This window comes from Saccostrea echinata, unplaced genomic scaffold, assembly GCF_033153115.1.
Source record: "Saccostrea echinata isolate AGI-Se365-2 ecotype Australia unplaced genomic scaffold, CSIRO_AGI_Sech_v1 ptg000001l, whole genome shotgun sequence".
Taxonomy (NCBI): domain Eukaryota; kingdom Metazoa; phylum Mollusca; class Bivalvia; order Ostreida; family Ostreidae; genus Saccostrea; species Saccostrea echinata.
Window position 1 is genome coordinate 1,560,894 of NW_026889750.1, and position 63,769 is coordinate 1,624,662.

A 63,769-nucleotide genomic window follows, 5' to 3' on the forward strand; every position below is an offset into this window, starting at 1 on the left:
AGAGCTATCGTGGATACAAATGTTAGTGTATGTTATCTTCATGCCAATCATGCACCTAATGTACATCTTTATATTGCTTAAAAACATTTCACTTCTACTGTTTAGCTCTCTCCCTTACGGGATTATTTCACAAATATACAGATCCTCAACAGAGCCACATATCCTCTAAATATATCCAGTTTCTGGGGCCCAAGGGACCCAGGGTCGAATCCTGCACTGGACTCATTTTCTTGTAACATTAATTATGACTTAGATCACAAGTTTTATTGTATCCATGGCTTTGGAACAGCTTTTACTCTAGGGGATGCCATCGGAAAGTATTGCAGAATTAAGCTTTGCTTGTACATCCCCTTCAGCGCAGTGGCTGCACAAACATCAGATCGTCTGTGTTGGCATTTGATTGGACGCGCCAGATTTTGTGAATCTCGATCCCGAAAAAAAAATTTAAGCTGTACTTATATTTGACATCAGAATTTAGTTAATAAAACGTTATGCAATTTCATGATTAGCCTGAATTTTATGGAAACAACAACCAACAGTCCCCACCCGTTCGTGAACATCGTCACAGCTAGTTACGTTATTGAACACTTTTTTTTCTCTCTACATGTACACATGTCTAAGGCAATGGAAATTTTTACACGATGTTCCAACAGGTTTAAATAATGAATTGCTTAAATACATGACGTAAATTTTTGAAGGAAATTTTATTCCCAAATTTTATCCACGATACCACTTCCTTGCGGTTGTTTTTAGGATATGTACTTAGTGTGAATTTATTCATTAAGATCTAACTATACTCGGCCATATTAAACTTGATATATTTTTAAATTACACATGAATCCAGAGTGTTCCTTAAGAAAATCCAAAACATAACTGAAAGTTACTGTATTTATATAAAATTATAGATTATGGTTGAATCCCAGACATTAGACATTTTTATTTATTTATTTATTCTTAATTATTTTCTTTTCTTTGTATTTATTGACAGCGTGTAATAATGAGGTACGTTTGAAAATTGAGATATTAATCATGAAACTCTTATGAAATCAGAATTAATTTCAAATTGACATTACCTGGTAATCCAGCCGCCAGGAGACAGAAGATTATAACGAAGTTCTGCATCTAAATATCTCCAGTCTGTGATGTTGTGGATTCTTCAAACGACAACAATTTTGAAGAAAAAAATCAAACAAATAAAAGATGAAGCAGTTTCACCTGCAGAAAGAGATATGACTGTAGCAGCCGGTGAGATATAAGTATATACTCCCCTTGGACGTCTCTTATCTAGGCAGGGGTACATCTACGAACGAACAAAGTCTGGGCCACAGATAACAATTTTCACTGGATACACTCTGTGTTTTTGTATAACGCACACCCGCATTAATAATCTTCACGTATATTTTTCTTTAGTTTACTGCGTACTGTATATGAAAATAAAAACATTTATCTGTATCCAGATTGCCAAGTACTGATATCATCTGCACAATCTGGGGATTATTTTAATCATTCTTCCCATCCCAGGGACCTATACGTATATACTAGTATAAAGGTCCCTGCCCATCCCAACTGTCCCTGGAAAGGGGAGGGGGTTAATTCACAATGGGCAAGATAAGTGCTTGTTTAATTTTTGAAATTCAGTTAATAGATAAATTGAAAAAAAGATAAGTATTATTATATAATTGCCTTCACAGTCAAAACTTTTCTGAAATTAAACAGGAAATCAAAATATCTCGATATTCTAGCCTCTAAACCACCCTCCTGGTCGATTACCCATCCCCCTCCCCTTTTCAAATTTCAATGTTATCAATTAAAATTAGAGTCATATGGAGAATGACTTTTATTCTACCCCCACCCCGTGCGGAAAAGTGGTCCCTTCCTTGACCTTAACATATCTAAAGTGATGCACATGACCTGCGAGTTCACCCTTCATACCCTCCCCCATACGAAAACTCGGGGGAAGAAATTATTTTCGCTTTTGTCCACAACATCAGTTATGGTTTGAAACTCGATATTATCAGACACTCGGATGCATGTAAATGTATTGTAATTTCAGTGATCAATATAAAAATGATTATGACTAAGACAAATATTTTCCTATTCTTCAACAAGTTTCTTAGATCTGTAGTATGTCAATTTTCCTTTATTTCTATTACGTAAGATTATATTGTAAACAATATTTTAGAAGAAAAACAACTATCTTTATTAAACAAAAAATTATAGAGTTGTCAAATTTCTATCTTAGTCGTGGTTTGTTGTAAAAAGGGCCAATTGATAACTCGTCGTCCAGAATCCCCTCACAAACCGCTTTAAATATAATTGGCACTGTTTTCGTAAATTAATGTCCCCAGTATATCGTTTAGCTTATTTTATAAACAACAATTAAACTGTTTTGAGTTCTGATTTACTGGCGTGTTCATAAATTCTTTACGTAAGATTGACATCTTAAAACTGTAATTCATGAAGTTTGACACGGGGGTGGGAAGGGGGTGGGGGGCTACCTTTGAATGCTGTTTTGTTTTCTTTTTTCATCTTTTTAATACATTCATAGATATATAGTTTATACACTCGACCAAAGATCTTGCATTCTAAAGGTTTCCAGAAATTTCAGCTGCAGTATAGTAACCAGTATACTAGCTGTAAGAAATTTACTTCATGTACGTATACTGATATACATGTACCGTATATACCGTCTATATACTGATAACATTACATTTCATAACAAATTGTTATCAAAGATATTTACAGTTGAGTGATTTAACTTACAGTCAAAGTCTAATTGTACACTAATTTAAAAAGTATCTTTTCTTAATTGAGATGTTTCTCCTGAAAATACATTTATTTTGCAAATGCTGTACATGTGTGCATATATCATGAGCGTGGTACTGTTTTAATAGACCATGTGCAGGTAAAGTGTACACTTTTTGACCGGGTAAGACAAGGTTGTCCGCTACTGCAGTTGTTATCTATTATTTTATCATATCAATAATCATTCACACCAACACCTGAATGGTACACCGGTGTCGAACTATATAACATTAATATTTGTACACTATAATTCTGAAAAATGTGCCATGGATAAGTTGTAATTTAGGTCACATCTATTAGTATATGTTTCACCATGCAAAAGCCTAGCTTATAGATATAGAACCCCCATCCATCCCCAAACAGTTATGCGGAACTTGAGAAACAAAAACAAGAAATTAGTGATCAACGTACGAAGTTAGTCCTACCCCTCTACTAAGACTTATTTCCGTTGAACAAAATCATGCATATTAAATGCTGTTAAATGACCCATTAAATCAATACTACATAATTTTCCACCTTAAATTTTGTACTTTATATATGCCTTATTATTGTAATAATTTCATACTTTTCTGTAATGGGTTCTAAATTAGAAAATAAATGTTCTGTTCTGTTCTATATTGCCACTACCAACTGCTCACTGCCAACTGCCACTGTTTATAGAGATATTGCCTATATTGTTACTTTTAATATCTTCAATAGGCATACTCAAACCATATGATAGCAAGAATATTACAATAATAGCAAAACTTGGCGGATGCAGGAGTTTTTAAAAGGTGAAGGCGAGGAAGGAGTAAATCGAAGTAATAGTTATTGTATATTTATTATGGTGTATCCTGATTTATTTGGACGAAGGGCGGTGACGAGTGCGAAGCACGAGTCTCCGCCCCTTCGTCCAAATAAATCAGGATGCACCATAATAAATATTCAATAACTTTCTTGTATCATGGCTGTGGTGTTTTTCCTTTGAAGTCAAGTGTACAATAACTGGAGATGCACCGATGGGCGGAGCCAGCAAAACTGTGCCGTGTAAATAAATTATTGAACACCAAGGCAATTTCAACATTTTAAATTACATTGTATATTGAATCTGAATTACAGAATGGGCTTTGTTATATACAGAGACAAAATTTCGAAATGTTTTACGGAACTCTGCAAATATTCGATCCACCGCATCGAGAAATCAAGTTCTTGATATGAATTCCACAAATAAATATCTTAAAATGTCACACCTATTGTAATAGGAATTTTTAGCAGGATATACCATCTTTGTTGTATTCTTTGCTCAACTAGAATAAAGTTCAGCTGTACTGCATCCATAGATGAAGAGTTATTAACACAGCGTTTTTGTTCATGCCACAGCTCTCGAATATGTCAAATGATCAACGGGTATCTTTTTTTCTTGATTTTCAATTAACACCTGAATTTCCCTTCTTCAACTTCGAATTTTTCATCCTTGATATCCAAAGGGTTTCTTATGAATTTCATTAACAATCCGTTTTTATGTTAAGTTGGAGAGCTGCAATCCGACGTCTTTTCTCATGAACACACACATAAATTGTGCGAATCAAAAAATACAGGCGGGAAGGAGAGAATATCCATGCGGTCACCTGACAAAAACTATATTTTTTATTGGTGTAATTAAAAATCATTCTTCAAAATTTGCGACGTAACAATTATTGACGTTTTGATTGGCCATATGATACAAGGAAGAAGTATTTCCTCTTAAAATCAAAACATCTAATTCCCACATTTCCTTGCAGGCAAATAACTTAAAAGCTTTTTTAACTGCATGGAGAGAGATCATCCTCAAACGTCAGGGGTCCTAAGTCAATTCGTTGCCATGGGATGACAACGAGTTGACGCAGGACCCCTGACGTTGTTAGGAGGGAGGGGGGTATCTATATCTGTAGGGAATACACTGTACCATTCTTAAGGGGTGGGGGGTCACATACAACAAAAGAACAAAATTTTTATAGAATCTTGGGTAACATTTGTTGGTATGCATGTACTCATGTGTTTCTACTACAAATAATCTGAAAAATCTTTTGCCTAGGGTAAAATGTCTACCAAATGAATATCTTTCAGTGTCTCTTTTTTCCCATTGAAAAAGGCAAGCATTTCTGTATGTGTGTTTTACTTAAATCGATTTAATGACTTATGCCAGGCCTGCAGAAACATGGGGGGGGGGGTGGGGGGTGTCCCAATAAATTGCCAACATTTACTATATATTTGTGCTCCCTCAAAAATGATGTCTGTGACCCTTTTTTTTAACTTGTCAAGGGATTTCTGTTGCCCCCCCCCCCCCCCGAAATTGTTTCCTTGCCTAGGAACAATTATTTTTACATATAGTAAAATACCTTGTAATGTTTTACAGAGTATTGGAAAATAAAATGCTAAAAGGTTTCAGAAATCATTTTACACTTGGCAAGAGAATTTGTGAATTTTCCTTAATGTTACCTTTACTTTGATTGTCAGGAAATATTAGAGTTCGGTCTTTTCTTTTCAACATTACTTCTCTTTCCCAGTATAAACATTATCCTGGATCCGCCTCTTTTTATATCCTGGTCCGCCCGTCCATCTGTACGTTCCGTCTGTCACACTATCTTCTTCCTCAAACTACTCTTAAATTAACATTAAGCAGTAGCCAACTCATCTACAGGGGGTCGTGGGGGTCTCGACCACCCCCCCCCTTTGGAATTTGCAGAGTTATTAAACGTATATACTAAAGCAAATAAAACATGACTTTGGACGCCCTAGAAAACGTGGACCCCACCATCACCACCACGAAATAGGTTTTTTCACGTTTGGGGAATGGATTTTACGTTTTGTTTTTTTTTTATTTGACTGGGGTGGAACCTACGAAAGCCTATTAGGATCAAACTATGGAAAAAAAATTTAAAAGGTGTTATAACGCTGAAAAGGCGTTATAACGCGAAAAAAGGCGTAATAACGCAAATAAAGGTGTAATTACGCCTTTCCAAAAGGCGTTATTGCGCCTTTCCAAAAGGCGTTATTACGCCTGTCTAAAAGGCGTTATTACGCTTTTTAAAAAGGCGTTATTACGCCTTTCTTAAAGGCGTTATTACGCCTTTCCAAAAGGCGTTATTACGCCTTTCTTAAAGGCGTTATTACGCCTTTCTTAAAGGCGTTGTTACGCCTTTCCAAAAGGCGTTATTACGCCTTTCTAAAAGGCGTTATTACGCCTTTCTAAAAGGCGTTATTACGCCTTTCCAAAAGGCGTTATTATGCCTTTTAAAAATGCTTTATTATGCCTTTCTTAAAGCACACTGGGGACTGATTATAATTAGATTTCCAGGAAAAAAAAGTTTTTTGAATGTGTAAAATATTTTCAGTGTTAAACCAACTTAGTCCTTCTCTGATGCCAGACACCTCTACCAAGGTGCATGGATTTCAGAAATTTGGTTGAAGGCTAATTGTTCATTATACCTATGCAAATAGTTTGCCTGTTTTTTTTTCCAAAAGGAGAGAAAAATATTTCAAATTTGACATGAATTTTTAATACATGGCTAGCAAAGCCCAAAACTGGCTCTGCCTATATCCTGGATTTTCAAAAGTAGAGTGTTGACTTCTCTTAATACGCATGCAAACAGCTGTCTGCGAGATGTGCAGGAATATAGAAAATACTATAATTTATAATATAATTTATAATATTAAAACTATAATCTAAATATTGCATAAATAGAAAGGCTTTGGTTCAATCTTTCATATATTTATTATTTTAAAATAACGCCTTTCCATTTTTGGATATAACTCTTTTTCAAACAGACCGGTAGTACGAATGCGAGTGGGGCTCCCCCTCCCCACTTTTTGGGAGCATAGTCTTGCTATAGTTTAAATATAAAAAATCATTTATTGATTGCTTTTGTTGCAGTATAGTTAAACTCGGGCAAGTCATTGCATTTAAAAAAGATTTACCGAAAAGCTAGAAAAAGATTCCCCTCGAGTTTAGGCAGTTTATTATTTTTTTTCGGGGGGGGGGGTGTTTCTTGTTTTTTTGTTTGCTTGTCAATTTTTATGGGAGGCCCCCCCCTTCAAAAGCACGGATCTGTTAAAGACATAATAATGGCTCTTCAAAAGGCATAATAACGCCTTTTGGAAAGGCGTATTAATGCCTTTTGGAAAGGCGTAATAACGCCTTTTGGAAAGGCGAAATAACGCCTTTTGGAAAGGCGTGATAACGCCTTTTGGAAAGGCGTGATAACGCCTTTTGGAAAGGCGTAATTACGCCTTTTTCGCGTTATAACGCCTTTTGGAAAGGCGTAATTACGCCTTTATTTGCGTTATTACGCCTTTTTCCACGTTAGAACGGCTTTTCTAAAGGCGTTATTATGCCTTTTTTCGCGTTATAACGCCTTTTGAAAAGGCGTTATAACGCCTTTTAATTTTTTCTTTTTTTTTTTTTACCGTAGTTTGATCCTAATAGGCTTTCGTAGGACCCCCCCCCCCCTGGAAAAAAAATATCCGCGCCTGCAACTCATCTTTTGGAATATGATTTGGAATTGGTGATGCCTTGAACATGCGCAAAAAGATTTTGAAATTTTTATTTTTACCCTGGGGGTCAAATGTGGAAAAAGTGTTTTTTTCTACAAAAACCTGGTTCTCTGAACTCCTATTACATTTTTCGCAGTAGCCCATTCATATTTTAGGATTCGATTGAGAGTGTCCTGTAGACAAGTAGATGTGCAATAAGCTTCAGGTTTTCAGAATTTCGATTTTCACTCTGTAGGCGACTGGGAGTCAAGAAACAAATACCTGGTTCCTCGAACTCCCTTTTACATTTTTTACAGTAGCCGATTCATCTGTTTGAATATGATTAATTACATGTCCTGTAGATATGCAATAAGGTCTTGGAATTTGGAATTCCCCTCTCCCACTTCTTCTCAATTTTGTTTTTTTTTCTTTTTTCTATCTTTTTTTTTTAATTTGCTTGTCAGATTTTTTTGGAATTTGGACCCCCCCCCCACTTTGGGCCTGGCCAGTTCATATTTTCAATGAGCAATAAGGTTTTAGAATTTTCATTTTCACCCTAGCCCTACATAATTTGGTGCCGTGGACTTGCAGAATGAGATCTAAGAAAATCATGTCAGGGGCTAGAACTTGGGTTGTTTTCAAGGGCGAAGACAATTAACAGACTGATTAAGGTAGGAAGGAATGTAATGGTTTAGACCTTGGATATCGGCCTGGGTCGCTCATTTATCATCCGGATATTCACTTGCATTGTTTCGACTCTTATTTATTCCTTCATCTTGACCAATCAAGTTAGCCGTAAGAAAACACAATAACTAGGTGCTGACATGCTGACCGATTTTTTTTTCTCGAATGATAAAAATAGATGTTTTTCCCCAAATTACTTGTATCCATGTAATTGTTAGCAGCCTTTGAATTATTTCCCCCATACTAAAGGTAAGACTATACAGTTTAATCTACAGCACCTATTGTTATGCACGAAAATATTGCGAAACATGGATTTAAAAAAATGTGTAGGCCTACATGTTTGCCGACATGATGAACTTCACATGCATTGATGTATGCGACCATTATTAAGAGGGGTATCCCATTCAGAGTTTTATTCAGAGGGAGAAAAAATCTCTTGTTTAAGCTACTTATGGAATAAAACATGGGGACAAATGACATTGTACCACCATGAACTTTTTTTGAGCCATATATATGTATCACATTTACTTACATTCAGTGGTTTTTCTACATTTTTTAAACGGAGCCAGAGCCTTTACAATTGGGAAAAATCATCGACATTTGTGTCAAATTGGGAAAAATCAATAAGATTGAAATTAACCTTAATTGACAGGTAAAATAAAATATATAGGTTACTGTAAATGTAAGATCATTTATTAAAAATATTTACTACAAAATAACAAATTAGACACAGTTCTACATTTTTAACTCTTTTTTTTAATCTTTGAAAGTTGTCATTGTGACTGTCCAATACATGCATTACCTTTTTTTTTTTTTTTTTTACCATAATGGTAGACATAAGAGAAAATCCTACTCATAATAGGCATTGAAGATGGAATAATCTGACAAATCGTTTTTTCTAACTCATTATTAAAGCTTTCTAAATCACCCTAATCATATTTCTGCAATTACCCTGCAATATTAGTTGCATCTGCCGAGTGTAGGAAATTTGATTTTTGTTAAATAAGGGATGCTTGTTGTAGAATTTCTAGTACTTGGATTTACAAATAAAGCTATGTTTCACTGGTTCACATGCATCTTACACTTTCTTACGATGTATTTACACAGAAGTTTGACGTTTGACACGATCCATATGTTTTTCTATGTCTTGTAAACGCACAAAATAATCTGCTCTTCCTCACTATTATTTTAAGAGTCTGAATGACCGAGAATAATAGCGTTCCATTTTATATAAGTTGTACTTAAAAATTCAATATAACAAAAACAACATCGGTTTTATTTTGGGAAAAATGCAATTGAAATTGGGAAAAAATCGGTAATTTTTTATAGGGGAAAGGGCCGATATTCGGACCTAAATTGGGTGTAGAAAAATCATTGACATTGTTTATTTAAGAAATTAATTTTTGTATCACAGTGTTGATATATTAATTAAGGGCTTTATTTATCAAGAATGGGTCGCACAAGAGGGGGAAGAAGACATGTTCTACAGCTAAATGACAACCAAGAGAGTTATCTGGGTAAGATATAGTTACTTTATACTATCTGACCAGAGACATAAATAACAGAGATTCCTAACTCCGCCATTAACATGTTTGTTTACCGAAATATGTGATGGTCCTGTTATTATCGTAAGAAAAACTCTTTATTGGTCTTGTATTTCTATTTAAAGTAAAATTAATATTAATTCGATTATATAAGGGTGTATGATTTGTAAAGTTTTTTATTTTAAAAGCAAACTATGAAAATTAAAGGGGTCAGTGATCACTGATGATCGAAAAGTCGGTAAAATCGCGGCGATATGGTCGACCAAGAGTCGACTGTTGCAATTTCAGATTTCTCCTTTGTTATTGATTGAGATAAAGAAACTTACAAATATATAATATCCTGAATAATTTGTTAATATAGATTAAAAATTTTTACTCTGTTATCCATGATAATTTTAAAGTTTGATGTGATTTAATTAAGTTGCACGAGATTTGGAAAAAGTAAACAATAGGGGACCACAAGATTGCGCGAGACTTCAAACAGTTGTGAATCTCTGTTATTTATGTCTCTGATCTGACCATACACAGTTTAACATGTTTATTATTTGAATGTAGGAAAATATGACATGAATGATTAACAGATACTAGCTGCAAATTGTATATTTGTTTTAATGAAATATGGACTAGTAATTTTTCATTTAATTGCTACGTACAGTTGTTTTACTAGTAACAAATATTTGCCAGCATCAAATAATTTTTTTATTAAAATATTCTTGAAAAACAGAGATGGGTTAAAAAATTTCTTATAAGGTAAATACAGTAAAAGGATGAATATTCTACCCCGTGTAGTGTCCTTGTAACATAAACATGATTATTTTCCACAGTTTTTACAATTTTAAACAATGACCAAGATTTGAATAAGGGCAAGTGCAAGTCATAGAAAACGAAAGTATGTAATTAAATGCGTTAAATCAAAGCTTTCAGTGGTGTCAATCCAGATTGAGTATGTTATCAATATTTGGGATAATTGTAACAAGTTAAAATAAATAATAATTGACTTTTAAATGTAATCATAACATCCAGACTAACCACATGTTGTTTTCCTAGTTTGGAATCATGACTTTTTGAAGTTTGAATAATTTCATTTTACGGGATGCAAAAACCTGAAAAGCTGGCAGAAGTGAAGACACTACCAAAACAAATTACATGCAAAGATATGATAATTGTGTCTCAGAGATTTGATTTAATTTTAATAAAGCATATCTTGAAAAGTTAATCATAAAATGCTCAATTTTGCATACTGTTTAGTTTCAGAAACAAAATAATTTAAATCAACAAGTGCTGTTTCCATGCTTTATGTAGAATTTTCTTAAAGGCATATTTCAAGAACAATTTTGATCTGCTGACTTTAATTATTGGGTCAGCAACAGTATTGGGCACTTGATACTGAAATTCAAAACTAGGAAAATAAGAGGTTGTTATAGTTGACATCCCTGTGCCTGTACAGTGATTTTTTTTAGGCCCGATTTGAAATTCGGCCCCAGTCCCAATTCAAAATATGCCTGTATTTTCCCAAATTGTAGTAGAAGTTTTCCCAAAGAAAAACTTACAAAATATGTGATCAAATTCAGTTTGTTTATTGCATGTTTTTCAGTGAAGTTCAGGCAGGTTTTGTTGTTCAGCCATGTTGGATTTCTTCATTAGATAATTTATACCACTTTTGTTCTTGATGCAAGTAATTAGATAATTCATAGTTACCAAGAATAGTCTTGATTTGTTATAACAATTGTTCGTAAAAGTAATACAAAGACAAAAACAAAGCTTTTTGACAATGCTTTTTAAGTGACTGGGTTTTCTGGGAGATTCCCAATTTAATTAGCCTAATTGACGCTGAAATTCCCCATTCTGAAGGCCCAAGCCCCCAGTCCCAAAGTACTGAAAAAAAACCCACAGCTGTATACCATTCACATTTTCTGAATTTTGGTACCACTGATATGAAAAGCATAGAAATACAAATTAAACAAGACCAAGAACTTTTGGAACTTCAACCATGTAGTTTGAGCTTCCTATAAAACAACTGTACATTAAACACAACCAATTAAGATAATGTTGAATAATTTGATATTTCCTTGTAAATCATGATTCATAATACATGTAATGTTATCCCAGTTATGATGTAAAGAAGATTTTGACATGATCCTAAGCAGTAGTAGTTTTTTTCTAAAAATGAAAGTTCTCTGGAAATGTACATACATGTATATACATATACATATAAATAGTTATATAACTTATATTAAAACACTTGGACTGAGTTTTACTGGGACTTCAAATTTGATTCATATATCCAAACTTGCCCTTATCATATACCTTTTCTCAAATGAAAACCTAAAGATTATTTCTGTAATTATGTCACTTGAAACTTAAATATTTATTTTTACATAAATAATGTTGACAATTTTTTTTTTAGCCAAATACGGATACAGTAGACCGGATGAAGATGGTAAGTTGTTTCCCCTTATACATAATGTGTACTTCATTAGAAGAATTAATGAAATTGAAAGTTATTTTTGAAGTTTGTTGAAGATATGAGAGAGATTCATTGCATATAATTTTATCAAATTATGATAATACAGTGTACATGTATTTTAGATGAAGAAAATAACAGTGGATCTGACATGGAAACTGAACAAGGTATGAGTTATCAGCCTTGATTTTTATTTTATCTTAATTGATCATATTTTCTTTATTATTATTTTTTTTTTTTGCTATGGGTTTTTTAAAGAGGATTATATTTTGTAGATAATGGAGGTGCTCCTGAGGCGTCCAGCTCAGTGAGAAAGCCACCAGACACCCCAGATATTGATGACAAGGTTGCAGACTTTCTTGCTGTAAGTTATTGAGTGATTTTATTTTGTAGTTACTGCCAATCTAATGTTTACATCTCTGTAATATTTTATTTTGGAGAAAACTCTGTATAGCAATTCACAAAGCGACACTTTCTGTCAAGAATAAAGTCTATATGTTTTGATATAGAGTTGTATTACATAAATATGCCTCTTAAATCATAATGATACTTAGTTCATGATATTTTTTGTGTTGCTAAAAAAACACATGCTTCATTGCTGCATATTAGATTTTTGAGTATTGTTGAAAAGTATATTAAATTAATTAATGATTACAGGAAATCCAGTCCATAGAACCTGAGGCGGAAGAGGATCCGGATGCCAGACCAAGCTTCCAAAATGGAGGGGGTATGGCCATTCCTCCTCCAACTTTTGCTCTGAATGCCAGCAAGTCTCTCGCAGAAGAGGTCCTGGAACCAGAAACACCAGTCCCAAAGAAATCAAAGAATGCATACAAGAGCATGTTTGTTAAAGGAGAGTCTGAATTTGTTAGACCAAAGGAGAAAAAAGAGGCGGTCAAAACTGTAACAGAAGAAACAGAGTGGCCTGAAGGTTAGTGTTACTTATCCAGTTACAGGTGTATTTTGGTTTTATTGTGAAAATTTCTCATGAGAATTTGGGGTAACGACTCCTAAATCCTGGAAAAAAAAGTTGATTGTGTGGTTTTATTTTGAATGAGGAGAAATATTTGTTTTTGTGGAATGTTTTTGTTTCGGGGTTTTCTTTGTTATGAAACTTCAGGTTCCTCTTTCATTTAATTTGTGGATTGACATTAAGGTAAAATGTACAATTCTCTAACTTCAAAATAATATCTTAAAATTGCTAGAACTTTGCTTTTTAAACAGTAATAGTTTTCTCTCTTTATATCAGAGCCTACCACAGTGTGGCAGCAGACATTGGACGAGAATACGAGCTTTCACTATTACTGGAACACGGTCACTAACGAGGTGACGTGGGAAATTCCTCCAGACTACACTCGATACCTTCTTCAATACAAAGATTATGAGGAAAAAGTGGCCAAACTTCAGAAAGAGGGCAAGGTCAAACCTCCAGCTAAGACAGCTGCCAAAGAACCAGAAGGGTGAGTTTAATTTGAGTGCTTGGGTGGGGGTGAAGTGGGGGTTGATATCTGTTGGCTCATAGATGCATATAATGATATCATGTTTTGCACAAACAATGTGTATGTAGTCAGGATTTGACACACAGTGCTTGATCCAAGTAAGAGTGCACATGTTGAATCATTAAATTTTCGGTATCCCTTGTTTTCAACACTGTGCTATGAATGATGTCTTTGTAGATGTCTAATTTTTTACTGAAGGCCAGGTAATACTGAGACTAGGAAAGATAATTCATTTAAAACCAAAGCAAACTTTCCAGAGTTATCTTGCCTTTTGTAGAAAATACATGTACATAAGAATTTTAATGATTTCACAGATGTGTTATAACCAGACAACTATATTTTGACATGTACATGCAAAACACAATATCATTATGAGGAGATCTGTGCAGTAGTTTGTCCTATGATGTTCGGTGCATATGAATGCTCATTTTAATTCCAAATTGATTAGCTGGTAACATAATTATTTACAAAGTGTCACTGTGAGATTATGAAATCACAGTCTTAGTTACTCCATGCTTGCATGTCAAACTTCATTTCCAAAAGCATTTCAAAGACTAGTCACATAGAGTAGAAGAAGATGGATAACCATGCACAATTTTAGCATACTGCCTTTATGATACATGTTTGAAAATGATATATCAACTACATGTATATGGAGAAACAAATGGGAAGCATAACAATACATATAGCAATATCCCAGATTTCATTCATTCAGATTTTAAAATGTTGGTTTACAAAAACTTGAAATATTTGAGTCATTAGCAATTATCAATTTAATTTGTCTTACAAACTGTATGAAAAAAAAAATCAGCGTTTAAAGTGTTTCGTCTTCTACACTGTGTGTGTTTTTCACTTGTTTTTGTTATTATCGTCAATCTTTACTATAATTTATATTGACCCTATATTGATCCTTTTATGTTAAAGACCAGCACTTCCTGCCCCTAAAACATTGGTAACTGAGAGCTTATCAACTGGTGCTACAACCACTGCCTTAACAGAAAGCCAGACTAACAACACAACAGGGGAGTCAGTCTCCTCAAGTTCAGAGGTCATTCCAGAGACAGCTGAGGCTCAGTCGGGGATATTAAAAAACAAACAAGATTCCACAGCCTCCATCCTTCCAGACAGTACCAACAGCAAATCCAAGACTCTTCAGCTAGTGGCCTATCATGGAGGAAGCAGCGCTGAGAGTAGCACAGACAGTAGTGAAGATTCTGACAGTGATGAGGACACAAAGAAGTCTTCCAAACGTAGTAAGGACCAAGATGCAGATGACCTTGACATTGATGATATTGACAAAGCTTTAGAGTTGGCTTTGGAAAAGAAAAAGGTTTGTGTGATAAATGTTATTAAGTGCATGAGAAAATTACGTCTTTGTTGCACAATTTTAAAGAAACATTTTTGGCAACACATACCTGCATATCTCATCTTATACATGTATTTTATCATTACTTCATAAGTAATGTTAGGAATTACATCCTCTTCGAAAATATTAATGTCACATACCATAAATTTCTTAGTTTTGCTACATTAGAATTTAACAGCAGAATATTCTAAACCCATCTTGTCAACATGTATTACTGTTACTGTTGTTACAGTCACACAAAGAGCACAAGTCAAGAAGAAGATCCTCAGAAGCCAAAGCCGACAAAGAGAAATCAAACCTCCCTAAAACCAGATCCCTGGTGGACGCCATGAGAGAACAGGTACAACAGAAACAGGAAGTGGAGGCCAGGAGGAAAGCCGCCATTGAGGAGATGATGGCCAGGGAGCTGGAGAGGAGGGTGGGTCCCCCCAGGAAGAGACCCACTCCAGAGGACCCTTCATTGCATGGGGACTGGGAGGGCAAAAGAACCAAAGTTATGGAGTATGAACATGGGAGACGAAGCCGCAGGGATGAGCGAGACAGTGGGTCTTAGTTCTATGTTGAACATGAAGTTATAATTTGTTTACCTTGTGCTGTGATACTTAAAATTTAGTTGAAAAATGATATGCCCAGATAAATGAGATTAGAATGTTGCTGTTGTACAGGTCAGGGGCGGAGCAGTACAGATAAAGATTATGACAGAGATACACGACATAAAAGAGATGATCATAAGAAGCACAAGAAGGATGATAGGGACAGAGACAGAAAGAGAGATGAAAAGAAAAGGGATGAACACAGAAAAAAAGACAAAAATGATGACAGAAGGAGAGATGAAAAGAAACGAGTAGGAAAACTGACATTTATTTGTGCTCACTTGTAATCCAATATACATATAAATATTGATGTTCATTCCACGAACTTTAAGGAAATTCTGATTGTTTATTGTCCTGTGGTTTGTCTTGATATTAGTAATGAAAGATGTATTTCATGTGTCCATTATTGACTATCAATATTGCAAAATTATTCCAGCATAAAGATAAGGACAGGGATAGAGAGAAAGATGAAAAGAAGAAAGATAAAAAGAAAGATAAGCAGAGAGATGAAGAAAAGGAAGAAAAGACAGAAAATGAAAAGAAACCTAAGGAATCAACAAAAAAGGCAGGATCTGAAGAAAGACCAGAGGAAAAAGCAGAAATCAAAAAAGAGGCAGAGGATTCAGTGAAGAAGGAAGTTGTCTCCCCTCCCCCACCACCAATCATAAAGAAGTCTGAGCCCCCTCCACCGGTTGTTAAGAAAGAGGGGGCCAACTTTGGGGAGAGTCATCTAACTGCTGTGCAGTTAGCCAATCTCAAGGTAAAAATTACTGACCTGTGATTAGCTGAATAACAGGGTATCATTTCATGTCACAATTTATGTAAGTATCCTATACATGTTCATAAAGTATTTCACGGATTTATAATATACATGTATTTAATACGATTGTTTTACAGATGCAGGCCTCAGAGTTGGTAGAACTAGCTCTCAGTAAACTGGAATTCTTAGAGGTAACAAAGAAGGGACTCTCCAAACTGCAGATCTTGTTGGTAGAATTGGAGGTAAATCTTAAGTCATAGCTGGGTTTTTTTTTTTTTGGATACATGTTAAACTCATTTTAAAATTAAAACTTGAAACTTTTAATTCCTATTTTGTCTTCTTGATGTGTCAAGATTATTTGTTTGAAAATAAATTGACACAAAAGTACAAAATACAGGTACATGTACTTGTTCAAAATTATTTGAGTACGGGAAAATCTCACCTTGTCTGTGCTTTGATGTACGTATATGTACACATAATGATAGAAAAATAAAATCAACTTTTTGGAATTATCACACTAGACAAGACAACAAGACTGGCAGTCAGGTGGATTGTCGACGGAGTACTTCCTGATAAAGCTGGAAGAGGCAAATCGTCAGCTACAGCAGTATGAGCAGAGTGCAGCGCCACCTGGATGGTCGTGCCACTGGGACAGGTACGTTTATCTTGTAGCACTATTCGTACCCACCAGCGTGGACCTGTCTGCCTGCAAGCTGTTTTCCCCCCTACATTTGATCAGTGGACTCATCTGGACATTTATGCTTTCATGCTTGTCCACGTGAGGACTTTCTAAAAATACCCCAATTCGAGAGAAAAATGTTTTTGAAGCCCAGTCTGAATTGTGAAGTGAACAGACTTTGGTCCATGCTTGATATCATGACCATCTTTGACATCTGACATATGACAAGTAGACACATCATGGTTGACAGTGAAGGGTAGGAAATATGGCCATTTCTCATAGTAATTCTCTGAAAAGTTGGTGATAAAGAAGATAGAGAAAGATGTCCCAGTTCTGAGAGTTCACATTGGTTGTCATGGAAACTGGGGTCAACAGGATATCCTCTGATTGTATTGTGGTGAGTAAGGACAAAGTATATTTTTTGTGAGTTGCATAAAATTTCTATTTTTATCTTGAGCAAAAATATACATTTGTAAATACATGTAAATCAAAAAAGATGAACTTCTTCTTTACTGATGTAAAAGGGTATAATCTATGGGTATATCATTTCACTAAGTTTTTCTTTGGCAATTAACCAAGGTTGTTTGAATTCTTACTTGTGAAACTTTGTCTAGAGCTTGAATATAGTGAAAATGAATACCCCAAGATATTTTACCTATATATACTTTGTACAAGTAAGTTTACATATTTCGTTCATTTGAGTTAAGTCTGTAAATGTTATATTTAATGCTATTTATTTTTCAGCTATTAATCACAGCTTTCTTTACAGGTAGATGTCGTCATTTAATAAAAAAAAATTGATGTTCCATTTCTTGCACAGAAAATTGGGCTTTATTTTTTCCAAATATCATTAAACATTGTACACATGAAAATAAGGTTTAATAAACTTGAGAAAGATGTTTAATTTCTTTTCATTATAAAGCACAAATTGAAAATTAAATCTATAAAACTTTAATAAGTCTATTGGTTAAAAAAATACCTTTTTTAATTTTAAATTTTGTATGTCATATAAATTTTCTTTGGATTTTTTTGAAATGTAACAAAATTAAACTTGCATCATGTCTTCCTTTAGTATGATTTTAATTTATTTGATATAATATTATATTTATATTCATTTTTCTTTGTCATTTATCTCTTTCTGATCATTTAGTGTCTCTCCCATGGGAGGAGAAGATGTTGGTTTTGGCCTGGTTCTCTCTCTCTGTCTGTCAGAGAATTATGTTTGGGCCTTAACTTCTGGACTATTGATCAAATAAAAATTCAAACTTGAGTTTATTGTTGCCCATGACCTAAAGTCTTGAGTCAAGGTCACAACTCAAAGGTCAAGGTCATGGTACTGGGCAATGAGATAGAGAAATGGTGTCCATGTCATAACTCTAGAAATATTGACTGGAATTAATTTAATTTTTTTGTAAGAAACCAAGATGTGATTACTTTTAAAATTCAAGGCCATGAGAACATATTTCATGAGATAAACCCTTAGTGGTTGACTGGTTGTGATCCTTGTATCAGATTTTAAGCTGACATACAGATTTTACACAGTTTTTGAAGTGATGTCAACAAAAGATTTCAAAATATACTGGTATATCTTTGACAAATAGTGTTGGATGAATTAAAAAATTTTGGTATTATTACCAAGTAATTTATTCCCAATGTGAACCAGTTAGTATTACATTGATACCTATTAGTAATAGTTCTGAAGCTGTTTTCAGTTTAAAATTGTTTTGAAATGTAATGTCTCTAGATTCTTTTTTTGCAACAAAATAATTTTACTGCAAAATAGAATGCATGCTAGAATTCTTATCTGACAGATTTTTATTCACTATACATTTTCCTTCAAACAATTTTGATAATTGAAATTACATGTACATGTTTGTTGAATGTGGGTTAGATACATTATAAACATGTTCTCATTTATGTTTGAAGTGATGTTTGATATGCATAAAAATCAAGTTGTTTTCTCTCCCTTGAAAAATCAATCAAAATAATTTAAAGAATTTATGTAAATTACACTTTTTCATTTCATTATCAAACATCGGTGATTACTAGATTACATCAATGATTAATTACTTAAAGAAGAATCATGATCAAAAATGATTTCCTGTTTGTCATGTGATTTCTGTTTTAACAAGTTAAAATTGAAAGAATATTTTTGAACTGTTTGTTTATTTAAACAAGTTTGGCATATTAATCTGTCAAAGTGCAAACATTATATCTTTACAAAAATTTCTCAATTTGAGTATGGTAACTTGCACTTCTAATTTTCTTGTTGCAAGTTAATATATCATTCAGAATTTTGTCCAGTTCTAAATAGCAAAAAAAAAAAAAAAAAAAAAAAAAACATTTGAAAATAAATGACAAGTCTCCTGAATGCAGAGTGGTTTGTATGAAAGGTACACAAAGATGTGAGTGTGAAAAAGATGAGCTGTCACAAGCAATGAAGCCTTAATAAAAGAAAGATACTGATTTTTATCTCTTTTTCTGTGCTGGGTGATCTCCCTTCACAGAGCTTACAGGAGATACTTCTACATGAACAAGAAAACCAGTCGAACACAGTGGGATTATCCGGACGAAGAGGAAGAAGAGGAGGAGGAGCCAGATGATGGAGCAGACAAAGGGAGACAACACTCTTCATCCTATAGGTCAGCCAATAGAATCATCTGACAGAGTATTTATATCTGGATTCTGTTATCAGAAGGGGAATACAATATGGGCATAAATTTTGGAATATATATTGAGCAAATCCTGGTTCTCTTCTCAAGACTAAGAAAACTCCAAACTGCTACTGCTTGTATATAAAATGTAGTCAAACACAAATTTTTCAATTTATCTCCAAAGCTTAAAGTGAGGTCAAAAGACAATGAAGATTTATTTCTTTGAAGAGTATGGTGATAAACTGGTCCATTGCTCTCATATAAATAAATATGTTATTTACCCAGCAGTCTTGAATATTTTTATTCGGATGTCTTCTCTGAATTTCAGTCCACCTAGAGATCTGGATGAAGACACAAGTCGAGCATCTGACATGGGGTATCGCAATGAGGAGGTAGCCTCCAGCTCCACCATTGACTCAGAGATCAAATCAAAAACACCTGGCTATCAAAAGTCAGAAAATTCTCATGGAACAGAGAATTTCCTAGATTCTACTAATGATAACAAACCACTTGGAGACAATTCAGACAGCATGGATATTGAGGATCAGTCAATGGAATCCGCGGAGATCAGCCAGGGCAATGATGGGGAACCTGTCAGTTCTACCATCCAGCCCACAAGTGAAGCAGGCCTGCCTGATACCACCTCTATTACATCAGTCATGGATGAAATCTTTATGGTAGTGCTGTAATGATTTGTTACATTTTTGCATGAGTTTCAGCTACAATTGTATTAATCTTCATCTATAATTATAATTTAAGTTGTCAATGTAATGAATAAGATATGTATTCTATTGTAAACAAGTGCTGTATTATCTTTCAGGGAAAATCAAAGTATGGACATCCAACACCAGGTATTTAATTTATACTTTAAAGATATCTTTTGGTTCTGGTTCATCAATGCAGATTTCACTATTCTGTTTCTTACCATTCATGATTGTCTTTCCTCCCTAGTGTCTTCCATAGGTGTGGCCCAGGTCTCCGAGAGTTATAACTACACTAGCAGTGTGGCTGCTGCATCAGTCATGCAGGGAGAACCCCCTCCCCCAGGCACTGACCTAGATCTGCTGCTGACTGCCCCACCACCTCCTCCACCCCCACCAGCAGAGGAAGCGTGTGATGTCCCCATGGAGGCTTATGATGCTAGTATTTCCATGGCAGTGAGCTCTCATTCCTTGCCCTATTCCAGTATAGATTGCAATCCCATGGTGCACTCCAGTGTAGCCAGCAGTATGTACTCGTCAGATGTCGGCATGATTCCAGTGGAATCTTCATATACATCAGAGAGGAGCGATGCACAGCCAGTGTCGGTCTCACAGGAACCAGTTGTGATTGCTCGTCCCCCTCAGGTGTTCTCACGGGAGGAACCAGGACCCTCAGAAGTAGTGTCTGGTACTGAGCCAGTACAGGAGAGTGTGTCAGGCGACGTCACTTCAGCACAGCTTGAGTTACCTAGCAGTAGTGGGATCTCTAGTGAGAAAAAGAAGAAAAAGAAAGATAAGGTACTGGTCTATATGGGAACTATAAATTGTAATTATTGCAGTCATGATTTGGAGATTTATTGTAGAACATTATATTGAACAAAAGATATTGATTCTACTTTCACTGAATTGTTGAAATAAAGAAAAGACTTTGTGTACTGCTTCTGTGTCATGTATGTCACATTTAAATGTAAATACTTTAATGGAAAATAATGGAAATCTTCTTGCAGTCCATGAGTGGCTCAGGTTTGCACCTCAAAAAGAAGAATGTGTCTACTTTGGTGCAAAAGTGGCAGAAAGTTAAGAAAGAGGTGGAAATAGAGGAGCGGCACCGAGAGGAGCGTGAACAGGCCATCAGACAGAAGCTGGAGGAGTGGAAACAGGAGTACAGCTGGTAAGTCATCATAATTACCACAAAACCTCACACTGTATTATTGTCTATAAACAGGAGTACAGCTGGTATGTCACCATAATTACCACAAAACCTCACACTGTATTACTGTCTATAAACAAGAGTACAGCTGGTATGTCACCATAATTACCACAAAATCTCGCACTGTATTACTGTCTATAAACAGGAGTACAGCTAGTACGTCATTATAATTACCACAAAATCTCACATTGTACTATTATATATAAACAAGAGTACAGCTGGTACATCATCATAATTACCACAAAATCACACCCTGCATAACTGTCTATAAACAGGAGTACAGGTGGTACATCATTATAATTACCACAAAATCTAACACTGTATTACTGTCTATAATCAAGAGTACAGCTGGTATGTCACCATAATTACCACAAAATCTCACACTGTATTATTGTCTATAAACAGGAGTACAGCTGGTACGTCATCATAATTACCACAAAACCACACACTGTATTACTGTCTATAAACAAGAGTACAGCTGGTATGTCACCATAATTACCACAAAATCTCACACTGTATTATTGTCTATAAACAGGAGTACAGCTGGTACGTCATCATAATTACCACAAAACCTCACACTGTATTACTGTCTATAAACAAGAGTACAGCTGGTATGTCACCATAATTACCACAAAATCTCAAACTGTATTACTGTCTTTAAACAGGAGTACAGCTGGTACGTCATCATAATTACCACAAAACCTCACACTGTATAACGGTCTATAAACAGGAGTACAGCTGGTATGTCACCATAATTACCACAAAATCTCACACTGTATTACTGTCTATAAACAGAAGTACAGCTGGTATGTCATCATAATTACCACAAAACCTCACACTGTATAACGGTCTATAAACAGGAGTACAGCTGGTATGTCACCATAATTACCACAAAATCTCACAATGTATTACTGTCTATAAACAGGAGTACAACTGGTACGTCATTATAATTACCACAAAATCTCACACTGTATAACGGTCTATAAACAGGAGTACAGCTGGTATGTCACCATAGTTACCACAAAATCTCGCACTGTATTACTGTCTATAAACAGGAGTACAGCTGGCACATTGTACACTAGACAAAATTGCTAATGCACCACCTAAATAAATTAACATTTTTCTTTTCAAAACTTGTTTATGATGTTTTTGATATATAATTATGTTACTTTGATAAAAAATGAGACATTTAAATGCTTTAACTGATAAATAACAACAATGTTTACTGAAGCGTAACCACTTCATAGAAAAAATTAAAATCATATCCATACTTTTTTGGTGGAATAATTTTCTAATTTTTTCTTAGAATGTGTTAGTTGTGTTCTTTATGTTTGTACTAATTAAAAACTCAGATAAAAAGTTACACCGTATGCGGCGTTTGACTCTAGAAGAGCGTGCTAAGGCAGCCAGTATGGTGTCTGCAGGGAATTCCTTTGAAGAAATTTGTGAAAAATTAAAAGAATTAAATGATTATGAATTTCTCTGGTGAAAAACTGTTGAATATGAATTAACAATCATAAAAATGTTTACAATAGATATTGACGGCATTAAGTGATCACCACACAATAAGTTCAAGATTGTTCCACAAAATTGGGGCAACAGGAAGTTGGGTGGATTTGGTAGGGACACTAAGGCACTGGATGACTAATAAGCGATATGGTAGTCAATCAGGGTATATCATTTGATTTTTAAGTGGGAGTCTGCTCCCGTTGCAACTTCACGGACCACCATCGGTAATCACCAACTTCATATCTTGGCAAAAACGGTGCGCAGTGCACGTCGGGAAATTGGTTTTCGGACAAGAAGGTCCTTTAAGGGTCTTGACATGACACCAAGACATTTGTCAATCAAACTGTTTTGGAAAAGATGGCATATTTTATATACTAGTACCAATCAGGAAAATGATCAATTCACAAATAAGAATAATAAGTGGTGCGTTAGCAATTTTGTCTAGTGTATTATTGTCTATAAACAGGAGTACAGCTGATATGTCATTATAATAACCATGAAATCTCGCACTGTATAACTATAAACAAGAGAACAGCTGGTATGTCACCATAATTACCACAAAATCTCACACTGTATTACTGTCTTTAAACAGGAGTACAGCTGGTACGTCATCATAATTACTACAAAATCTTAGGAGTACAGGTGTTATGTCATAATTACCACAAAATCTTTATAAGCAAGCTACTGTGCAGAGGCAATTAGCACATTCACAATGTATGTGTGAAAGTGTAAACTAAGGCTGTATACAGAGTGATTCAGACCTTATATAACAATCATCTCAATGTGCACTTTTATTAGGTCACCTGAGTCACTCAGGTGACCTATTGCTATCCGTTTTCGTCTGTCGTTGTGCAACGTGCGTTAACATTTAAACATTTTTAGCTTCTTCTCTGAAACCGCTCAACCAATATCAACCAAATTTGGTATATAGCATCTATGGGTGAAGGGGAACAAAAATTGTGAATTTCATGGTCCCTGCCCCCCTGGGGCTTGAGGGGTGGGGCTAAAACCACCCAAATTAATGCAATCTTTAAAAATCTTCTTCTTTACTCCTGGACATTGAGCAGTCAAACTGTTGGCATGATTGTAATGAGCATTGAGCCCTCTACCAAAATTGTGAAATTCATGGCCCCAGGGTCAGGTTTTCTGGTGCTAGGGTGGGGCTATATAGATCATATAGTGAAAGAGCATTATTTCTTTGAAAATCTTCTTCTCTGCTCCTGGGTATCAAATAAACTAACTAGGTACATAGTTATGAAGAGCAAGAGTGCCTTTTCCAAAATTATGAATTTCATGGCCCCAGGGTCAGGGGTTCTGGTGTTAGGGTGGGGCTCTATTGATTATATAGTGAAAATGCATTAATGCTTTGAAAATCTTTTTCTCTGTTCCTGGGTATTAAATAATCTAACCAAGTATATAGTTATGATGAGCAAGAGTGCCTCTTCCAAAATTATGAATTTCATGACCCCAGGGTCAGGGGTTCTGATGTTAGGGCTGGGCTCTATAGAATATATAGTGAAAATGCATTAATTCTTTGAAAATCTTCTTCTCTGCTCCTGGGTATTAAATAAAGTAACTAAGTACATAGTTATGATGAGCAAGAGTGCCTCTTCCAAAATTGTGAATTTCATGGCCCCAGGGTCAGGGGTTCTGGTGTTAGGGTGGGGCTCTATTGACTATATAGTGAAAATGCATTAATTCTTTGAAAATCTTCTTTTCTGCTCCTGGGTATTAAATAAAGTAACTAAGTACAAAGTTATGATGAGCAAGAGTGCCTCTTCCAAAATTGTGAATTTCATGGCCCCAGGGTCAGGGGTTCTGGTGTTAGGGTGGGGCTCTATTGACTATATAGTGAAAATGCAGTAATTCTTTGAAAATCTTCTCCTCTGCTCCTGGGTATTAAATAAAGTAAATAAGTAATAGTTATGTTGAGCAAGAGTGCCTCTTCCAAAATTGTGAATTTCATGGCCCCAGGGTCAGGGGTTCTGGTGAAGGGGGGGGGGGGGTTCTATTGACTATATAGTGAAAATACATTAATTCTTTGAAAATCTTCTTCTCTTCTCCTGGGTATTAAATAAACTAACTTAGTGCATAGATATAATGAGTATGGCTGTCTTTTCAGAAATTGTGAATTTCATGGCCACAGGGTTAGGGGTTCAGGTGTTAGGATGGGGCTCTATTGATTATTTGCATTAATTCTTTGAAAATCTTCTTTTCTACTCCTGGGTATTAAATAAACTAACTTAGTGCATAGTTATGATGAGCATGGTTGCCTCTTCCAAAATTGTGAATTTCATGGCCCCTGGGTCGGGGTTCTGGTGTCAGGTTGGGGCTCAATTGATATATATAGTGAAAATGCATTATTTCTTTGAAAATCTTCTCTCTCCTGGATATTAAATAAACTAAGTACATAGTTATGATGAGCATGGCTGCCTCCTCAGAAATTGTGAATTTCGTGGCCCCTGGGTGAAGGGTTCTGGTGTTAGGGCGGGGCTCTACTGATTATATAGGGAAAATGCATGAATTCTTTCAAAATTTTCTTCTCTGCTCCTGGGTATTATTCAAACAAAGGAAATGCATGGTTATGATAAGGAAGAATGCTTCTTCTAAAATTGTGAATTTCATGGCCCCTGGGTCAGGGGTTCTGGTGAAGGGGGGGGGGGGGGGGGGAGGGGGCTCTATTGATTATATAGTGAAAATGCATAATTTCTTTCAAAATATTTTTTCTATTACTGGTAATAAAGCAAAGAAATAAGTGTATAGTTATGATGAGCGAAGTGCTTCTTCTAGAATTGTGAGTTCATGGCCCCTGGGTAAGATGTTCTGGTGTAAGGGGGGGGGGGGGGGCTTTATTTATTTAATAATATAGTGAACATGCATTTCTCTGAAAATCTCTTATGCTTCTGGGCATATTCGAGGCAAACAGAGTAAAGTTTTAATATGCAAGGGTATTTTTACCACAATTTTGAACACCTGGATTATTTAGTCAAGTGTTCTGGTTCTGGCCAGGGCTCTATGAACTTGTATTCTGCTGAGCAAAGTTATTCCCCTTTGCCATTCACCTTTGATAATTAATCACTGTAAATAATGTATTTGAAAGTTTAATAGAATAAGAGAATTATGCAAGAATATTTATTGTATAATACGAAAAGTATACTTTCATAGTTTTAATGATCAGGTATACTTGGAAATAATAGATGAATAAAAGTGAGGCAAAAATAACTTATCTTTTTTAATGTTCCTCAATTAGGCCAAGAGAGACCAATGTGAGAAGTAGTAATATGGGGTTAAACATAGACATTTTAATAGTTTACATGGTAATAGTGATAAATGGGGGACAGATAGATTCTGTACCAATTATTTTGTTGATGCTTATCATACTATTTTTCTTGCTTTTGGGCAACAAAGCTTCATTTATCAGTTTATGGATCCTCTAAATTGTTGTATTGTACTCAGGTGACCGTTAAGGCCCTTGGGTCTCTTGTTTCTTTCATGGGATTATTTTTATCAATGAAAATGCACATTTCCTTTCAGATTTGCTTTAGCTTATAAAATGGCAGATGCATATATTTTCTCCTATATTTAGTAAAGGTCTTCTTTATTTTCAGAGTGAAAGAGAGCCTTTGACAGTGACAACAGTGATAAAATTAGACAACTTGATGGTTATTGAACAGTTGTATGTGTATATGAGAAATATAGTGCATCTGAGTGATTGTTTGCTGCAAGAGACTAAGTGGAACTTTTATTGTTGTGCCCAAGCTTACTACCATTTAAAAAGTGCCCAGTGACTGATTTATGAAAAAATTAATCCATATTCATGAAGTGATTGATTAGGTTAGAAAATTTCATTGCAATGTTCATAATTTTTGTCAAGTTTTTATTTTAGGAAATTTTCAAGAAGAATTTGAATGAACTCTGGTATAAATTGTAAAATTCATTACCATTCGAAGTTTTTGTTTGATGTGAAGGAATGATTGTTTTTCTTTATTGAAAAATAGAGATGTTTTGTCTAAGATTTTATCTTGGAGGAGAAGTGTAAGACTATGCTTTGTGATATGTATGGAATATCAGTGACATTGAATTCAGCACATATTGTGCTAAATAAAATTTAAAAAAACAAAGATATTGTTTCCTTTCTTTTCTACTAAAGGATATGTTGGGCAAGTTTTTGTTGGGGGTTTGGAATCCATGGCATGGACATCCACTTAGTCTAAATTTCCTCATTTCATTGAGCACTGTCAATTTCCAATGAACAGCCTTTCCCATCCATCCCCCTTTTTTTTTCTTTTAAACAATTTTTGAAGAAATGTTTTCCAAAAATATTTTCTTCTTTGAGATACAATGATGTTCTGCTGCCCAGAGAGAAAAGAGTGAATGGATGGGAAGACATGGCACAGAAAAAAAGGGTGTCTTATGAGACTCGGGTGAGCATTAAGGTCCTTTCATTCTCCATCTACTTATTAGTCCCCTACCGGTGAAACCGGAGGGGACTATAGGTTTCCTCTGAGTCTGTCCGTCCGTCTGTCTGTCTGTCTGTCCGTCCGTCTGTCAGTCTGTCCCACTTGGTTTTCCGCACTTATTTCCTAAACGCTTGCAGATATTAAGCTGATTTTTGGTAAGTGAGTGTATCTTCATGAGTTACAGATCAAGTTTGCCTTTCGTTCCGCTTCATTGATTTTTGACGGAATTACGGCCTTTTCAATTTTTAGGGGTTTTCTGTAATTTTCTTCTAAACGCTTTCAGATATTGAGCTGATTTTTGGTATGTGACTTTACCTTGATTAGTTTATAGATCAAGTTTGCATTTCGTCCTGCTTCATTGATTTTTGACGGAATTATGGCATTTACAATTCTTAACGGGAACCAGATTACACTTGCCGGTAGGGGACTAGTATTGCTAATGCAATACTCTCAGAATGCTTGTTTAATTTAAAAGCCCAGTGCTAAATGATGCAATATGAAAAACTGGTTGAAAAGCAAAAATCATTGGCATGTATTGTCTTTAAAACAGCGACAGTGGTTATAGGAGTCTTTGAGATGTTTTAATGGTTCATTGTATACTGGTTTTAAATGGATAAATGTACATGTACGTCATTGAAATGGGTCACCTTTTTAGCTCACCTGAGCCAAAGGCTCAAGTGAGCTTTTCTGATCAAAATTTGTCCGTTGTCTGTCGTCGTCGTCGGCGTTGGCGTCGTCGTTGTTGTAAACTTTTCACATTTTCATCTTCTTCTCCAGAACCACTGGGCCAATTTCAACCAAACTTGCCAAAGTATCCTTGGGTGAAGGGGATTCAAGTTTGTTCAAATGAAGGGCCACGCCCTCTTTCAAGGGGAGATAATTAAGAATTAGTGAAAAAATAAATGCATCATTTAAAAATCTTCTTCTCAAGAACCATAGGGCCAGGAAAGATGAAACTCATGTGGAAGCATCTTCAGGTAGTGTACATTCAAGTTTGTTCAAACCATGACCCCCGGGGATAGGGCGGGGCCACAATGGAGGATCAAAGTTTTACATAGAAATATATAGGAAAAATCTTTAAAAATCTTCTTCTCAGGAACAACAAAGTCATGATGAGTCATATTTATATGGAAGCATCCTCAGGTTAAGTAGATTCAAGTTTGTTCAAATCATGACCCCCGGGGGTAGGGCGGGACCACAATGGAGGATCAAAGTTTTACATAGAAATATATAGGAAAAATCTTTAAAAATCTTCTTCTCAAGAACAGCAAAGCCACGATGAGTCATATTTATATGGAAGCATCCTCAGGTAGTGTAGATTCTATTTTGTTCAAATCATGTCCCCCGGGGGTAGGGCGGGACCACAATGGAGGATCAAAGTTTTACATAGAAATATATAAGAAAAATCTTTAAAAATCTTCTTCTCAGGAACAGCAAAGTCATGATGAGTCGTATATATATGGAAGCATCCTCAGGTAGTGTAGATTCAAGTTTGTTCAAACCATGATTCCCGGGGGTATGGCGTGGCCACAATGGAGGATCAAAGTTTTACATAGAAATATATAGGTAAAATCTTTAAAAATCTTCTTCTCAGGAACAACAAAGTCATGATGAGTCATATTTATATGGAAGCATCCTCAGGTAGTGTAGATTCTATTTTGTTCAAACCATGACCCCTGGGGGTAGGGCGTGGCCACAATGGAGGATCAAAGTTTTACATAGAAATATATAAGAAAAATCTTTAAAAATCTTCTTCTCAGGAACAACAAAGTCATGATGAGTCATATTGATATGGAAGCATCCTCAGGTAGTGTAGATTCAAGTTTGTTCAAATCATGACCCCCGGGGGTATGGCGTGGCCACAATGGAGGATCAAAGTTTTACATAGAAATATATAGGAAAAATCTTTAAAAATCTTCTTCTCAAGAACAGCAAAGCCACGATGAGTCATATTTATATGGAAGCATCCTCAGGTAGTGTAGATTCTATTTTGTTCAAATCATGACCCCTGTGGGTAGGATGGGGCCACAATGGAGGATCAAAGTTTTACATAGAAATATATAGGAAAAATCTTTAAAAATCTTCTTCTCAAGAACAGCAAAGTCATGATGAGTCATATTTATATGGAAGCATCTTCAGGTAGTGTAGATTCAAGTTTGTAAAAATCATGACCCCGTGGGTAGGGCATGGCCACAATGGAGGATCAAAGTTTTACATAGAAATATATAGGAAAAATCTTCTTCTCAGGAACAGCAAAGCCCAGATTGTTTATATTTATATGGAAGCATCCTCAGGTAGGGTAGATTCAAATTTATTCAGATCATGACCCCCCGGGGTAGGATGGGGCCACAATGGAGGATCAAAGTTACATAGAAATGTATAGGAAAAATTTTAAAAATCTTCATCTCAGGAACAGCAAAACCCTGATTGATCATATTTATGTGGAAGCATCCTCAGGTAGTGTAGATTCTATTTTGTTCAAATCATGACCCCCGGGGGTAGGATGGGGCCACAAAGTCTTAAATAGAAATATATAGGAAATATATAGGAAAATATCTTCTTCTGAAGAACTGCAAACCATGATTAGTCATGTTGATATGGAAGCATCCTCAGGTAGTGTAGATAAAATTTTGTTCAAATGATGACCCCTAGGGGTTGGGTGGGGCCCATTGGGGGATCGAAAGTTTTACATAAGAACATATAGAAAAAATATTTCTTCTCAAGAACAGAAAAGCTATGTTTAGTCATATTGATATGGAAGCATCCTCAGGTAGTGTAGATTCAAGTTCAAATGATGACCCCTGGGATAGGGAGGAACCACAATGGGGGATCAAATTTTTACAAAGGAATATATGGGAAATTTTTTTAAAAATCTTCTGAAGTACCCCCCCCCCCCCGCCGGGGTAATCTTTTCAATACTGAACTGATTTGTGCCTAGCCAATGTGCTCAGGTGAGCGATGTGGCCCATGGGCCTCTTGTTCAGTTTCAGAATAATTGATCGAAGATGGAAATCTTATTGCAATATAAAGGAGTGGAGTAGCAACATTGTTCAAGGGTTGATGGGTTAAGCACTAAAAAGAATTTTACAATAAATTAATTAATTAAGCCTAAAACGCTTGAACTCGACTGAAAATTCTATTTTGGGGGATGGGGGTTGTCCTTTTTAGCTCACCTGAGCCAAAGGCTCAAGTGAGCTTTTCTGATCAAAATTTGACATTGTCTGTCGTCGTTGTTGTCGTTGTCGTAACCTTTTCACATTTTCATCTTCTTCTCAAGAACCACTGGGCCAATTTCAACCAAACTTGCCACAAAGTATCCTTGGGTAAAGGGGATTCAAGTTTATTCAAATGAAGGGCCACGCCTTCTTCCAAGGGGAGATAACTAAGAATTTGTGAAAAATTAATGGCATCATTAAAAAATCTTCTTCTCAAGAACCACTGTGCTTGAAAATGTGAAACTTATGTGGAAGCATCCTCAGGTAGTGTAGATTCAAGTTTGTTCAAATCATGACCCCTGAGGGTCGGGTGGGGCCACAATGGGCGATCAAAGTTTTACATAGGAATATATAGGAAAAATCTTTAAAAATCTTCTTCTCAAGAACAGCAAAGCCATGATTGGTCATATTTATATGGTAGTATCCTCAGATAGTGTAGATTCAAGTTTGTTCAAATCATGACCCCTGGGGGTCGGGTGGGGCCACAATGGGCGATCAAAGTTTTACATAGGAATACATAGGTTAAATCTTTAAAAATCTTCTACTCAAGAACAGCAAAGCCATGATTGGTCATATTTGATCGAAGCATCCTCAGATAATGTAGATTCAAATTTGTTCAATTCATGACCCCCCCCCCCCCCCCCCCCCCCGAACCATTTTTTTATTTAAACTTTTCAACCTTTCAAGACTGAACTGATTTCTGCTTTTTCCTAGCAATAGTGCTCAGGTGAGCAATGTGGCCCCTGGGCCTCTTGTTCTAAATTGTCTTTAATTTTTTTTTTAAATCCTGGAATTTGCTAGAATCAACCTTATAGCAACAAAGAAAAAAAAGGGGGGGGGCAAGCAGCATCTAAATAAAAATTTACATATTTAAAAAACAGCACAAAACTACTAGGGAAAAGGGGAGCGCCCTGTCCCGCGTACTATGGCCTGTAGTGCAAGTATACACAACAGACACCCAATTCAAACCAGTTTTTTTAGTTTATCATATTTATAAACTCCAGAAAATTTTCTAACATGATTGTTTTTATATTACATACACGGAACCTTATAAATGGTAAGGATAGTCATTTATATATATACATGTACATATGTGAAGGAAAGCGACTTGTCCTGTAGCCCCATCACCACCCAGAATAGGTTTTTCGGGTTTTGGACAAGTACGGTTTATTTTTAGTAAAAAAAAAAATGCAGTGGATTTTTTAATGGGTATGGACCCCCCTGGAAAGATTTCCTGGAAGATGCATGTTTGTATGACAACTAAAGGGTGTTCGTTTACCTCCCGACTTTTTCAGCACAAGGATTATATATTTTAAATGTAATGCAGGCCCGTAGCAACGGTTTCAAAAGTGGGGTGGGGGGGGGACTTCCCACAAATTCTGACAAGCCCCCCCCCCCAAAAAAAAATTACCAAAAAGTGAGAGGGCCAAGCTCCCAAAATAATCTGACGCTGACAGACAAACAAAAAAAAACTGTCCAAATCCTGGAATTTGCTAGAGCTCGACGTAATGAGGAAGCACAAGCATATAGTAGCTATGTTTTCTATAGCATTCTATATGCCCCCGGTTCCTACGGCCATGAATACTACATCATGTAGGTTGACAAGCCAATATATTACAGAATATTCAAATATCATTTTTTTTTTAATAAAGGTACAAAATATTACCTCTTCTTCATTTTCAATTAATAATACATGTAATTTTTGAAAAGAAATACAATTAAAGAACGAAGTATTGTGTACAAGGCAGTTACGGCTCATTTTTGTCTTTGTTGTGATTATAGTTATTTTCTATCATTTGTATATGATGTTATATTTGTAAATATTCACAACTGTCGAAATAGTTATAATTATGTTATATAAATATCGAAAGTAAGTTGCAGCGAGGGAAAAAAGTCACTTCATGCATGCATATTTATAAAAATTGCACTTGATGATCGTTGTTCTCAAGGGGTGCTTAGAGTTCACAATATGGTTTTCTTCAGTTTTTGAAAAGAAAAAAAATCTGGAAGAGGGTTGGGGGTCTGACCTCTTTGCAAAAACCTGGATCGACCTCTTATAAGAAATAACTTCAAATAAGTACGTACGTATGGGTTGTAATAGAAATATGAATACTAGTATTTCAAATGTAGGGCCTACACTTTGTAAAAATTGCTATACACAATTAAAAAAAATACTTTCAAGAATTGTCATATTCAAATTTACATTGAATAATTTTAAATTTTTATAGAGGACGCATGTAAATATGAATGACTATTCTGAAAACATTTTTCCCCACAGTACGGTAGTTATATCGAGGAAGGCGACTCGCGATGAGATGATTATAACCATATTCAACAAGAACTGTTGCCCCCTTATGGCAACTTATAGCAAAGTTGGTATCCAAAGGAAGGTCTTGTCACAAGGATTACATATGTGTGATATGAAAGCCCTAGCACCAACCTTTTAAAAGTTATGGCCAAGGTTAAAGTTTTCCAAAAGTAGGTCAGACACAAGGTCAAGGGGCAATAATTGTTGATATCCAAAGGAAGGTCTTGTCACAAGAAATACACATGTAAAGTATGAAAGCCCTAGCCCCAATTGTTCAAAAGTTATTGTCAAGGATAAAGTTTTCCAAAAGTAGGTCAAACTCCGAGGTCATGGTCAAAGTTGTTGGTATCCAAAGAAAGGTCTTGTCACAAGGATTACACATGGGAAGTATGAAAGCCCTAGCATCAACTGTTCAAAAGTTATGGCCAACGTTAAACTGGGGCAAACTCCAAGGTCAAATATGATGGTACCCAAAGAAAGTACTTGACACAAGGAATAAACATGTGAAATATGAAAGCTATAGCTAATACCAATCAAAAAAACAAGATGTGTTTGTGAAAAACTGGTGCCTCTGTATGACAGATTTTGGCGAAAGTTGGAGTTTCTCAAATGCAAGTCAAACTCCAAGGTCAAGGGATGAAAAATGTTGTTACCCAAAAAAGGACTTGTTCTCAATGAATATACCTGTGAAATATGAAAGCCCAAGCACTAATCATTAAAAAGTAATGACCAAGATTAAATTTTCTTTAAAATGTGCGTCAAACTCGAAGGCCAGGTCAAATTAAAGGTACCCAGGGGAAGGCCTTGTTATAAGAAATACACATGTGGAATATTTAAACCATAACGCTAACTGTTCAGAAGTTATGGCCAAGTTTAAAATTTTTCAAAAGTAGGTCAAACTCCGAGATCAAGGTCAAAATTTCAAAATTGTTGGTATCCAAAGAAGGCCTTGTCACATGGAATCACCTGTGAAATATGAAAGCCCTAGTACTATTTGTTCAAAATTTATGTCAAAGGTTAAAGTTTTTTAAAAGTGGGTCAAACTCAAAGGTCAAGGTCAAAAATATTTACATCCATGGAATGGCCTTAATAGCTTATCACAATGAATACACATGTGAAGTATGAAAGCCCTAGCCCCACTTGTTCAAAAGTTACGCCCAAGGTTAAAGTTGGGTAAATTCTTGTAAAATTGGGTCAGACACCAAGGTCAAGAGGTCAAATATGTTTGTACCCAAGGAAAGGCCTTGTCACAAGGAATAGACATGTGAAATATGAGAGCCATAGCTCAAACCAGTCAAAAGTTAGGCAATGTTAAATCTTCGATTACAAGGGCATAAAAATAATTCTAACATTTGATAAATTTATGATCCATCAGCACTACAGTACCCTTTTCACAAAAATCTTGCTCCACCCATGCGCGGACACCCCCCCCCCCCGGAATTTGCAGAGTTATTAAAAGTATATACTGAAGCAAATTAAAAATGACATTGGACCCCCTAGAAAACGTGGACCCCACCATCACCACCACGAAATAGGTTTTTTCACGTTTGGGTAATGGATTTTACGTTGTTTTTTTTCCATGTCAAGAAATGTTCTGGGATTAATACGTTTGGGAAGGAATTTTTTTTTTTTTTTTTTTTTTTTTTTTTTTTTTTTTGCTTGTCAAGAACTTTCTGGGTTGGATTTTTTTTCTAACTGAGGTGGAACACCCCCCCCCCCTTTTGGAAAAAAATTCCTGGCTCCGCCCCTGCCACCCATGATAAACTTTTAGTCAAATAGCTTATAATATGCCCAACAGCCAACAGCCAAGAGATGGGTCAAAAATTAAAATAATGTTAATGTACTGGCAATGTTAGCCACTCAATAAAGTCCACAATTTATTTTAGGACTTTGTAGAGAGGGTGGGGGTTTCAAATCCTGAACACAGTCTCTTTGACATATTTTGCTCTGACTCCCGCAAGTTCACTGTAAAATAAATGGGGGGGGGGGGGTAGCGCTAGCTGAACCCAGGTTTAATCAAATGATTAAACGATATTTAACTAGATCTCTTAAAACCAATATTACATTGCGAAGCCCTATTTAGTAGCCTTTCTGATGACGTTAGCTCTGACGTCATATATTTCGAATAGTGAACTAACGCCTGTGAGCTCGCTCTGAAAAGTCATGGTTCTTCCCGGATAAGAAATTGACAGGTGCTCGAATTTTGGAAACTAGGTAAAATTTTTATTTGTTGATAAATCTATGTATACTATCCAAATTTGATATCAGGGCAACATTTAAAGGTGAACTGAAGGGGACTTAGAGGTTTAGACACTTAAAAAAATTCAGTGTCGACATTTCTTCATAAAATGTGATTCATCTACTTTGATATATAGTTTTTATTTATTTAACATCATCAATTCCATTGCATCACGGTATTATTTTACCTTTAGCTTCTAGGCTATACAATTGACGATAGCCCCGTTCTTTCACTTGCCAACGCTTGGAGTTCGAGACACTGGTGATTTACTGTGCAGCAAACCTCTAATCGAAAGATTAAACATGTCATATTCAATTCAAGAAATAAACTTAGAAGGTGTCTCTCCGGAACAAGTGCAATATTTGGCAAATCTTATAGAATCCAGCAAGCATCATGACGCAAATCTTGTAAACAAAGGTGAAGTTCCAAAGTTGCAGCAGTTGGTCCTAAATAAGTGTCTAAGTACGATAGCTGACGACAATGAAAATGAAGTCTTTGTTCAAAGTTGTCCTAATAATGACAGCATTAGTGATGTTCCCAACTCATACTATATGATTGTAAGTGCCAGTGGGGAAGATAATCATGAAATGTATCATGGTGCTGAGATGGACATAGAGCGCCTGGCGTTGCAGAGAACAAATCAATCCTACACCCAGGACCCATGTATGGCAAGTGCAGACACCTCATTTGGAGAGGAGAACATCTTGGATCATCTCACAAGACAGGTTGCAATGCAGCAGCAGTATCTGTGTAATGCCATGAATATTGTCCCCACAGGCATGGACAGCAGTAGTAGATGTTATTCAGACAATGACAGGTATATTAGCTTGAAAGGTAAATAAGGTTTTCTATTAGATCTATAAGATTTTTCTGTAATTTTGTATGCTAGCTCATAATAAATCAATTATCCAAAATGAAGAGTGGTACTGTGAAATCACAAATTTTCAGGGGGGGGGGGGGGATTTTATTTGTTTTCGTGGTATGTAGAGATCCATGAATTCATGTCATCCTCGAAATGTATAATATCAAATAAATAAAAGCTTAGCACTTCTTTATCCCAACGAACCAATACTTTTTCCTCAGCCACAAAAATTTGACCCCACGAAAATATATGATTTTAGTATAATTTTACAGTAATTTAAGTTGAAGATCTTTCCATTTGTCCATATAAAACTAATGTTTTATAGGGAGAGGTCATGATAGAAAAATAGTATTTGGCTTTAACAACCTAAAGCAAATTAATCCAAATATCTTTTATTAATTAATTAAAAAAAAGAAGAAAATCACTTATTTCATGTTTATTAGATTAAAGTCCAAAAGTCATATGAACACAATAAATTAATAGTCCAAATTGAAATAATTTTCTATTTAGAAATAAATTTACACTCATTTATGATAGTTAGCAATCAGCTCAAATCTAAATTAGCACTAGCTGACTTAAGACTGTTTTTTATTTCCTTCCAGTTTTATTTCCCAGGATCCAAATTACAATGCCGGGGAACCTCAGGGACTGAATGATAGTTTAAATGGAAGCTTGATGAACAGTGGGTTTGCTGTTCCTCAATATCCAGTGACCAGCTTACATCAACCAGTCATTCAGTTACACTCCACTCCAGAGAACAATCCAGGGAGAGAGAAAAATCTGGTGCTGATTAGAAGTGAAAATATGGTTAATAAGTTAATTAAATATATATAAATATATATTTAAGGAATGTTGAAACAAAGTATACCATCATCTTCTTTAGAACAAAACCTGTATGATATTGTACATTGTTTCATTTCAATGAAGCCGAAAACCCAAATTTATACCCAAACAGATTAAGTTATACATGTATACAGTAAAACTTGTTTAGTATGAACACAGATATAGCAAATGTATGGATATAGTGAAGTTTTTTTTATATCCAGTGAAATTCTTAGCAATTCCTTGTAAGATTTTAGTTATAACAAACTCTGATACAGATAAGCTGTGGATATAGTAAACTGATTTTGTGTCCTGTAGAGGTTAAAAATAAAAGAATTTACATCTTTTATAATGAATTTTCAAAGATCACAAAATTTGTAAGTACAGTATTAAGTATTTATATTTGAAATAAAATTCACCTGAAAAAACTTTAGTACTGTACTCCTAGGTAATTTTGATATATCTTACCTCCAAAAATATATTTCTTAGTTCTACTTGAAGGAAAACATTTGGTTTATATACTAAATAACAAATTGTTATAATTGGATATAATGAATAAATAGTAAAGTAAATTCACAGGTCCCCAGGACTTTGCTATAACCAGGTTTTATTGTATCTTTTATTTAAAGTAAATGCATGTATTTAACAAAGAATATATACATAAAATTTCAAGGATAATTCCTAAATATTGTAAATACATTACTTGGAAACCTTAGAAAGTAACAGGGCACATAATTTATTTAGAAAGTAAAGGGTAATGACAATTTTCAAGCTTTTTTAATGAAGTAACCTTGTAACATTACAGGAGACACCCGAGAATCACCACCACACTGCAGTGACCTCTCAAGGCTGCTATGTTTACACTCCACACCCCAGGACTGGGCAGCTGCTGTACATGACTGCCACTGACGATGGCTCTCCCCAGCTATACCAGCCCCTCCCCCAAGTGACTGCCACACCCATTCCTCCTACCCAAAAAGACAAAAGCATTTTTACAACACCAAAGGTATTACATGTACCTATCTTTATGAAAGTTAAACTCTAAGATTCACTTTAAAACTAAACAACTTTAATTCAGAAGTTCTTAGATTATAATCACAGATCAAAGGGCTTTAATTGGTGAGCATGGCTGAAAATTTAAAGATGCTGGCTAGAGTATTTTGAGAAAACCTTTGGGTTACCCAAGATGCAAGGTCATTTGTTCTGACTTGTTAACTGTCACAGTGTGATGGTTGAAAACTAGAGACATAGTCTTCAATGTGTATTAATAATTTTAGAACATGACCATGAACCAGTCTGATCAAAGGATTTCGAAGCGTGTTGTTTCCATCTAAGGCAAAAACGATATAATACTGGAATGCTAGTTTTTTCAGGAACTTTGTACAGATCAGTTGCTCTTGAGAAGAGAATGTGTCATGACCCCGAACCAAGGTCAGAGAATTGATTAGGTTAGAGGGTTTGGTCAAGGTCATAGCAAAGTTCAAAGTTGTTTATGAGTCGGAGGCGATGTCACAAAATGCTGTTGGGAAAGTTGAAAATTACATAAAATGACAGTGTTAACTTTTTTTTGTATTATAATTATTATATAAAGGAAATAACAAACTTCAAAACATTGCCTGATTTGGTTGTGTGTGCCCTGCAAGTTCTATACTTTTGAGTGCTTTGCAAAAGGTTAACTTTACAATTCATTGTGCAATTTAAAGTTGTTTGATCTATGATTAAGTGCACTGTAAAGCAGAATTACGTACTCTCTCCGTAGATACTACAGGTATTTTTTAGCATATATCAATTTGAATGTGAATTTAAAAAAAAAAAAATTCCTTCGACTGTTAGACAACAAACTGCACACTGAACAGCAGCGGTGAGGAGACTCAAGAGAGCCCCTCCTCTGGTGATCCCCCCACTGATAAGTCCTCAACCACAGATGTCTCCTCCACCTCGGATGGATCCACCTCTCTGTTGAGCTCCACATTGGACAAGAACAATAACAAGTTCTACGACATCTCTTTGTTCAGTAGTTGTGTTGGAGAAGATGGTCGGGAACAACACAATATGAAAGAGAGGAGGAGAAGGTAACCATCTGAGACCAAATTTCTCCAAAACAATAACTATACGTAAACTTGAAAATACATTTGATCACAATTATATTGAAGAAATGACAATATGTGTATTTGACAGAATTATAACAAATAATTTCATATACATGGAAATTAATATAAACCTAAGGACCCTGCTTTAGTGAGGCCTGTAATAAGCATAAATCACCCACAGAGTATTTATGCATTAAGTTTCTAAGAAAAAGGTAAGGGTCAAAAAGGTACTGTATGTGTACTTAAAAAAGCGGGCTTCATATTTTAGCGGCTTTAGCGCGGACAACGATGCACTAATTCATTAATACCGCTAAGAAATCATTTATAAATGCAATACACGGTACGGACATGTATAGCGCTAATTCATGATTATGCCAACAACTCCATGCCCAGTGATTTTGAATACGCCAATGTATGTACACGTACAGTATATCGTAAGTCCTTGTCCAGAGCACATTTTTTTCTCCCATTGACCCAATTTGGTTCCTAATTTACCTGAACTGTGTCCTTAGATAAAGCTGTTTAGGAAACTTGATCCAAATTTCTGTATCAGAAGTCAGGTTCCAACAGATCTTTGTAAAATCCTTGTTTGGAATACATATGTATATATATTTCCTTTGAACAAGTTTCACTCATTCATCACAATTTGCTTGACTCAAGAATCTAGGTCAAGGCAGAATAAAAAGTGCTTTACAGTATTTTGAATAACTTTACTCAGTCTCTTTCAAAAATAAATTTCAAATAGCAATTTCTTCTGCTTATACCATGACGTAAACTTTTCAGTGTACAGAAAATTCCTCTTCAATTACAGTCCTAAACAAGTCCCTTTACCCTTGTGTACTTTACATTTTATAAAAGGGTCTCTGAGATGGTCACCATCTCACTTTAATAGTTTTGTTTTTGTTGTACATATAACTTTGTACATATCTTTGATACTAGCTTGGATAAGAGATTTAATACGGTAATATTTACATTCAGTGTAATTTTTTTCATGAAATCCTTAGAAATCTATGACGTTCAGATCTCTATAACGCATGTGAAACCTTGTTACCATTCAATAGAATACACAGTAGGAACTATATTTATTTTCAATATCTAGGAACACCAAAATGTATATTGTTTTGACTCAATTTAATCCAAAAAAAAAATCTACCCTATTAAATTAACATAAAATAAAATAACCGTGCACTTAAAATTAATTTGTCATTTTTTTTCTCAGAATTTTCATTTGCGTTATTTACGTAACTTTCCAACATCACAAATGGCTCTTATGTCTATTAAGCACACTAGTTCTGAAAGGCGCGATATTCAATTTGTCGGCACCGCCAGGTGTGTTATAGGACCGACGACATCCAAAAATAAGAATTCAATGCTTAATTAAAATAACTGCATGCCTATCTTTAGATTTTTTTTTCTATTTCAGAGCTAGAATCAAAGATGCCTGTGATGTTTTAAGAAAGCTGGTACCTGGTATGTCTGATAAGACTGACAAGGCTACAGTATTTGAATTTGCCGCCCGATATGTTCATTTCCTGAAGGGATTTGTTGGCAATCAACATGACAAGGTAACTGTTTCTGATCTCAATAAAACATACAGATGTTTTGTTCAGATATTTTTATGTTTTCTAGAAATGAAAATCATTTGAAATAATGTATGTGTCATTTCTTAAATTTAAAACAGGATTTCCTTTTGAAGTATAGTCCGTATTGATCCAAATAGAAAATACATCTGGAAGAGATGGACATTTATATACAAGAGGAGTCCGGACAATGCCCAGTGCCTACAAGCAGTGTTTTTTTACTGCAATTCTGACTTGCAACATAAAATCTTATACTAAAGTGCAGGCCACATTGGCTTACATAAGATAGCTTTCTGAAATATTACAGCTTTGTAATCAAGTATGACAACTTTTGAATAATTCAGAGCTAAATGTGTGATCTGAAAGCATGATGTTTTGTAAAATTTGTCACTTTTCCTTGATTATACTTGTATGTCAAATGTATTGTTCAGTATTAAACATAAGAAATTTTTGTACTTCTATATCTTATATGTATAACTCACCATTACTCTGACCGATGAAAACCTAATTAGTAATACAGTTGATCTTCGGTATCTCGAACACCGATATCTCATACCATGGATGTGTCAAAGTGATTTGGAGGTCCCAACACCTTATTCTTTATGTATTTTACCCTTGATGTCTCGATTCTTCGGATATCTCGAAGTTTTTTCTCTGTCCCATACAGTTCAAGATAATGAGGTTTGACTGTACGTGTATTGCGTCAGGGTGCCTGACTTCCATGTAGTGCACAAAAAACTTGGATATGAACAGGGTTTTCATTACAGCGGCAATCTGTGTAATGGATGCTGCAATTTCTTTTGGGATGCGACATGATTAAAAATTGCATGTTCATGGACTCGTTTGTGGACACTTCATTGTTAATGGGAAAATTTGGGTGTTTCAAATATTACACAAACATTTATTTCATGTTAAAGGTTTCTATTGTTGTTTGGATGGAAGAATACTGCATTAATTAATTGGGACTCAACATAATTTTTCTGGGACAATTTAGCTGGGACTCAACCATCTCAAAATCTGAGATGACTCAACAAAATCCTAGTGAGAACCCTGTATGAATGTCGTCATCTGGATAGTTTCAGACTTGCAGTTAAGGATGAAAGGAATAGAGATGCCATTTCAAGACAACATATAATTTTATTCTCAAAAGACCAAATATGAAAACACTCATTTAGAAAATTATGCACCAAAGTAATTGGTAAATGTATGAGCACAGATTAAAATATCTGTGACTGAGAAAATAAGCAGATTTCTAAAATGGTATATAAATCAACAGATCTGTAGCAACACTGAGATCGATGGGATATTAGTATTATGCAGAACTAGCTCTTACATCTGTTAATACATAAAAAAAAAATCTTAGAGTATTCAATGTATATGGATTGAAAATAATGGCCCAAAAGAAGGAATGCCATCATTTTCATGGATGCAAGAAATCCAAAAATTAAAATTATAATGGTGAGATGTTTTGGCCCAAATATAAAAAATACTATAAATCATGTTTATGTATAAAAATCTCCCTAACATTTTATACAGACATGCTGCAACAGCAATCAAGATACAAGTATAACATTCCAAATCAGCAATATCCAGCTTGAAACAAACAATTCTGAAGCAAATTGAACTGCACCATAAAAAGATACTTGATAAAAGTCATTAAAGCAAAAGACTTAGTTACTGATGCATCTTTCAGTACTAGTACAGATGTGCAAACTTAATCTTTTACAAATAAATAATGCAATACTAACTATCATCGTTAATTGATAGTGCTTTCTGCCATCTCATCTGTCAACGTCTCTTTATCTGAGTCGTTCTCTTTGTCGGAGTCTTTTAATGCCTTCCCCGCTGTTTCTGACCTTAGTCCACAAATGGCCAGAGCCTGAAGAAAGAATACTCCAGCCCACACTACAGGGTATAACCAAGTTATATCACTAGACAACAGGTATTCCCCAACAAAGGGGGTAATCAATCCAGGAATTTCAATGATCATGTACATTGTGGCCATAGCTGTGCTGCGAATATGAGTGGGATACACTTCAGGTGTGAATGTACTTAAAATGGAATAAATTGGGACCATGAAAAAATAACACACAATTACAGAGACTGCTTTCAAAAAATCCATGCCTACAAAAGCAAATAATAGCAATGAGATACATGTTGAAAAGGAGAATAGTTGTAAACATCTAATACGGCCAAGCATATATGGTTCTATCACTATCATAGCTAGGCAGAGTCCTGGAAGTTCTCCTATGAACACGGTAAACATGTTGAAATATGGATCCACTCCCAATGATCCCATGTATTCTGGAAGGTACACCGTGACCCCCCAGTAACCTGTGGCCTGAAGAAACCAGATCAAACCAATGTTGATAGTCTTTAGACTCATCTCTGGGGTAAACAGCTGGGAAATTCTACCTCGCTTCTCAGATGGCATGCATTCTATTTCACCTGTAGAAAACAGGAACAATTTTTACTTTTACTATTTAAAGGTAGTATAATAGAAGAAAAATTACCTATAAACAAAATAGTATGAATTGTGAATTGATGCAATTTACATAGTGATATTGAATCCATTGTATAAACACAGGTTTATTAAATCCTAGATTGAATAAACAAATGTCAGACTTGTTTCAGACTATAAAGTGATTAAGGTTTATATAGGTGTAGATTTATCTATCATTAATATCTATAAACATATAAAATTGGATTTATTCCAGTACCCCACTTCCCTAACCTCATTCCTTAATATTTGGATAAATTGAACATAGTAAGGGTTAAACAATGGCATTACCTTGCCATGCCAAAGGTTCATGGATCATTTTCTGAAGTACTGTTTTTCCTCTATATTCCTGACCAGAAATGAAAAGAAACCTTGGAGATTCTTCTGTAAGGCAGAATGCAGCAATGCACACAATAAACGCTGGTGCTGTGCAGGCAGCCATAAAATGCCTCCAGCTGTAACTCTCCAGCAACCACCAGGCCATTCCACCAGCAAACACTGCTCCCAGTGCACCACAAAATGTCACTCCTACCATGCACTTCCCACGATTTTTCTGAGGAAGGAATTCTGAAAATATAGGAGAAAACAAATTGAAACAAATTCAATGTAAAAAAAGTTCAACATTAAAGAATGCCACTGAAAGAATTAAGATGTGGAGTTTAAGAATTACTATATTTATTTTAGAAATTATCCCCCTTTTTTACAGTGCTAATCCTGTATAAACATGATTAGTTTGATATCTCTTTCAGTCTGCTAGGCACAGACTGTCTGCATCATCATTCATGCTCATTAAACATATTTCTACATTCTTTTAATCATTAATTTTGCTGAAGTTTGATTAATAGTTTGTATAGTGGTCAGATGGGTTCAATGGCTGGTGGCTAGATAGCTCCATTGGTAGAAAACCTGACTGGAGATTCAAGGGGGGTGGGGGGTCGAATCCCGGTCTGATCTGTTGCAGTTTTCTCTTTCCCGTTACTTTTGGTGCCATGCCCTGGAAGTGACAGGTGAAAAACCAGCCAGGGAAAAGCCTTGGTTGGTGTCTTCAGGGGCCTAAGACCTTTAGGGAGGGAGGAATGTGGCAGTCAGATGGGTTCATTTGCCAGATAGCTCAGTTGGTAGAGCACCCGAATAGAGATTCAGGGGGCCAAGATTTGGATTCTGGTCTGATCTGTCACAGTATTGAAATTATTAAAAAAAAAAAGAGAGAAAAGAAATACAAGTTCATACCTAAGAGATAAACAAATACAATTGATGATACTGCTCCATTACCAACAGACACACAGGTACGCAAAATGACCAGGACTAGAAAAGACGGTGCAAATGCTGAAGCTATCCCAAACAAAGCAACAGTAGAAACTGCAATAGCAAATGGCCACTTTCTTCCGTATTTGTCACTAATTATTCCAAATGTACACTCTCCTAGGATGCCCCCAATACCACTTCCCAATGGTAGCAGTGGAAATATGAATTTATTGAGGTCCCATTCTTTCTTTACCGGATGACTGAGGAAAACAAACACAACTAACTCTGCACACACAGCAAAGTACGCCCCACCAGTGGTGAGTAGCATTCTGAGATGAAGAAATCCAAATTTTGTCTTTGAAATAAAGCTATCCAATTTAACAGTTTTTTCAGCATTTTCATGGGATGTGTCATTATGAGTTAATGCTTCAACTTCACTGTTCCTTTCCACAAAAGACGAATCACTATCATTTCTTTGTTTCATGGTCACCGTCATGTTTAGTCACCTTATTTCCACATGTTAATTTGATCTGAGTAAATAACATGCGCTGTATCGCATCAATAATGCCACTTTATTCTAAACTTTTCATAAACCCAGATTTCACATTCGAAACTTCTCGGCTGTTTTCAACACTTTCGATTTACCAGGTGACATCCAACAAAATGTTAGATTTGTAAGAGCCTGAAGAGGAAATATTTATTGTAGACTGTAAGTTTTATTAATATGTTTTACGGTGTGACCGTTGGGGGCGAGCGCAGTTGTACCATCAAAAACCTATACACAGTTTACACTTCTAACGTTGATGGATCCGCCTCTTCAAACGTCAAACCGCACGAGACACAGTCAAGACTGTGACGTCACATGACGTCGGAATTTACGGAGACAGCCGAGCGTCTGGTTGAACGAGACTAAAGATCTTGTGCAATAATAAATGAAATACGTTGTAGAGTGGATGTAATTATTTTTTATTTCTTTTAAGCCCTCTGCAAAGAAAGAAAAGTAAACGTTTCTCTCGGTAATGAATAATTATCCTTGGTCTTTTGAATGTTTTGTAAGAATTTCGCATGGAACCCTGGTAGCGAAGGAATTCTGGGAATGTTGCCCCAGAAAATTTCCCTGACGTATGTACAGATTTCATTCCGAATTTCCTCTGTTCTTACACGTTAGTCTATTGAGCTCGCTTCGCGAGCGGCGCTTCGCGCCGCTCGCTGCGCTCGCTATTATATACATTTTGTCCATTCATTATTAATTCTGTATGTAGATAAGTACATTTATCTTTGTGACATGTTATGGAAGGCTTGCTTATCACATGTTTATGTCTAGCTCGTCGCGGGACCGCATGGTACCATTTTAAGTTTTCTGTAGAATATAACGAAAATGAATTTTATGCATGTTTACTAGAAATAAATTTCATCGATAAAAAGAAATATGCATGTTGCCTTTATAGAGATACAAACTAACTGCTAACGTTATATCACTTAAGATGCTGCAAGTGGTGTGTTTGTTATATCAGTCATTCTACAAAAACATGACCAATTAAGAATTTTTTATGTCGCTTACAAATTTACCGTTGTAATATCTTAACTAAAAATTTAAAGGTCGATTTCAAGTCTAAAACTTAACATACACACATGGTTTTGTAAATATTTACCGATATATATGTATATGCAGTTAAAGTTTTGATATAAACATAATGTAATGTTGAAAAACGTATTCCACTGCAAATCTTAATGTCGCTTCACTTATTTACAAATTTCAAGATGAAATTTTTAGCCGTAAAATTGTTGAAAGTTTTTGCATTAAAGGTATAAAAAATTTTATTATTTTGGGAGCGAAATGCTTCATACTTTTGTTTAATATCCTATTAAAACAAACTTTGATTTTAACTTTTGAGGAGAATTTTAACTTTTATTGCTGGAAATTAACTTCTGTAATGATTAACTTCCGTAACGATATTTTTCCCAAAAATTTAATTTAAATTCGGATTCATGCAAGACTTCATGAATCATACTTTAGCGTTCTTGACTGAACGAAAAATTGGTCAAAATCAGCTTTATTTGAAAAATAATAAGGCTTGATCAAACATTAACTTCCGTAACATTACCTTAAAATCAATGGTATTTTGAAATTGTTGTAAAAAGTTAATGATACCAGATTCGTGGACAATGTTTTGTTTTCAAGTTCACTGATATGTCCTTTAGAGAATTATGATGTTCATTTTGCTATTTGAAACAATTATTTTTTTCATGTTTTATACTCTGAATTGGTCCATTTATCGTAGAATGACTGATATACAGTCATTAATGGCAAACTATCAACAAAACTTTTTGATAAACGTGATGACTTTAACTTTTCTATCGTCAACATCCCTTATTTATGCAGCAATATACCATTATCACCAGCATATGGAATTTATGTCTTCCAGTTCAGTTGATTCAATATGAAAGAACATGTTATTTTAAAACAATGCAAGCTATTGACAAATAAATTTATGATAAAGGATATTTATAGTCTGACTTGTTTTAAGTAAAAAATTTACAAATTCTATGGTGGATACAAAGACCTTGTTATCAATTACAATCTGTTGTTATAAGTCAAATGTTGGCTGGCATTCAAACAAATTTTTAGGCCATTACTTTTACATTGAATTGTCTAACCATATCAATCAGTGTATCAAATAATTGGATACACATACTAGTAAATTTGCTCTTGCCATTGATAGTGCATGAAACTTTTGAAGTGTAAATATGACAGCAAGGATGTTTGATGGACAATTATTTATATTTTTGATAAAATTTGAGGTGTGGAGGCATATTAGAAATGGGGGAGAAGGTGTTAGGTTCGTTTATAAAGTACAATACTTTTTTGTGAAAAAATGTAGGAGAGTGCTAAGATATTAATTTAAATATAAATTTTGAGAATAAGGAGGGGGGGGGGGGTCATCACCATTTCCTGTTTCAATGCATATATAAAGGTGTTATTAGGCAAAAAAATACATGTAGTTTTCCATAGAATCGATAGGAAAATATCTTTAAAAATCTTCTTCTTAAGAACAACAAAGCCATGATAGGTCATATTTATACGGAAGCATCCTCAGGTAGTGTAGATTCAAATTTGTTCAAATAATGACCCCCGGGGGTAGGGTGGGGCCAGAACGGGTGATCAAAGTTTAGCATAGGAATACTGATACTATTAGGAAAATTCTTTAAAAGTCTTCTTCTCAAGAACAGCAAAGCCATGATTGGTCATATTTTAATGGAAGCATCCTCAGGTTGTGTAGATTCAAGTTTGTTCAAAGTTTGTTCAAATCATAAACAGGGTAGGGTGGGGCCACAATGGGGGATCAAAGTTTTACATAGGAATAATATAGGAAAAAATCTTTCTCCCAAAAACAGAAAAGCCATGATTAGTCATATTGTTATGGAGGCATCCTCAGGTAGTGTAGAATCAAATTTGTTCAAATGAGGGCCCCCTGGGGTAGGGTGGGGCCACAATGGGGGATCAAATTTTTACAAATGAGTATATAGGAAAAAAATCTTCTGCTCAAGAACAGCAAAGCCATTTGTTATATTGATATGGAAGCATCATCAGGTAGTTTAAAATTCAAGTCCCTCCCTCCCCACCCCCATGTAAAATTTTCAATACTGAACTGATTTTTGCTCCCCCCCCCCCCCTAGCCAATGTGCTCAGGTGAGTGATGAGGCCCATAGGCCTCTTGTCTTTTCTTTCCATTTCTTTTAGGAATGTTCAGAAGCTGTTATACGAGCAACAACATCCAAAAATTATAATTCAATGTATAAATAAATTTTCACAAAATATATTTCCATATAGTATTACATATACATCTAGAGAGAGATAACTCTTGGATATAACTTTTTTTCACTATAGGAATTGATGGAAAACAGAAAAAATATACCCCCCCCCCCCCTTGAACAAAAATTCCTTTTTGCAGGCATTACTGATATAAATGTATTACCGATATAATTCTAAATGCCCCTCGAGGGCCCCTTGATTGAGGAATAAACATAATTATATATGTATAAATTTATTTATAAGGTATTGTGGATTGTTGTTACTTATCAAAGGTTTTATAAATTCATGGGGGAAACATAAGTTTTTAGACAAAAACACAGGGAAAATGTTCATTTTATTACCAATATCAAGTGAGATTACAACTACAAAATTGTTCTTAATTAAATAAATCATATGTTTAATTTTACATAAGTTAAACATAAAAAAAAGATTTAATTTAAGGGTCATTTATCCATATCCATGAGTAATTTAAAATCTGATGGTGTTTTAAAGCCTGATTTCAATGAATAAGATTTTCTACCCCATTATAAAAAGAATAACAGCAGGTGCAGCTCCAGGAAGTTTTTCCGGGGGGGTTGGGGGGGGGTGGAGGGGGGAATCAATCCTAGTCTAAAAAAATTCCAGCCCAAAAATTTCTTCACAAGCAAAAAAAAAAAAAACAAAACAAAACAAAACCAAAAAAAAAAAACAAAAAAAACAAAAAAAAACAACAACAACAACCAAAAAAAAAAAAAAAACTTAAAAAAACTTAATTCCCTTCCCAAACATGTTAAACCCAGAAATTTCTTCACAAGCCAAAAAATATTGGAAAAAAATTGAAAAAAAAAAAATAAAATCCATTTCCCAAACGTGACAAACACCAATACTGTGGTGATGATGGTGGGGCCCATGTTTTCAAGGGGTGGGTGGGTTGTAAAGTCATTTTTTATTTGCTTCTGTATATACTTTTAATTACTTTGCAAATTCCGGGGGGGGGGGGGGGGGGGGGGGGGGGGGTCTGGACCCCCCCCCCTTTCTAGATCCACACATGTACAGTTTATAGTCATGAACAATATGGCATGGGTAGTAAAATTATTAATCAATTACTAATGAATTCTACTTTGCTTTCAATAAAGTTTTAATGGCGAAATTGCCATAAATGTTGAATTAAATGTGTGTAAGATGTAGGCAGGAATCCAGAGTTAGTGTTCACATGCAGTTCTTATAAGAAGTAGTGAATGGAAGGTAGGACTTTTTTTCTCTTCTAGAAACACTCAAGGTCGGAGAAGAAGAAAGAAAAAAATAACATATATTTGTTTTAAGTTCCTTTTGTACTAACTTACATTATTTTAAATGCATTTTTTTTTTTTAGAAAACATTGTAAATGTTCTAAGCCTTTGGGGAAAGAGTAGGGGGGAATCAATTAATTAAATAAATAGGAAGTTATTAGAAAATGTTTGAATTTGAAGGAAATCTAGGATTCTGACTGTCTGACTTATAACAAGCTGTCTCATGTAATGTAGATTAATTCATTGAGCAGACATGTTTTTCAACTTATGGCTGATTGGGGAAAGGGATCAGGCAGTGGTATATCGCTGCATTAAGGGTTTAGTAATTTCCATATGAATAATTAGGGTCAGATCTTTAAAAGTTCTCTGTCATGACTGTATTTTATCAATTATAAAATGAATGTGAAAGCACTGCATGCAGATCTCTCATAAATTTAAAAGTTTTTCATTTTGGGAACAGAAATAATGGAAAACTTATTTTTCAGCCAGTACATAATCATTGAAATTAAAGCATTAATTGTGATATCACCCCCTTCTTATGGTACATTTTTTTAAAAATCTATTTTGTCTCAAGCGGGACACAATGTCCTTTTTATTTCAAAAATATATTCATTTTCCCAAGAAAGGATACATGCAACATTGCATAATCAGTAAATCTGGCATAATATTTTTTAATTGGTATGCTGTAAACATATTACATTAGTCAGTGTATTCTATTTAGCACCTTTGCCAGAAAGTAGCTTATAATGCTAAATCAAGTACATTGCTAAATGTCTCCTATGATCCCACCTCTGATGTTTTAGAGGTCCGTGTTTGCTCTGCTCCCAATTTGTATAGTTTCAATGGATTTTGAGCTTGATTACTATTCATTATCTCCATATTTCATGCAATATATATTTTTATTATATATTTATTATATAATACGGGATTTTTGCATCCCTGATATGAACACAGGCACGCGCCCTGTATTACACACCCTGTATCAGCACCCTTTATTTTACCCTTTATCACACCCTTTATTACACCTTTCCGAAACATCTCTGTATTTTTCATTTGGAGTACCTCGGATCTTTTTCTATTAATTGTTTATAAAGTTTATTTAAATTGTAAATTTTCATCAGATATTTTATGCTATTCAAAGTAATCATTTGTTTAATTAATAATTATTTCATTTCTTATCGCTGTATGCATTGCCTTTGGAAAAAAATAATGAGAAAGGAAATTCAACGAAAAAAAAGAACAGATTCAATTACTAAGAATTAATTAATTTACAGGTTTATATATATATATGATTTTTTTTGACACTATTTTCAAATATATAATAAAAACAACAATACAAGACAAAATCTGTATCACACCCAATATCAACCCTCGACCAATATCAGCCCTCTGGCCTTCGGCCCTCGGGCTGATATTGGAGTCTCGGGTTGATATGAGGTGTGATAAAGATTTTGCCATGTATTATTCTCTATATATTTAGCGTGTTCAAAAATCGCTAAACCTAATCTTTGCTAATTTGTTGTAAACTTAATTTCCACCAAATGTTGTACAAGCTAAATATAATACATATACAGTTATCAATCGCAGCTAAATTTGGATTATTTTTAATTAATCTTTTAATGGAGATTTAATAGTACATATTTTGATATATTTACTGATTTTGATTAACTTGACTGATCTCTTCATGTTAATTGCTGTCAAAGTACAATGTATCTGGCTCCAAAATTAATTCTATGTTTTGATAAATTTCATTTACAAGTGTTATTTATAGGCTCAATGAAACAAGAAATGGCTGGGACTGCCAGGAGAGTTATATATGTGTACAAAGGACTAGGAGCTTTGGAAGAAAACTGTAAGGTTCTGATGTCACAGCTGATGCGATTTGTGAACCCTTGTGTTCATGCCATCCAGTTTATATCTCCAGAGGAAACAATCATTGGTGAGTGTGGGGACTGAGGATAAATCATATTTAATTAACATTATCACACACATACATTCATCATGTGTTCATTATAAAATTTACATCCCAAGGACGTCTGCCATCTGCTGTCAGAAAAAAAATTCTCCATCTAAAAATTACGAATTTGCAATTAAAGCGAGGAGTAGATGTCAAGATAAAACATGATAAAGGTAGAAAGAGAAGTCAGAAAACTGTCATATTGGAAAAGAAGTATTCAAATGAGACTTCTTTTTAATAGAAAATGAAATGAGGTAACAGTTTGTACAATATACATGTACCAAATAAAGCTATTGTCGGCTTGTCAAAAGCACATTATTTGACGCAATATCCTATAGGCTGTAAGTGATGTATTTATAGCTAGCAGATGTTAATATCACGGAATTATTTTAAAAAAAACCCAGCAAAATTAGACTCTGTATTACATATGCTGTAAAGTTTTTGTTCATTAAAATACATGTATAACAAGATTGGTACAAATTTATTAACAAAAATTATACACAGGGAACTGTGTACACAATTCTTTTTCTCATTAAATTTTATTCAATGGTATAAGAGGAGTTGTAGATAAGAGATGTAAGCCCCAAAGAATAACGGACAAATGGACGTGCAGACAGATGGACATCCCATCACTATACACCTCCCGCTTTTCAAGCGAGTTGTATAATTAAGATTGTATGTCATAGCAATAAAATGTATGATGATAGTTCATGATACTGAGGGGGAAAATATCACAATAAATTACAATCTTTTGGCTTTCTTAAGCAAACAATGTTTAAGTTAGGTCACATAAAACTGATTTTTAGACACATATATACATAGATACAAATTTGAAAAACTCTTGATGCAAGTGGTTGAATTTTATTTGACCTTGGACCATTAAACCTTAATTTCAGTATGTTTCTTTATAGAAACTATAAGATGGAAGTCAATCTTCAAACTGTGTCCACAGCATAATGCTCCATTGATATAAAACAATTCTCTGTCTTTGGTATTAACCTTCAAATGGAATTCAGTAGGTTTTCTTTCTTTCTTCAGCTAAACATCTTAAGTAAGAACATATTGTCTGTAATATTGATATTAATTTTCCCTATCAGTTCCATTACGCATCTTGGCCATCCTAAACATCAGTAGCAGGAATGAGACTAAAAGGTGAAACAGTCATCTTTATATTGTGTACAAAACATAGCTACAGACACACTCACATACAAATATGCATGGATGGACATGCCAACAACCAACTTGAATTTATCTCTAACCCTAAACTAAAAGCCTGACTCACAGTAAAATGATGCATTGATGTTTTTAGTGTATTGTAACACCTCTACAAAATGCATTGCCTATCCATGGAAAGATCATTAGAAGGAGGACAGGGCTACAACTAAGTTTTACAAACCTGTATTTTACAAGTTGTGTGACATAACATGATAACAGAATTCTGTTAAATCTATCAGGTAGTTGGTGTGACACTGCAGCTCTCTATGTGATTGGAGGAGGGTATGATCTTGGACTTATTGAAGCTTTAGGACCAGCAGGCATGAACAAGATCCAAGAGTATGTACACCATGGAGGCTCCTACTTGGGAATTTGTTCTGGGGCTTATTTTGCCTGTAGTTACATTGAGTTTGACAAAGGAGGACCCCTGGAAGTGTGTGGAGACAGGCAACTGAAATTCTATCCTGGTATAGGAAAACTGACATTTATATGAATCAAATTTATTATGCTTTAAATTAATTGTGCCTTTTTAGGGGTATTTTTTTCAGTTTGAAAGTTTTGTAAAGTTAATTAAAACAAATGGTGTTTTTGAAAGTGAACTTTCTCTCACCTGTTTTGCAAAAAAACTGGAATTACCTGTATTCTGAACATTTAAAAAATTATGTTAATATTTCTTTCAGGAGGAAAGATTGGGCCTTTGTATGGACCATACAAATATAACTCTGACTTTGGATCAAGGGCAGCATCATTAAAGTGCCACATTCCTCAGCCAGTCAAACTGACCAATGATGCCCCATGGTCTAATTCACCAATCGGCACCAAGAATGGATTCAAGTCTCACAAGATGGAGGAATTTTATGCTTACTTTAGCGGTGGAGGATTCTTTTATCCTTATCCCAAAGGGAGTTTCGAGACCGCAAAAGTTCTGGACAGCTATCACACAAATAACGGCATCCACGGTGAAGAGCAGACTTATTTCATTGAATTGGTCAAATCAGATATACATACCTCAGTAAATTCATGTCCAGAAGATCAACAATGCAAGCCTACCTCTAGTAATCAATGTCAAGAACGTGATGTAGAAGTTTTATGTACATACTCTGAACTTAAGGGGGAACCTGCTGCTATTGTCAAGTGTAAGGTGGGAAAAGGACAGGCTGTACTGAGTTCTGTACATATAGAGTATGACAGTCAGTGTCTTGACATTAAGGATGTTTATCTAAAACCCATCATTGAATCTCTGAAGAATTTTGACTTTGAACAAAGCATAATGTTTAGATATATGTTAAAATGCTTAGGTGTTAGCATTAATTTAGATGATAAGCATAAAGTATAGTTACATTAAAGTATCTGAATAAAAGTATAAAAATATACATATTTTACAACAAATTTCGTATTTATTACAGAATTTACTACAGTTGAACTTCAGTATCTCGAACATTGATATCTCAAATACCATGGATAAGTCGAACTGATCTGGAAGTCCCAACCACATATTCTTTAAGTATTTTAACCAAGATATTTCGAATCCTCAGATATCTCAAAGTATTTCACGGTCCCATCCAGTTCAAGATAACCAGGTTGGACTGTATTTGGCTATCAATGAATTTAAAAAATGACAGACTAGAAATGTGTTTCCCATCTCCAGCCATCACTATATGATCTAAATGAAATGACCTTGAATCTAGATTATGACATCTCTGCATGAGAATGAATGCATTTTAGACTGTAACAAAGCTTTTGCCTTGTTAAAGAACTATATGCGGTATATGCATATATTTGCCCCCACAAAAGTCATATTTTGAAAATATCTTGAAATGTGCTGAATTGTATATATTGTATGAGAAATCTAAATTAACAAAAAATATTATAGTTTCAAAGTAGGTTATTAGCAATTTTTGCTTCTGTGACGTCACAAACTATTCGGATTTTGTGTTGTTTTTCAGAAAGAGGAAAAAATGGACAAAATTTGTTCAATTTTACTACAAAATTTATAGAGCGCAGGCCTGCTCAGGAACAATATTTACATATTTCATTGATATTATCATTCTACACATTATATCAAAATATTGAGGTGGAGCAGACCTGCGCTCAGTGACTTTTACTCAAAATATTGACGTAATATACACCTTTTTCTGTATAATTCATGGAAATTTTGAATTTACGTCACTTTTCTGACGTCATATCTAACATATGGTGTCATGGATTATGAAAATATTCAGTGCTTTGATGTCTGCAGATATCCCCCTGTTTTAGAACATAATTATATATTTCTCCCTCAAAATTTGGTTTTGGGGGCAAATATTGGTCATTACTGAATATAGTCCTTTGTATGTATCATCCCCTTACAGACAGACTTTGAGTGATTATCGTGTCATTTTAGTCATTAGCAACAGCATACATGTCTAACTTCATTCCAATCAAAGCTTCCAAAGTTATAACTGGTACAAAGTTTTAGCTGTCATTGTCCATTAATGTTGACCATAGAGATTCTACACCTAGAATCAACAACGTACTTTAGTAGTTTAAAGTTGTATCAAATGCAAGGTTCCATGCCACAGTTATGGGCAATGACATGCAATAGTTTAAATTCATTCTAATGAAAAGTTCCTGGGTTATAGCGGATATGTGATTTCTAAATGTTTTGCTAAGTATGGAGTTCTGTTTGGGCCACTCGCACCTTCCCTCTTTTGCTTTTAGGGCGAAGATGAGAGTGCGAAGGAGTGAAAGTGCAAAGATGCGACGGCGAAGCACGAAGGTGCAAGGGCCAAAGTGCAAAGGTGCAAGGGAGAGATACTAGTATTGCTCCTTCGCCTTCACAACTTAGCATTCTGGCCTTTGCACTTTCACCATAGCACCTTTGCACTTTCACCCTAGCTTAGTGATCTTGGAATCTCAAGAACATGGACAGTAACAAGCAAAAATTTACCTTATTTCAGTCAATTAAGGCCTCCAAAGTTATGGACAGGAAATCCTGGTATAAGACAGAGACAGACAGACTTGTGACAAAAATGCTATTACATCAAAGACAGAAAAAGAAGATTTAAGATGCCATCTTACACGTATATAGCTTTTATACATTTGATATACCCAGTACTGCGCTTATATTGCTATAATTTTGATCACATTTTATTTAAAATCTCAATTGAACATGTTAAATGAAGTACTTATGAGATGTAAATAAATATTTGTACAACTTTTACTTACAGTTATCTGCTTTGTGTCTATCATTCTGATCAAACTTATAATCAATAATGAAGGAATAACACAAATGTAGACAGCATGTGATCAGCATCTTAACTTGCACTTACATGTAAACAATACAGATTCTATGAATTTACAGAAATTTTTTTGATTGACTTGAAACGACTCTGTGTAAAGCAAAGAACATTTTCCTTAGATATGACAATTCTTTATAAGGTGGTATATGGATGGACTTGGTTATGTTGTCCATATATGTGTACTGCATACCTTGGACTTCTCATGTTGGGACCTCTATGTCTTATCTTAGGGTCAAGGACACTTGACTGTATACAGAGGTCATTAGTGACATTTAACATTCTAATCACTGATGTCCTTCATAAGATGATTTAAACACGATGTATTTTGAAATTTTAATCGACATCCCTGTATGATTTAAAAATGTCATGATATTCGTTAGGTGAAGTCCTTGACCTGAGAAGTACAGGCAATAGTTTATGAGTACACATGTTCACGTGACATCCCTTACATGTCCGCCCCCAGAACTTGAATACGGTGGGGATCCTGCAGATACGGGGCACACGACGGACACTCGGACAGTCCAGCACTGGACATCCTCTCTTAAATGATGGCGTAATCCTGGCAGCGTATTCTAAAAATAATTATACATCAAGTTATTCCACCTTTTTTTCACGGTTTTGACATTTTATTAACCAGTACTTTGATATATATAATTTATAACAGGAAATGTTTTAGAAACATCCCCCTCCCCCATCAAGCAAAAGGTTCTAAGATGCTGAGGGGTTAATGTCTTCCTATGTCCAGTTTAACCCGTGAATTTTGACCCTGTAACCTTATAATCAATAAGGGGTCATCTACTCTTCAGGGGGTACTAGTGTACCAAGTTTGATATCTGTTAGTCTAAGAGTTCTTAAGATATCAGGTGGAAAACACTTGGTCTACCCACCCTCCACCTACCTACTCTGACTTCTAAAAATAGAAGTTTGAGGGATTTTAATCAATTTGAAGTTCATAATGGAACCATTTCTAATTTCTTAGTTCCTTAGTTGACATCGCCATTATTTATAAATGAACTTCCTCAAATTCTAACAACACTTTAATCTCCCCATTTTCTCTTAATTCTAAGCAGATTAAGATTCCTAATTAGTGGTAGTTTCAGAATAATTTTATTTGAAATTACTGTTTTAAGTCAACCTATAAATAAGTTGGACATTACCTATATGTTAAGCATGACATATGTTTTGGTGAAAAAGACATTAATATTAGTTTATTTTTAGGTGTCGGGATCGTACCGACTTTTTCAAAGCTCTTTCTCTGAGACCAAACCAAACATCAAATTGATTGACATGCTGATTTAAACACTTGCAGGATGCAGATTACTTTGAATTTAATTATAAATTGCTACTTATAAAAGGTAATTTTAAAACATTCTGCTATTTTCTCTTATAATGTGTGGTATAAACATGCATTTCATTAAATTAGACAGAAAGTATGAACATACAATGTATATTAATTCTTTGAAAATAATAAAACTAGAGAGATGATAGATGACACAGTGCAGCATGCAGTCGTGTCAAGAACTTTTTTTTATTTGGTTTGGTTTGAACATATTTTATTGTCTATAAACTTTACAAATGGGATTGGGCAAAAGTTCTTAAAACTTAATACGCCCTCTCCCTACATATGAATTATACCAAACATATTTACATATATGGGTCGCAGCTTAAAATGAATAAAACTCAGAAAAGCATGATAATCAGAGAAACATTATACAATACACAAGCTGTATAGAATTCGCAAGAAGTAATTATTGCATCAACCAAAACGACCTGACTTTTTAATAAATTTTTGTACAATGGAAAATAAGTATTCATTTTCAACATTATTAAACGTTTCATCTCCCCAGAGTAATGTATGAGTATCAACAGTATGTAATTTTCCCATTTGCAGAAATCTATCGAAAAATTCTTTTCTAGCTTCTGTATATTCTTTGCACGAGAAGAAATAATGATGAGTGTCCTCCACTCTTCCACAGGAACATAAGGGACTCAAAATTATATTACATCAAAAAAGATCGCTATTAAGTACACAGTTGTGTCGAAGTCACAGGTTTTATTTAATTGTCTCTATCTATTTATTTAATAATTTATTTTTGATTTTTTTTAAATGAAATTTTTTCCATCGATTAAAGAATAAGGTATGATTTGGGAAAAATTTGAGACCCTCTTTTTGGATAACTTCAAAAAGTTCAATACATTTAGTTAAGAATCGAGCACCTCTTGTTTATGCATGTTTCAAATTGAGAAATAAATCAAGTGATAGAAAACGTATAGGTCGGGATTTTTTTTTTCAGTCTCTAATTTACAAATCGGTATGGTTGATTTTTATAAAAATTAATTAAGCTGCATTTTCTTAGAAAGCACAGCGCAATAGCTATCCTATCTGCTAAATTTACATATTTTATGCACAAATGTAAGACACAACTTCTATATGAAAATCAAAGATAAGTTTATGTGTGAAATGTAAGTAACATTTCATGAAAATACACCAGAATTGAAATCTTTGAAAAAATTGTTCTTACCCAACGCCAGGTCAGTGTGTATACTTTAAGTCAATAACTATCCTGACTTTGAACCAAGCACAATTTTAGACTTTTTATTGGAAATTGAATTAATTTAACAATTAATACTTTGAATTTTCCATGTCCAACAAGGGCCAGATTTAGTCCTAAACGGCCCTTGTCCTTTGGAATTAAGCAATCGTTTCCATTTGAATTTCAAAGCTAATTTGTCCGACCATGCAAACACCACATAACACGAAATATATACATACATGCAGTACCCATGATGGTTCATTCTGTAATGTATGGGACCAAGATTTGTTTTTATTAACACTTTTTTTGCACCGGTCCCACCCCGTTGATGAATATTGCCTGGTCCCTTACATAGCTCCTTTCAAGTGATATATTGTATACATTTTGGTTAAATTTGTTTTCATTGTCTACTTGCTTTCAACTTACCGTAAACTTTAAGGGGGAACTTACCGCAAAATTTAAGGTCGACTTACCGTGAAATTTAAGGGGACGTTGAGTGATGCGTAACTGCAACAGAATACGTGCTATCCGGAACCACGTTTTGTCTATAGTACATTCTACAATTCCTGTCAATTAAATCAAATTTGAATATTTTTAAAATTCTGACCTGTAAAATGTTTTTTCTTTCAATTATTTAGTAATGAATATGTTAATTCTAATTATATCCAGGATACTGTATAGTGTGCTACATAGGGATAGTATTTACTATTAATATATATCATACAAAATTTGATAACAATAAATACACTCAGCATTCAGCCAAATGGCTGAGAAGCGTTTTTTCTCTCTTTTATAGTATTAAATTTAATGTAAAGTACATATATACGACGACAAAATACAATTTTTATTATTCAGACAGTTTTAAATAAGGGTGTTTTTCGGGGGGGGGGGGCAATGACAGCACAATTAAAACAACTTTGCCTAGGGATAGGGCTTACCGTTTTTGCATGTAGTTTTTCTTTATGTGTAACTTTTAAATTTGTACAAATACCCCCCCCCCCCCCCAAAAAAATGAAACATTGAAAATTTTCTTCTGTGAACTTGCGAACGTCTTTAAGTAGCTTAGTATTCCATATTTTCATCATTTTTCGAAAAGAGAAATTCGAACGTTGTTGACTCCTCTTTACCCAAAAGGCTGGGACTAAGCTGTACTCACTGTGGGTAAATACTACATCTTGCACCAGAAGAGTTTTGTTTAATAATAAAAAAAAATGTGGAAAATCGGAATGTAGACAAAAACATTGCAAATATTCAAAAACTTGCAAGTTTGTTATTAGAAGCAAAACTGATAATTAAAAGAGACGAGATTAAAATAGATTACTTACTATTGGATCTGCTCGCTGCTGAGTCGGTTGTTAAGAGAGTCAGGCAGAATAAAATGTGAAAAGACTTCCGCATGTTATCGGTTTGATATACTTGACAGCATTGCGACCTTTTATATAAATGACAGGTGCTCTAAATTCAAGCGGCGACATTCCCAAACTGACAAACGAAAACCAGGGGCCTCCTATGATTTGTAGCGCTTTACTTATGCAATAAGTAAAATGTTAAAGCAATTACAATCCCTCACTTCAATGAATTATTGAACAAAATTCGAACACGTTGCAGATTTTTAGGGAGCATGAGAGATATGACTTTGGTCAAATATTTAAGGTTGAGTCTTTCCTGTTATTAATAAAATACATTCATTTGTATAGCGACATAATCATCTACCTCATTAATAGTATTTTTAACTAAGCTTACAGTGCGGTATATACATTAATTGGCTTGTACCATTTTGTCTTACACTTGTCGTACATTTTAATCACATTAATTTTCGAAATTATAATTACTCTCATCTTAAGCAATTAAATTTGTATTAAATGGGTGTAAACGTGTCTGAGGGTAAGTACGTGTACAAAAATAAGGACAAACATTTGGGAGTAACTTGCATTACATCGAACATCAATCTATGATCCTATTTGTTCAACTATATATCGCAATTCTAGCCATATGAATAAAGATGTCGATCAAAGATTAATTTTTTACGCATGGATTTAATTATACATATATAGATTTTAATCGATGTGTATTTTTTGACTAGAAATAAAGTAAACAATTAATTTTAGCAGCAGCATAAAGTCAACATCTTCAGTGCTAGCTGCAGAACTGTAGCGTTATGGTTTTACATTTTAGCCTTTGACCATGGCTAAAATGTAATTTAACCATAACGTTACAGTTCTGCAGCTACTTCAGTGCATGCATTTTTTAAACCCAAGATCAAATCTAAACATTGGTAGTGGGCTTACGTAATGGTTAGAGTACAGAGAAATGTATGACTAAATTTTGCAAAGAATATATATTAATTTACCCCCCACCCCACCCCCCTTTCTCCAAGACCCTTCCACACTGACCACGAAGATTCCATCATTCAGGATCTATGACTTTGTCTCAGTTTTGTCCCTACTTTTACGACACATTTATAACACGTGTTCTGCTCTGCTTCATGATAAACTGGAAATGTGTTTGAGCTATTTGATAAATGTTGATATAATGCAAGATATTTAACCTTTATCGTATCAAAGGAACGGAGGAAATTTTTTTACGTAATTGGAGACAATTGATTTCTATAAATATCTTAAAAATAGGTTTTAGATGTTTTATTACTCTGCATGGACCATGAGAAGCATACCAACGTACTAAATTGAACAGAATACATTATAATTTTTTATGTGCTTTGGTGTCGAAATAAATACCATGTTTCCTTATGTTGTTGTCAATCCGACCTTTGAAGATATGCAATAATCGCCATTTACGGAATTCTCCAGTAGTTTCATTGGGTCCTTAATTATTTTCCAGCATTCTTCAAGCGGACCTGTATCCGGTATTTCCTTTTTTTTACTTAAATAAAATCCACATCTTGTTGAAAATACCGATAACCTATAACCACTATATTTTGACAGAAACTGACCTTTCTCTATACAGAATCCCTAAAATTTAGAATTAATTAGCAAGGTATTAATATGCTTTATTTCTTTCGAAGCATCCTTTTTTTTTGAAAATGTTCGAGAGTTTCTTAAACACACGTATCTATAGATTATGATATGATAAAATTCAATACTCTGAATATTTATAGAAGCTGATTTTTCTTTAATTATTATTTCTGATTGAAGAGTGTTCCGTGCACGTTGCGGTCATCTGTGGTCGTGAGTTGTCCGTAATCTTATTCTAAACTGAAATATAGACATTCTGAACTCATGTTGTCTGAGGATGAATCAAGAACCCTGTTGATTTTAATAAATGATTTGGACAGTAGCAGATCCAGGCGCTGGGGTTGGGGTTCATGGGTATTTCAGGCTTATTTTAGTTGTATAGCACATCCCCCTCAGGAAATATAGACCACTTGTTACTTGTTATGAAGAGATATTCATAAATTTAGGAAGCGGCTTGTCGACGAGGTCCCCCCCCCCCCCCCCCCGTTAAACGTACCCAGCTAAATGTATAGAAAATAAATTCACTCATTGAAATATTCTGTTCTTTCAATTGCAACCATATGGTACCCTCTTTTCTATCAGTCTATCTTTGTTCATTGATTAACCTCCAGTTTTATTTTATTTTTTTTTAATTTTTTGTTGAATCAGATAACTATTCTACCATCAATCTACATGGCAGATTTACAGGTGGTCCCCAACAGATCATGTGACAATGCAATTTTTTTGAGTTTATATAAATATAATATATGCAAGGCTATTTTTAAACCACTAATTGCGTTTTTAATGCAAAAAAAAGAAGAAGAAAGAAATACGGAGTCACTCTTGCCATGTGTTAGTTTCATTCAATGCTTAATGTGAGAAGAGGAAAACCTGTTACCTGTTTTGTTGCTGGTTTAACTAATTAACACGACACTTTACACTCTCTTTGTAATTGACTTGTGGTTAATAACCCGTTCTCCGTTTTTAGCTGGTCTGATATATTTTTAAAGACTTTTAATATATAAATGTCATTAGCTTTACGGAATGTTAATTAAAAGTAAAAACACAATGTTCTACAAGAAAATGAAGTATATCTCACCTCATAAGTAAAAATTAGTTTCACACCATAATTTCAATACATGATTAATCAATATTTCATTTTATATTACCTTATATTACATGCTTGAAATGTTATAAAACATGACTAATACAATGTAATTTAAATGATAACGTAGTAAATAAACACTTACTGTAAGAGCACAGGCACCTGACGAATGGTTGGTGTTACACCCCCCTTTTTCCTGCAGAAGTTTTTTTTTTAGACACGATAACTTAGCAAATATTCATGAATTCCTAATCTTTCACACCAATACTTCGATATTTGATATCATTTTCAGTTTTTGTCGAGTTTTAAAGATTGTCCCTTTACGGTATATAAAATTACTATATACCGTAAAGATAAATGTTTTTGGTTAACATTGCCAGATTCCAGAAATGTAAAAAAAAAAAAAAAAAAAAATGTCTGAAATGAAAAAAAAAATTGTCGGAAATGCAACGCAAAATTCTGGAAATGAACTGCAGCTGAAGAAATACTGTGTGTGTTAAAAGTTCCAGGTTGTACTAAATGCACGTACATGTATTTTTAGTCATAGCCATCCCTTGAGCACTAGTACTGTACTGTACCATATTTTCTCTGCAGTTGGGCTAAATTATATACACACGACTATGTGCACTTACGTGCACATGCATGTTTATGTTTGCATATATGCAAACATATGTATGTATATACATGAAAAATTACATCTTCATTATGCACAGTAGAGGATCCAGTGGGGAGAGGGGGTGTTTTGGGGGAGGGGTCCAGACCCCCTTTAATTTTTGAACATTGAAATTACCCCCCCCCCCCCTCCAATGATCTTGGATCCACGGAGGAAACATGTATTCATCATAAAAGTTGGCAAGATTATTCGAGAGAAAGTAGCTTGTCCGTGAGTAGTGTCTAATCCCTTCACCCTCTCACGAAATATATGAGGTTTTCATGTTTGGGAAGTTTACTCTTTTTGGCCCAGGAAATCAGAGACGGATTTGGTATGAAATGCCCCCCCCCCCCCTCCATTTGGAAAAAAATTCCTAGATTCGCCCTTCATACAAACTGCCCTCAGGGACAATAATTGATGAATAACAATAATCGGAGAACCCTTTGGGTACGGAACGCGGGGGGGGGGGGGTCCCGTCCCTAAGCACCTGTGTTATAACCAGTTAAAAGATTAATGTTGATGAAATGAAAGTTTGTAATAGGCCTACTAGTACCCATTGTCATAAAAAGTACAATGAATTACATTAAGAATTTTATTCCCATGAAACCTTATATTTTTTTGTTGCTTTCCTTGTTTAAATAATAAAATTCTTTCTCGAAAATATATTTTTTTGTAAGAAGAATATTTATTTTCTGTCTTCCACAAATGCAAA

At 34.8% G+C, this 63,769-nt stretch overlaps 5 protein-coding genes across 7 annotated transcripts in view; 3 read left to right on the forward strand and 2 right to left on the reverse strand.

Moving 5' to 3' along the window:
* LOC133182779 (MAM and LDL-receptor class A domain-containing protein 2-like) overlaps positions 1-1,209 on the reverse strand; it is a 67,375-nt gene extending 66,166 nt beyond the window's left edge. The window contains 1 exon segment of the mRNA XM_061317628.1: positions 1,074-1,209. Coding sequence (XP_061173612.1) covers positions 1,074-1,122 — 49 coding nt within the window. The 5' untranslated portion in view covers positions 1,123-1,209.
* A 6,956-nt stretch (positions 1,210-8,165) lies between these two features.
* LOC133182741 (formin-binding protein 4-like) lies at positions 8,166-27,080 on the forward strand. Of its 2 annotated transcripts, XM_061317598.1 has the most exons (19): positions 8,166-8,229; positions 9,414-9,497; positions 11,932-11,964; positions 12,114-12,155; positions 12,264-12,352; positions 12,646-12,919; positions 13,238-13,448; positions 14,412-14,817; positions 15,086-15,395; positions 15,519-15,697; positions 15,883-16,206; positions 16,344-16,448; positions 16,728-16,861; positions 19,393-19,527; positions 19,868-20,216; positions 20,360-20,390; positions 20,491-21,038; positions 21,248-21,411; positions 26,568-27,080. In XM_061317598.1, coding segments are annotated over exons 2-19 (3,402 nt in total). In that variant the 5' UTR covers positions 8,166-8,229; positions 9,414-9,430; the 3' UTR covers positions 26,569-27,080. The 2 variants fall into 2 exon arrangements, with proteins under 2 accessions (XP_061173582.1, XP_061173574.1); XM_061317590.1 differs by lacking the exon at positions 26,568-27,080 and having other exon boundaries at positions 21,248-21,415.
* A 7,997-nt stretch (positions 27,081-35,077) lies between these two features.
* LOC133197014 (uncharacterized) lies at positions 35,078-40,996 on the forward strand. Its single transcript, XM_061333253.1, has 7 exons — positions 35,078-35,156; positions 35,375-35,998; positions 36,646-36,850; positions 37,671-37,871; positions 38,699-38,937; positions 40,379-40,520; positions 40,637-40,996. Exons 2-7 carry the CDS (start codon positions 35,484-35,486, stop codon positions 40,664-40,666), a joined length of 1,332 nt encoding a protein of 443 aa, XP_061189237.1. The 5' UTR covers positions 35,078-35,156; positions 35,375-35,483; the 3' UTR covers positions 40,667-40,996.
* Positions 40,997-41,652: 656 nt separating this feature from the next.
* LOC133182792 (synaptic vesicle 2-related protein-like) lies at positions 41,653-59,800 on the reverse strand. 2 transcript variants are annotated; one of them, XM_061317643.1, is made up of 5 exons: positions 59,675-59,800; positions 58,823-58,915; positions 56,251-56,387; positions 43,327-43,588; positions 41,653-42,983 (listed from the first exon to the last, which is right to left on the reverse strand). In XM_061317643.1, exons 1-5 carry the CDS (start codon positions 59,745-59,747, stop codon positions 42,292-42,294), a joined length of 1,257 nt encoding a protein of 418 aa, XP_061173627.1. In that variant the 5' UTR covers positions 59,748-59,800; the 3' UTR covers positions 41,653-42,291. The 2 variants fall into 2 exon arrangements, with proteins under 2 accessions (XP_061173627.1, XP_061173621.1); XM_061317637.1 differs by lacking the exons at positions 56,251-56,387; positions 58,823-58,915; positions 59,675-59,800 and adding an exon at positions 44,266-44,931 and having other exon boundaries at positions 43,327-43,602.
* On the forward strand, positions 44,925-53,924 carry LOC133182805 (uncharacterized). Its single transcript, XM_061317653.1, has 4 exons — positions 44,925-44,989; positions 51,134-51,301; positions 52,774-53,001; positions 53,215-53,924. The coding sequence occupies exons 2-4, from the start codon at positions 51,139-51,141 to the stop codon at positions 53,868-53,870; spliced, it is 1,047 nt and encodes a 348-aa protein (XP_061173637.1). The 5' UTR covers positions 44,925-44,989; positions 51,134-51,138; the 3' UTR covers positions 53,871-53,924.
* Positions 59,801-63,769: the final 3,969 nt, after the last annotated feature.

What these genes read in the sequence shown, in the direction of transcription:
- LOC133182741 (XM_061317590.1), top strand. Translation starts at nt 9,431, where the DNA reads ATGGGTCGCACAAGAGGGGGAAGAAGACATGTTCTACAGCTAAATGAC. An exon ending in TCATGGATGAAATCTTTATG is followed by an intron (nt 20,217 to 20,359) that starts GTAGTGCTGTAA and finishes ATTATCTTTCAG; the next exon opens with GGAAAATCAAAGTATGGACA. An exon ending in GTATGGACATCCAACACCAG is followed by an intron (nt 20,391 to 20,490) that starts GTATTTAATTTA and finishes TTTCCTCCCTAG; the next exon opens with TGTCTTCCATAGGTGTGGCC.
- LOC133197014 (XM_061333253.1), top strand. Translation starts at nt 35,484, where the DNA reads ATGTCATATTCAATTCAAGAAATAAACTTAGAAGGTGTCTCTCCGGAA. An exon ending in GCATTTTTACAACACCAAAG is followed by an intron (nt 37,872 to 38,698) that starts GTATTACATGTA and finishes TTCGACTGTTAG; the next exon opens with ACAACAAACTGCACACTGAA. An exon ending in ATGAAAGAGAGGAGGAGAAG is followed by an intron (nt 38,938 to 40,378) that starts GTAACCATCTGA and finishes TTTCTATTTCAG; the next exon opens with AGCTAGAATCAAAGATGCCT.
- LOC133182792 (XM_061317637.1), bottom strand. Translation starts at nt 44,776, where the DNA reads ATGACGGTGACCATGAAACAAAGAAATGATAGTGATTCGTCTTTTGTG. An exon ending in TGTATTTGTTTATCTCTTAG is followed by an intron (nt 43,603 to 44,265) that starts GTATGAACTTGT and finishes CTATATTTTCAG; the next exon opens with AATTCCTTCCTCAGAAAAAT. An exon ending in TGAACCTTTGGCATGGCAAG is followed by an intron (nt 42,984 to 43,326) that starts GTAATGCCATTG and finishes TGTTTTCTACAG; the next exon opens with GTGAAATAGAATGCATGCCA.
- LOC133182805 (XM_061317653.1), top strand. Translation starts at nt 51,139, where the DNA reads ATGAAACAAGAAATGGCTGGGACTGCCAGGAGAGTTATATATGTGTAC. An exon ending in TCCAGAGGAAACAATCATTG is followed by an intron (nt 51,302 to 52,773) that starts GTGAGTGTGGGG and finishes TAAATCTATCAG; the next exon opens with GTAGTTGGTGTGACACTGCA. An exon ending in GCAACTGAAATTCTATCCTG is followed by an intron (nt 53,002 to 53,214) that starts GTATAGGAAAAC and finishes TATTTCTTTCAG; the next exon opens with GAGGAAAGATTGGGCCTTTG.